The sequence below is a fragment of the Gossypium hirsutum genome, chromosome A11, assembly GCF_007990345.1.
Source record: "Gossypium hirsutum isolate 1008001.06 chromosome A11, Gossypium_hirsutum_v2.1, whole genome shotgun sequence".
NCBI lineage: Eukaryota > Viridiplantae > Streptophyta > Magnoliopsida > Malvales > Malvaceae > Gossypium > Gossypium hirsutum.
In genome coordinates, this window is record NC_053434.1 from 9,584,212 (window position 1) to 9,656,300 (window position 72,089).

General features: G+C 30.1%; 5 protein-coding genes and 1 long non-coding RNA gene across 9 annotated transcripts in view; 2 read left to right on the forward strand and 4 right to left on the reverse strand.

The window, feature by feature from the left end:
• The window catches only part of LOC107909792 (uncharacterized), a 6,552-nt gene extending 3,738 nt beyond the window's left edge, over positions 1-2,814 (reverse strand). The window contains exons 1-4 of one of the 4 annotated variants that reach the window (XR_005904820.1): positions 2,596-2,797; positions 939-2,481; positions 498-856; positions 282-374 (exon numbers count right to left, since the gene is read on the reverse strand). This is a non-coding gene — a long non-coding RNA (uncharacterized lncRNA). Of the gene's footprint in view, positions 1-206; positions 375-479; positions 857-938; positions 2,482-2,587 lie in introns of those variants that run through there. The other 3 variants (XR_005904819.1, XR_005904818.1, XR_001687357.2) reach the window with 3 other exon arrangements.
• A 6,775-nt stretch (positions 2,815-9,589) lies between these two features.
• LOC107909793 (putative anthocyanidin reductase) lies at positions 9,590-12,702 on the forward strand. The gene is made up of 5 exons (XM_016837445.2): positions 9,590-9,850; positions 9,930-10,099; positions 11,572-11,784; positions 11,866-12,233; positions 12,322-12,702. Exons 1-5 carry the CDS (start codon positions 9,742-9,744, stop codon positions 12,476-12,478), a joined length of 1,017 nt encoding a protein of 338 aa, XP_016692934.1. The 5' UTR covers positions 9,590-9,741; the 3' UTR covers positions 12,479-12,702.
• Positions 12,703-12,755: 53 nt separating this feature from the next.
• Positions 12,756-14,578, reverse strand: LOC107909795 (probable WRKY transcription factor 46). Its single transcript, NM_001327022.1, is given in 3 exon segments — positions 12,756-13,424; positions 13,998-14,126; positions 14,239-14,578. Coding segments are annotated over 3 exon segments (999 nt in total). The 5' UTR covers positions 14,499-14,578; the 3' UTR covers positions 12,756-12,814.
• Positions 14,579-23,403: 8,825 nt separating this feature from the next.
• On the reverse strand, positions 23,404-24,525 carry LOC107909796 (transcription factor CPC). Its single transcript, XM_016837447.2, has 3 exons — positions 24,191-24,525; positions 23,960-24,047; positions 23,404-23,740 (listed from the first exon to the last, which is right to left on the reverse strand). The coding sequence occupies exons 1-3, from the start codon at positions 24,240-24,242 to the stop codon at positions 23,611-23,613; spliced, it is 270 nt and encodes an 89-aa protein (XP_016692936.1). The 5' UTR covers positions 24,243-24,525; the 3' UTR covers positions 23,404-23,610.
• A 31,881-nt stretch (positions 24,526-56,406) lies between these two features.
• LOC107909797 (abscisic acid receptor PYL9) lies at positions 56,407-58,213 on the reverse strand. Its single transcript, XM_016837448.2, has 3 exons — positions 57,668-58,213; positions 57,166-57,381; positions 56,407-57,061 (listed from the first exon to the last, which is right to left on the reverse strand). The coding sequence occupies exons 1-3, from the start codon at positions 57,791-57,793 to the stop codon at positions 56,843-56,845; spliced, it is 561 nt and encodes a 186-aa protein (XP_016692937.1). The 5' UTR covers positions 57,794-58,213; the 3' UTR covers positions 56,407-56,842.
• An 11,778-nt stretch (positions 58,214-69,991) lies between these two features.
• Positions 69,992-72,089, forward strand: part of LOC107909799 (phospholipase A1 PLIP1, chloroplastic) — a 4,750-nt gene continuing 2,652 nt past the window's right edge. The window contains exons 1-2 of the mRNA XM_016837452.2: positions 69,992-70,388; positions 71,910-72,089. The exon at positions 71,910-72,089 is cut by the window's right edge and continues 555 nt beyond it. Of these exons, the coding sequence (XP_016692941.1) occupies positions 71,970-72,089 (120 nt within the window). The 5' untranslated portion in view covers positions 69,992-70,388; positions 71,910-71,969. The remainder of the gene's footprint in view (positions 70,389-71,909) is intronic.

The following is a 72,089-nucleotide window of genomic DNA, read 5'->3' on the forward strand; positions in this document are numbered from 1 at the left end:
TTATGTGCCGATTTGGAGGGCATAATTGCGAAATTTTAGTGGAGGAAAAATAAAGACAGAAAGGGTATACACTGGTGTACATTGAAGGCTTTGTGTTCGTTAAAAGAATATGGAGGTCTCGGTTTCAGAAAACTTGATAAGTTTAATATCGCATTACTAGCTAAACAGTGTTGGCGTCTTGTTAATTATCCCAATTCTTTGTTAGCTTGTGTTTTGAAAGCTAAATATTATGCGCAGTCAAGTTTTTTAAAAGCTCATTTAGGAAACTCACTTTCACTTACCTGGAAGAGCATCTGGTCAGCTAAAGGATTGTTGGAAAAGGGCTTATGTTGGAGAGTTAGCAAGGGGGATAGTATCTCGGTTTGGTCAGATCTCTGGGTACCGGGTAGCAATGAAGATAGAATACAAAATGTAAACAACATTGAAAATATAGTGTTAGTTTCGGACTTAATTGATGATGAAAATAGAAGATGGAAGACTGAATTAATTGCCAATACCTTCCAAGAGAATATTGTTAGAAGGATTATGCGGATCCCCTTGGCAAAGTCACCCCACGACGATTTTCAAGTTTGGAGGGGAGAACCATCAGGTAACTTCTCAGTGAGGAGTGCCTATAAATTATTACAGGAGTCTACTCTTAATCCTAGTAATCATATACAGGCCGATACTACAGCTTTTTACAAAAAACTATGGACCATGAACATGCCATCGAAAATAAAAATTACAATGTGAAAGATTTATTGGGATTTTATTCCCAATTTTTTGAATCTCAAGCTGAAAAGAGTTGCTGTTGAAGATCTATGTTCGAGGTGTCAGCCAAGTGGGGAGAACATCAGCCACATTTTTCGACAGTGCCCTACATCGATAGAAGTATGGAGATGTTTAAATTCTATATGGATACTCAATAATGATTCTCAAAATGTATGGGAGTGGCTTACTTGGGTGTTTAGTCAAGGTACAAAGGAGCAATGTCGGCTCTTCTGCTGTTGGTTGTGGTTAATCTAGACAAACCGTAACAAGTTAATATATGAAAGGAAAATCACAACAAGCAGAGACATATCAAAGCAAATCTTCAGTTTTATCTCAGAGTTGAAGAGAGTAGAGGAAAAAGAGCTTATCTTGGAAGAAGGCAGGAGACCCGAATGTCATGACCAAAGGACGTCCGTGGCTATTTACTTTGATGCGGCTTTTGATCAACAATCTTTCCGTTCGGCATCAGGGCTAGTAGTACGAGATGTGGTGGGCAACATTCTGGCATCCAAGTCGGTGCTTCATTCCGATGTGGCGTCTCCGTGATTACAACAAAGTTAAGGATCGACTTGGGTTTACAGGTTCTAGAAATAGTAATAGATTCAAGATTGGTGATTATAAAATGTCAGAGTGCAGAACAAGACTGATCGATGATCGAGGCAATCATAAGAGATATTCAGAGTACGAAAAACCATTTTCAAGATCTTCGATTTCGTTTTATTCCAAAGACAGGAAACTATTTTGCCCATTTCATAGCCAATGAAGCATTAAAAAGGGGTGAAGGTCAATACTTGGAAGGAGACATCCCAAGTTCCGTGCGGATCGCAATGGAGAAGGAGCATCTGAGAATCGCAAAGTGAAAGGCTTGTAGCGTCTATGTATAAGGATTTTTCAAAAGAAAATGCTGAAGAGTCGCCTCTCTGATAGTGTAGCAGAAAAGTAAAAGATCGGAAATGATTTGCTACAGAGTAACAGCTAGGTCGGTGATGTGAATAGGCTCTGTTGGTTACAAGAATCGATAGAAAGTAATGGTTACCAGCTGTTTCTGACGACTGGTTTTTGAGTTAAGTGTCATTTTTTGCTTTTATTTAATTTATTATTAAGTCTGGTTTTGGGCCGTTCTAATTAAGGCCTGGTTCTTTTATTTTCTTTTTAGGATTGTAGTGTTGGTGTCAATCAAACTCAGCAGACAGATTTTTGTATTCTATTTTTATTTTTTTAATCCAGTCGAGCCATTCAAAAAAAAGATTAAAAAAATTATAAATATTTTTAAAAAAAATACCTTCACTTATGTTGGTTTTTTGAATTTTTTAGATGTTAATTATTTTAAACATATACTTTTTGAGATTTTAATTTCTTACCCCACTTTTAATCTACATGCCCAAAACACCAAAATAACTTTTTTTCATCACACTGTCCAAACACATTTTTTCTAAACCTAAAATTTTCCTAACATCAAATAATAAACTAAAACTATGATTTGCACTAGACTTCTGACAAAAAACCGGAAACATTGATGATCAAACACCGTTTTTGAGATGAACAACAACGTTTTCATAGCCATAACCTCTTTCTTACATCTGCTCTTAAGTAATCCAAGGTCCCAATGCAAAAGCATAGACTGTCTGCTGCATTCTTGCAGGCAATCAAACCCAGAAGAACAGTTGAAGCACACAAAGAGAAAGGAACTTTTGTCAACAAACAATGAGCTCCCATGTCGTGATACAATTCCTACAGCAATAAAAACAAACCACATAGACAAACAGCACACTATATTAGTCCGTACGTGTATTACTCATTAAACTCTAGATAGATTTGCATAGTGCTGGTAATTTACTCGTTAACCTTCATTTCGGAAAGATAAACTCGGCTCTCGATGATACTGCCACCAATCCAAAAGCCATGCATAACCATTAGCCCAACATCAGGCTTCTCATCGGATTCATCCATTATCAAATTCTTTACTACGCTTTCCATATAAACCTCTGAGTACTCACTTCTCCTTTTAACTTGAAGGACTTTCGGGTTCCTCTATTTAGATAAAAAAAATCAAAGCTTAGAAACGATATTGTTAAGAAGATAACTGTGATCCTCAAAAAATTAGTTTTCATAGAATGTGGACATGAATAATATCTTAAAAATAAAGTTTATCACCAATAAGTATTGAGTGTAATGGTAAAGAAGCCATAAATTTTAAACATAGATCGTAAAGCAGACACGAAAACTTAATCATCATATTTAAATTCTCTAAATTTTTTTTTAATTTAACTCCGAATATATTTTAATTATTAGCGTTAGTAATATGCTGATTATGGTTTTTGTGAATACATCCATCTTTGGCAACATATTGGCGTATACCAATCTAAAGAAAGGAGACATTGTGAAAAGGACATTGCAGGGTAAAATTTCAATATCAATTTCTTCTAGAATAGATGAGTATAACATTCATGATGACATCAATTAAGTACCTCTGACACTCGGTGCTTCTTGTCTTTTTATTGCGATGTAATCAAGAGGGGGATATTTTCCTTTAATTCTACTTTCGTTTCATCCAATCCAACATTACCGTCTGCCACTGGCAACCTAGAAAATTTCGTACACAAAACATTATCAATAATTTTCTCTTCTAAAAATTAGGACTACTGACGTGTCAACATCGATTTCATTTGTGGTATCTACTGCTCGAATAGATTATGGTACCTAATATTTAAGTTTAATTAAATTAAAGTTAAAAACAAAGGTTGGAGACAAGCCCATTCACTCTGTAAGTAACGAGAAGTCTACAAACAATGGCATGTGCAAATGCAATGCCGGGCAAGCATGCTTACCCAAGCAGAGTCATTTTCTTGTTTTCTTTGAAGTTAAGGAATTTCTTATATCCATTTATAAAAATTAATATTTTTGAAATTTATAGTTAGAGTAAATTATTGAAATAGTTACTTTTGTTTGTTTCAGATTATATTTTAACTATATATGTTTGAAATGTTACGATTTAGTCACTTAAGTTATTGTATTGTAACATTTTACTCACTAAGCTATTTATTGTCATTAATGGTGTAACAGTAAGATTATGTGGCACGTCAAATTATTGTTTCAAACAAAAATTTTAGGTTAAATTATACAATAGGTCCCTATATTTTTCGTTTTAAGCAATTTAATTTTTTTCTTTTATATTCTTTTAACTTTCTTTTTTTTTCTTTATTTTCCATTCTCTTTTGCTTCTCCCTCTATTTTCTTCCCTTCTCCATCTACGTAAAAGAAAAAAATTAAATTGCTCAAAACTTAAAAAAAAATATAGGGACTAATTGTATAATTTAACTTAAAATTTTCATTTAAAATGATGATTTAAAGTGTCACGTCAGCTTGCCATTACACCATTAATAGAAAATAACACTTAGTGACAAAAATGTTACAACACAATAACATAAGTGACTAAAACGTAATATTTTTAAATATAAATAACTAAAATATAACCTAAGACAAACAAAATGACTATTTTAACAGTTTACCCTTTTAATTATTATTCTAAATTCAAATCTTCCTTTTAAAAATACCATCATTTTGGATAATTTAAGATTTTGTTGAGATATTATTTTTTAGGGGTTGGCAAAAGTCCAAACAAATATACAAGGGAAAGACAAAGGTTTCAATTTCCTCGTCCTGACTCCAGCATCATGTGGTCTGAATTCAAAGCTATTTTCTTCCCTTCAAAATACCCACGTTTTTCATTTTCACTAAAGTAGGTCGGTTCTTGATATTTGGGGGTTTTAGATCCAATAATAAATTGATTCCATTTTAAAATTATAAAATATAATACAATAAAAATTGAAAAAAATTTAAGCCTCTTCTAACCCTAGGCCTTGGAAGACAACACTTTCAAACAACCCCAAAATCAGGCTTGCAGTAAAAGTTAATGTATATTGCTATATTGTATATTTAGAGGGAGAGAGTAGCTGAAATTAATGTATCCTATCAAACAATATGGTTTTCTCATATATTATGTCATGCACGTGACTATGAGTAATATAGGTTGTCAATTTATATAACAAAGAAACCCAAAAAGGAATCGAGGACTCATTCATAGGCAATTAAGTAGAATTAGATGATAAATAAGGGTGAGTATTCGATCGAGTCAAGTTGAATCTGAGTTAAAAAAAATTGAATTAGTCAAGTTGACGAATCATATTTTAGTAATCGAACTCAATTTGAATTCTTTTCGAATAGAATTGAATCGAGTGAAAAAATTTTGAGTTTAGTCGAGTCGAGTTAACGAATCATATTACTTATACTCAACATGGACCGATTATTTAACTAGTAGATGAAGTACAATATTATTTAACTACATAAACAATATAATTGTTTAACCTTTTAACTTAATTAGTAAATATTTATAATAAAAAAATATAAGTTTGCCTTTAAACTTTAGAAAGGGTAAACATTTATCAAAACGACGTAGTTTTGCCTTTTCTTATTCGGATTTTCAGATAACTTGAATTGTATAATTCATATTCAAGTTAAGCAAAAAAATTTGATTTTTTATTCGAGTTGATCCAAATAACTTGATTAACTCAAACAACTCGAACTATTTAATTTAAAATTTAAATTTTTTTATTGAGTTTTTCGAATCGAATCGAATTTTGCTTAACCCTAATAGTAGATATGACTTTTTCCCCCTTATTATTCATCTTTCTTTTATTATTATAAACAAAACCATCAATTTTTGTTTGGCATTCGCATTATCCATAAGTAACTCATTACTTTATTATTCAAAAATACTTACATATAAATTAATAAACACATATCTCACTATTAATTTTAGTCTATTTTACTATATTTACTTTTACCGTTATAATAATGAACCTACCTAAGTAAAACAGTGGACAAGTAGTGACACATTGTTGAGGGGTTTAGCATCCAATGAGTTTATCTTTTCCTTTCTTTTTGGGTTTAAAGTTAGAATAGATTGTGACTAATCACCTACCCTGCCCGTTCTACTAGCTCCAACCATAATATGCAATCCAATGGTTTTCTTTCCAATATATGGTCCAGAAAAAGAAGAGCACATTAGACTTTTTTTGTTTTGCATTTTGGCAGTATTCCTTCTTTCCGAAATTAACTCAACCTATACAACACTATCTCTCTCTCTCTCTCTATATATATATTCAATGCTAAACTTAGCTTAACGAGTGTGTTTAAGTCAAATTTTATTTAATTTTCTAATATTATTTTTATTAATTTAAATATACCATAGTAATAAGTAATTACCATCTATTCAAAAAAATAAATTTTTGAAAACTTTAAGACATATTCTCTATTAGTAATTGTGGAGATTTGAATTATAAAATTATGGTTTTATATTCTATCCTATGAGACCTTTACAACGGAATATCATATACTCTAAATGGGAAATTTTCTGTTAAAGTGCACGTGGAACACACGAGACATTGGGTGGAAAGGCATTTGGAAGTATCAAGAACCTCATCGTGTTCGATTTTTTCTCTAGCTCGTTTATAAACAACGTTTATTCACTAACCTTGAACTTGTACGAAGAGGTCTTGGTCAAAATATGACATGCCCAATTCGCCATCACGAAACAGAAGATATTCTACACGTCCTAAAGGATTGTCCAACCGCTAAAGAAGTCTGGAGTTATTTTGTTTCAAGAAATAGCCGACATCAGTTCTTCTCTGGAAACCTGTTAAATTGAGTTGAGGCAAATCTAGAGAATAATGAGTGACGATTGTAGATAGAGGTGCCTTGGTCAACTATTTTTGGATTGATTTCATGGCGCTTATGGAAGAATAGAATTTTTTTTTGTTTTCCAAAGATCATCTTGGAGTTAGATGAAAATTATTAAAGTATCAGTCAGTTGGACAAAGCAGTATAAAGATGTATATAGTTGGGACCCGTTTAGCAAACAAAATTTAGTTTCTAAACTTTCTTTAGGAAGCCGATTAAGATGATAGGATTTTTTTACCTTTAGTTCTTACCTTTTCACTTTAATTCTTAACTCTTTTCTTTTTTACTTCAACCATTGCTTTAAAAATGATATTTTTTTGGATGACTAAAATGAAAGTGAGAATATAATGTGGTGTATATAGTTAATCGGCATTAGAGATTTAATGGTTAAGTAACTAAAATAAAAGTGCCTTAAAAATTAAGTGACGAAATTGTAAAGATTAAGTCTCCTAAAAATGAATTAATGTAACTCTAAACTAAACCCTTGGATAGAATGGTGTAATTGATTGGTATTTCAGAGAATTAGCAGAGAAAAGATAGGCCACCTTTAAGAAGTCACAACATCAAAGTTACTGCGATCATTATCAAAAGGATAATGATTGGAGAGCTAAAACCCATCATTTCCTTTAAGAAGATATCTCACATTTGTTTACAATCATTGCCTTACTTGTTAGGTAATCTAACACTCTCGAAGGTGAAATTTAGTTGTTTATAAATACAGTATTTGTATTACATTAAAGATATAATTTTTGTATCCGATAACCCATTTTGTTTTTAATTATACTTGCATCGAGTATTAATTTAAAATGGTGTGTTTATTTATTGTTAATTTTAAAATAATGATTAAATTTTATAATAATGTTATAACATAAGATAAAAAAATTTAAAACACACCCAACTAAATCTAAAAGTAAATGTTGATTAAAAGAGGCGCTTAGCGGAATCAAGATTGAAACTGTTGAAAAATAATGTTAACCAAATGAATTTGATTTAAATACTTCAGTGGAGACAACACTAAGTCGGAACAAAAAATCCTACACGGCCTAAATTTGGGGTTTTTCTTCAATTAGTCCACATAAAGCTAAACTTCACTGTTATAGATGATCGTAAAAGGCCCAGGCTGTTGGCCTATTTGGTGAAGTATTGGGTTTTCCTTTTATGGATAAAAGGCCCAGTCGTTTCTTTTTCCTGAAATTTCTCGATACTCAGGATTAAACTCTACAAACCAATTATTACCATAAAAATTTTCAATTTAGGCACTAATATTAGTATTCTTTTTCTATTTAGTCACTTGTTGTTAATAACAGAAATAATCACGTGGTCTTTTTCTAGCTGGTATAATATCATATTTAGTTCTCAATATTTTATTCTATCAATTTGACATATTAATCATAAATAAAAATTATAAATATTAAAAATATATCATATTTGAATAGGAATTATAAATGTTTTAATGTTAAAGTAGAAAATGTTAATAAAATAATGTGCAAAGTAAGGAGAGATAATACGCAATATTTAACTCGGTTTGGATTCTTTGATCCAACTCTCAGAACTTTACTTAAAGATTGATTTTATTCAACAATTTATCCAGATCAACTAGTGGCTAAAGCCCAAATTACCTTTACAACAACTAATATTTGCAACCCAATATTAAAGTTAAATTGTTCCAAATAAATCTCTTCAAAATAATTCTCACTTATATTCAATTAAACTCTCAAGAAAAATATGTAAAAGAATATCACTAATACTCAAAAAAAAAAATAGAAAAGTATAAATGCTAAAGGCACTACAAATACTGTCCACCAATATTGCTATCAAATTGCCAATATATAGGCTTGGTCATCACATTTTGCAACACCAAGATAATACCTTATCTTGGTTTTTTTCACCAGAAATTATCAACAAACAAACTTTGAAGAATAATCTAAAGAAAACATAAGCCAACAAGAAAATAAGCTTTCCCCACATTTAGGGTGTTGTTGGTTTGATTAAAGAAATTTATGACTTTTTATTGTCAATAATGTCAACCTAAAAGAACTTTGACGGAAACAAGCATTCATTTTAACATAAATTTTAACCGTTCATGAAATAATTGAAGATAATTAAGTTTCAAAGCTAGTTTAAACACATCATAAAACAATTAAGGGTTCTAACAATTTATTTAAAAATATTTCAGTTACAATAAAATTAGTTACAATATCTTTAATACAACAATAATATTTCGATACAAAACCTATTACATAACAAGAAGATATTAATTGTAAAATAAATTTTGCAATAATATAAATTATTTAGATGTTAAATTTAATGTTTTTCTTTATTTGTTGAAAGAAAATGTGTGAACATTAAAAAAAAAGTTACATGCAGGAAAAATGGAGCCTCCATTTAATTGTAAAATTTTGAAATATTTTTTATTAAAATTATAAATTAAAATGAAGATTTTAAAAATTAATTAAATATTAATAAAAAATTATAAAAACTCTAACATTTAGTGTATGGTGTTCATCCTATACCCATGCTATGAGACTATGCTGCAGGAATTTTATATTGGTGGTGCATGTGCGTCCGGTAGTGATTTGCTTTTCCCAATTATGTATAGGTATCAAAATAAATAAATAAATAAATATTTAAGAGTTAATTGCATTAAACATTCCTAAATTATGACTCTTATTTTAAATTAGTCCTTAAATTTTAAAATACTCTAGTTACATTTTTAAACTATCGATGTTTTATTAATAATGTCTTTTCGTTATGAAAATTGTTAATTTAACTGTTAAAAGAGATGTTAAATCTTATATGTTATAATTTAAAATATTTTTTTTTAAAATGACTATTGTAAGGATGAATGTTAAAAAAATCTTGATTTTTAGATTTTCGAAATTTTTACACTAACAAAAACAACAGTTCTCTGTCTTTTTGTTTTACTTCATTCTTGGTGTTAAAACTTATGTGGCAATATTTTACTTTTCTTTAAAATTTTCATTTTAAAATATATCATATAAGATTTTACGTGTCATTCAATGGTTAAATTAATAATTTCAATAACTAAAAGACCTAATTGATATAATATCAATAGTGTGAAGATGTCATAGAATGTTGTGAGGTTTGAGAGCTAATTCCGATAGAACGGGGGCCAAACCCATTCAGCCGTTGCCTACAAGGAATCTTCCTCTCTTACTCATATATTACATTTTCCCCAATTTGCTCTTATTCATTTAAGATCCCAGAAGGTCATAGAGAGCTCTGCATTGGATGGAGAGTAAGGTGTGCGTGACTGGTGCTGCCGGTTACCTAGGTTCTTCGCTTGTCAAGAGGCTCCTGGAAAAGGGACACATTGTTCACGCAACTACGAGGAATTTGGGTTACTTTTTCTTCTCTCTTTGCTGTCTTTGGTTCATCTGTCTGTTCGTGGCATCTAAGTTGTATGGTGCGACTTGCAGGAGATGCTTATAAGGTAGGGCTACTTAAAAGCCTCCCAAATGCAGAAACCAGGTTAAGATTGTGTGAAGCTGATATATACAATCCCAGTGAGTTTCAAGCAGCAATTGAAGGTTGTCAATTTGTAGTTCATATGGCCACCCCATTGCAGCACCTGTCCCAGAATTCTCAGGTTTCACTTTCAACTCTATTATTATATTATTATATGCTTATAACAGATCTTAACTGGCGTTTATGGATCCACAAGATACTATGTCCATTTTCTCATATTTAATGCATCATTTTATCAATCTATTTCATTAATTATATTTTCTTTATTTAAATATTACCTTATAAAAAGGTAAAGAGTGGAAGGGTTTGGGCAAAGTTATTAATTCGAAAAATACACTTAATCAAAAAAGAAGGCATGTTTTGAAAATGTGCTGAGCCTCGGATAATATTTTTTGGCCCAGGTCCGACCCAAATTTGTAAAAAAAAACTGTTATTTTTTTCACTATTTTATTTATATTTTCTCATTATTTTACTGTTATTTTATTATTATGTTGCTACCATTATTATGTTATTGTTTGGATATTGTATAGCTCTTATTTTATTATTAATTTTGCTACTACTTTAGAGACATTTGCTTATTAAATTGCACATATTTTAGTGATATATTTTAAATTTTTTATGTTAAAAATAAAATAAAGAAATTTGATGCAAGCTTGCCAGTCCCGAGTTTTAGCATTTTATCTAGGTCGGGCTTGAGCAAAAAATTATGTCCATTTTTTGGGCCCAGCCCAACCCAAACCTATCAATCGGGCCTAGAATTTTGTTAGGGCCTAACCCAACCCATGGACAACTTTACATGGAGGTTTAGATTGCATTTTACCCCTCCACTAAAAAATGGATAAGCTAGTCATTGTTTGTTAATTAAAGAAAAAACTAGTAATTCTTTTAAAAATTTTATTCATTTCTGTTGTTAAAAATATGTTCATCACATATGTTATTTCATCAACCACACCACTTTTTAACAATATAAATGGATGAAATTTTTAACAAAAAGATCATTTTGCCCTTTGATCTAATGTATTGAGGCTAGCTTACTCATTTAATGAATAAAAAATAAAATAAAATATAATCCAACTCTTAATACAAGAATTTTCATATTACTTTTACTAATAGTACCTTAAGAATTATTTCATTATTGTCAAAAAAAAATTATAATTTAACGACAAAAGTATTATGTTGTAGGAAATAGGTTTAAATTCGAGGCAATGCAAATATAATATTAAAACAATTTGACACATAAAACATTTATTTTTACACTAAAATATTGCATTTACCCATGAAAAGTATTCATACATTAAATATACATGTGTGATATAAATATAGTACCAGTCGTCGGCATAAGTTTATTTCCATTTTTGCTTTAAAAACAATAGTGTGTATATATTAGATTATTTGAATTTGTTGTCATTAGTCAAATAGCAGAGACTAGCTCGTAAAAATACAACAAAACAAAACAAAATTATCAAATTAAATAAGAATAATCATGTGTTCTAGCATTTCTTTTATTAAGAAAAAAACTAATCACTTAAAAATTTACGCAAAATCTTGAACAAATTGGTCTTATCCCCTGTCACTTAATTATATGACATTCAGTTCAAAGATGCAACAGAGGCAGCAGCTGCAGCGGTGAAGAGTATTGTGGAGTGTTGCATTACATCAGGGACTGTGAAGCGACTCATTTACACTGCTTCTGTGGTAGCCTCATCAACTTTGAAAGAAGATGGCGAAGGCTTCAAAGACCAGTTAGACGAATCTTGTTGGACTTCACATGGAGTTGCTTTCGCCTACAGCACCGACCAGTTAATGGTAAAATCCTTGTATATCATGCCCATCCATGGAGATAAACAGTATGCACTTAATCTTTACGGTTTGGTATAAAACTGGCAGGCATATGCAAGCTCGAAAGCAGCTTCGGAGAAAGAACTGCTGAGGTACAACGGTGCGATAGAAATAGTGAGCCTGGCTCTTGGACTTGTGGGTGGAGGAACGCTTCTCTCCACCATGCCTGGAAGCGTGAACGTGCTGATTTCTCAAGTCACAAATAACAAAGCACTATACAACACCCTAAGGTTTTTGGAAGAACTGTTGGGGAAAGTTCCCATTTTGCACGTTGAGGATGTCTGCGACGCTCATATTTTTTGCCTCGAGAAGCCATCTATCAATGGCAGATTCCTTTGCGCTACTGCATATTTGAGCTTTGCTGAGATTGCGAGTCACTATCGAATGATATTTCCTGATATCCAGATACCTGATGAGTAAGTCATTAATGACCTATCATACTGAATTGTTTTACGTGTAACGCAGTCCTAATTTACAAATCCTGCATGCTTTGCTTGGTTTCAGGTTTGTGGAGAAGCTGGATAGAAAAATAGTGTGGGGTTCAACTAAGCTGAAAGATGCTGGATTTGAGTTCAAATGTGATGTCAAAACAATCCTTGAAGATAGTATCAACTTGGGTCTCAAGTTAGGGGAACTTAAACTTCCATCGTCTCCAATCTGAACACTCAAATTTATGTTTTGAACAATTCAATGAAATGCTGTAATCACTAAAACTATTGTTAAGCTACTTCACATATTTATCAACAAAAACATCGCTATCACATGTAAATTGAAGATTTAAGAAAATTTTACACGGATGGAAGGTTACAAATTACAACATTCTTTTTTCTCGTTATATAAGAAACACCCTCAAGCCAATTAAGACAGGCTTCAACCTGAGACAGATAAATTGCTGTCTACCGTCTCGTCACACTCATCAATGTCTTCTCTAATGCTGGCTGAGCTTTACCCTAACAAATTAGTGCACTACTTATGTGTGTCTCTTTTTCTCCTCAGATCAATAGAAGAATTCAGGGTTGTCAAATGGGAAGCTTGGATCAAATTCCAATTTATCAAGTGATGAGATATCCAGGTCTCCAATTGGCGAATTAGTAACCGAAGTTGGTGCGGAGATTATATCCGTAAGATCAGATTCGAAGCTGCCCATGTGACACGGTGACATCGAAAATTTGTTAGATTCAGATGTTGCCGGCGATATGAAAGCGGGAGAAATGTTTCCCATGATATCGTTTTCCATTAGGGCCTCAACGAACGAGCCATTTTTAACTTGTTCTGATTCAACAGGGAATGGAAATGAAGGGAAAATGTCCTCCCTATTGTCCAAGTCCTCTGTTTTAACCATAAGCCCCGATCCGAAACTCGAAAAGGCTTGTTGTGCTTGCTTTTGTTTCGCTTCAAGATGGTGCTGTCTTTTCCGAGAGTAGTTCCCTTCGTTTTCTGACTCTGTTGACACTGATACATAGGTAGCAGCAAAGTGAGAGGTTTGATTGCAAGTATGCCTTCCTCTATATTTCACCTCAAAGATGGTAGGGTCGTCGTTTGATTTTTGAACTTGCTTAATGGCTAAACAGCCCTGTGAGTGGCGATGAGTGCATCGATAATATCCCCTGAAAATTGTACGTGCAAAATTGAATGTTAGAAGCTATATAAAATACAAAAGAAGAGATTATTCGTGCACTACACTAAGCTCCAAGCAGATAAAAAACAGGGTAATGTGTCTTTATCGACACATTACAGACATTTCAATAATGTCAGCTAAGAAGGTTGGTATTCTAAGTGTTAAATATGACGATGTAACATTTGGACGAAGATAAAACAAAATTTGAAGTCCTCTTTTACTACTATGTACTCGGGTTTTACGTTTCTATTCGATGAAAAAAAGGACTAATTACTACGTACAAGATATAATCCCCATTTCCCACCCTGCCAATCTCTCTCTAAAGCTGCCTCTTAGTTTAAAGTATGTTCTCTTTTTTCTTTTCTTTTTTTTCTTTTATCCCTTTGTTGTTGGCAATTCAATGCCTTTATACGTCCCTCCCCCACCTACATGTGATGGCGTGACTAATGATGTGTCCTTTGGATAAGCCATGAAATGTGATTCTCGTAATTTTAAAGCAACAGTCTTTGTTTTTTTTTTAAAAAAAAAGGGGTTATACACGAAATAATAAAACTTTGGTCACCTGGGAAAATTTGATCCAAGAATAGCTTTCTGCCCATACTTTCGCCAGCAAAATCCATCATCAATTGGATTGTCTAATGAGGTGCCAGAGCAAACCCTAAGTTGTTCGGTCCACCCGGACGACGTTTTCCTGAAACAGGATCAAATGTTTCAAACATACATCAATTTCCTTCTCGTCACTTTTAAACAAAGCCGTAAAAAAGAAATGGTGGTGTAAGTCTTTTTTATTTATTTATATTTACCTCTTTTTATACACATCTCTTTTATCAGGGCTGCTATGGTCAATGGAAGGAAGGGATTCCATCGTGCTAAGTGAGGGCTTAGTTTCAACCACAAGACCATTGCAGTTCAGAATTGAAAGTGCGTTCTCATAGGAACCGAGTATTTTCTCAATCAAGACTAGGCGTGTTTGGTGAGACGAAGGAAGATGAAGATGCTTCATAAGCAGATTCGTCACCTCCCTCCCCTCTTTCAGCTCATTCAAAAGAGCCTCTTGCTCCATTAAAACAAATGTACCCAAATATGTGGTAAACTATAGGCGGCTCTCAACTCCCAACGGTGATAGTTTTACCTGGTTTGAGGTTTTACAACTACAAAAGGAAACAAAAAATGGAGCAACACTAGATCATGGAAGGGGTAATTGTAGTTTTGCGCAAAGACGAAGAACCAAAAACTAACAACATAAACAAAAACTCCCAAATAGGCATAAACAAGCAATAATGGAGAAATGGTGGGGAGAGAGAGATATAAATGAAGAAAAGGTGAAGAGAAAGAGGATCTGTAAGGCCGGAAGGGAAGAGATACTGGAAAGAAATGAGGTGGAAAGAGGGGGGAATTTGAGTGGGAGGCGAAATTTGTATAGTCACAATGAGGGTGGGGAGACGTAGTAGTATTATAGTGTCGAGAAAAGGGAGTAAGAATAGAAAAGGTAAGTTGCTGACCAATTCAAACCCCACCAAACAACGTACCAATTACAATAAAAATTGAAGGGTTTAATTTGAAATCTCACCCCTTTTTATTTTTTGAAAACATAGACTTCAATTTTGTTAGATTTTAATTTAATTCAATTTTTGATAACTTTGCTAATCCATTGCATATGAATTGTTTAAATGTTGACATATTTGTTTAATTTTTTTAACGAGAAGGTTTAATAGTACCTAAATTTTAACAAATTAAAATGGAAGGACTAAATTCCTAATTTTTTTATAAAATAGAGAGATAAAATTTAGAATTAAACCAAAATTGGAGTGAGAAAAAAAAAGGGTAGAGAAAGTCAAGATATATATTATGAAAAAAGAATCTTCAAAGTTCCTTCCGCGTTGCTGCTCAGTGTATTACCAGAGGAAGAATACAAGGTTTTAATCCCTTAGTTACGATGATGTTGATGGAGTGATCCACCCATGTGAGCCACTTATACCACACATTATTTTTGGGATTTCTTCGAATTTATCTCCAAATTAACAAGTAATGAAAGACTAATTAAGCGCACTGGCCTTTTCTTTCACAAACATGAAAATGGTGTGTCCGCCATTCCATAAAATGGGTCAGATTTTCAACATGAAAAAGAAAAAGAAAATCAATTACGCAGGAAAAAAGAGAGTTGAATAGTGCGGATCAAAATGATGGATAAATCATGGGATTTGATAAATATTTAGAGAATTGTACGGTGATTGAGGCTAAACTTTAAGACATCATTGACAGTTTAAAATTTATTATAGATAGAATATTTGAAAAGATCTTAATCGAAATTGATATTGATTTTTCATAAATCATGAGATTTGATAAATATTTAGAGAATTGTACTGTGATTGACGCTAAATTTAAGACATCATGAACAGTTTAAAGTTTATTATAGATAGAATATTTAAAAAGATCTTAATCGAAATTGATATTGATATTGATATTTTTAAGGCTGCTAATACCATTTAGGAAGATATCTTTAGAATCTTGAACTCAACTTTTCTTAAAAGAATTCATCGGATCCTAATAAAAGGTTAAACAGTGGAAGATCCAACATATTTCTCGAGAGGAAAACACAATGACAGATAGTATTATCAAGATGATTCATGATAGAAAATTAAGGTTAAAACTATTTGAGAATCCTCCCTTATAGGTCTAGTTTTCTTTGAGCTTGTATCTTATATTTTTCAAAAAAAAAGTAAAATAGTATTATTATTTATGGTAATGTTACAAACCTTGTTGTTTTAATAGAAAAAGAAAGTTAGTTTTAAGGGACAAAAAGGGTTTAGGGTTTAAATAGTAAAGTAATCAAACATGGAGCCCCAAAGTCTAAGCACGTGGTTACTCAAATCGGCTTTTTCTGATTTTTGAGTTGGAATAACGATTGCGTTCACACCTATTCAACATCTTTTTAATTTAGACAACGAATTTCCGAAAATGTATTCTATAATTTCATATTTTATAGATGGTTAAATTGTAATTTCCTTAAATTTAAAATTTAATTTTTTATTTTTTTTAAAATTTTTAAATTTTAAATTTAATTATCGATGAATTTAAATTTACTAAAATAATTTTAATAATAATTATTTAACAGTATAAATATATTAATGATTAGAAATAGCTAATTTTGGTGGCATAAAAACAAGAAGTCCACCCAACAATCATCCAATCCATCATTGCTTTGCTCATTAAATAGAGCAGTGAATACAGGTTTTCTGAATAAAGACGGAACATAGGTTTATTGGGGAAGGCAAATGATGACGATTAATGAAATTTTGAGAAAAAGCCAAAAGTCTCCAATTTCAAGCCCAACATGTTTACTACTTAAAAACTTCCAAGAAAATTCAAGGTAGCCGGGCAAGAAACTTTGCAATTCATCTCTAGTTATTAGAATGAACAAAAGCGCTAAAGGGTAGGGACCAAGGTTTTTGTTTCTTTCCAAATTTTCCTATTCTTTTCCCTAATTGAATACTGATGGTACCGTTTTCCTGTTCTTTCTAAGGTTTTTTTTTTTTTCATTTCCATCCTTGGCAGTTTGAATATTGATGGTATTGTTATGATTTATGTCAGTTTTGCTGCAGTAAGAGAATAGTGCGTGATCAAAATAGAGGGTAGATTTTCAACTACAACAGATATTTGGGAAGTTGTTCTGTATTTAATGTTAAATTATGAATTATGATAGTATGATAGTCTCAAGACAATTAAGGTTATTCAAGAAAGTAACTCCAGTCAGTGGCGAATCTAGAGGAAACTGGCATAGGCCCCGGCTCCCCTTAAAATATAAAATTGCTATTAAGTTTTTAAATTTTTTAAAAATTTTAAATTAGTTAAAGTAAAATTATACTTTGGTCCCTCTAAAATTATAAAAATTCGATTTAATCCTTTAAAAGTTATAAAGATATAGAACATAAAAAAATTAAAAATTTTATTCAGCCCCTAAAAAATTATTCTGGCTTTGCCCTTGGTTCCAATTCCGCTTTAAATAGAAAAATTTATCAACTTTTTGATAAAAGTAGGATATTAAAATTTATGACATATTTGTAGAAAGAATAATGATGGTGCTGACGGCACGATCAAAATAATTCAAGATAAAAGAGAAAAAATACTATTATTTGAAAACTTCCCTTAAAAATGCTAGCCTAAATTAAATTGTTTCATCTTCTTTTCACAAGAAAAACAAGTAACTAAACGTGTGGAAGAATTGTTTTTTATTAGTCTTATTTTTCCATTTCGTGTTTGCTATGGACTAAGTCAAGTACTCCCAATTTTATATCATATTTTGTCATTATTCTATATGCTATATTTGCCTTTAATCAAATTCTTTGCACCATTATCGAAAGTTTAATTATTTAATTAATAAAAATATTTTATTAAGTTTTACATATATATACATTATTATTATATAAAATATTATTTTTCTTACCCAAACAGTGTACGGGCTATAAATTAATTATAATCGATATAAAAATTTATAATTTGAGCTTAATTATAAATTTATGAAATAAGTAAATTTAAATAAGGTAATTGCTGCATATAGTAATATTGATTATAATTATAAAATAATTTAATTAATAACGGTGTTGATTAGTATTATATATAGATATACAGGTTTATTGTATTTAAATTACAAATATATTTAATTAACTTATATTTATACATATAATATAGAATAATATTTGATATGTTGTCATTGCAGGTTTTAAACTCTACAAGAAATGTTAGGGGTTGACAAGTGTCCTATAGATATATAGTAAAATATTTAAAAATTAATGTTAAAAAACACATGATAATCTTTTAAAATTACTTATAAAATAAAATAAAATAATATAGGATCACTATACCAAACGCTAACTCATAAAAAATTTACATATAATGTAATTTAATGCATATATAAAGATTTAACTAATTCACATCTTTTATATATAAAATATTTACACATAATATAATTTAGTGCACTGCAATAACATCGTTTTATCTTAAAACATTTGAAATAATTGACGTTTTGAAGTAAACTTTTAATTTGCACTATACTGGAATAACCACCGTCCATCTACAAAGGTGGGAAGGTTCTGGATTTTATTTTCGAACTAATACCTCATTTCTTTAAACATTATATATGTAAGCAATTTTTAATAAATTTTTTTTCAAGTGAAGGAACTCTATGGAGCTGATGAAAATAGAAAATTGTCACTAAATGTGAGATATGAGAGTATTTGAAATTTATGATATTTATCTTATTTAAAAAAATTAATTTGATATAATCTTATAAAAAAATTTATCAAAGAGAAAATAAAATAAATATTAAGCAAACACCATTCTTGGTGTTACAAAACCATGAGCATCAACATATAGTAAATCAAAAAATCGCATAAGGTGGAGAGTAATAAACGAAACATTGCAACGGCTAACCGCCAAGCCGCCAAAGCTAAGCCATCGGCAAGTTTATTACCTTCCCTGTAGATGTGTTGTTTAATGACCTCCCATTCTTTTCTTCATGTACGTACGAGCTTCCCGACCCGAGTTATACTCCCCGATCTAAGTACTACTGGAATGTCCATATTATCCAATTCAAGAATAGCTCTTCTCTGTCCACTCCACCAGGCAAGTCGAAGGCCTTCATCAACACCCCAAAGTTTTGTTTCCAATGTCGAACAGGAACCAATGAATCTAGGAGATTCGACAATCTATTTCCTATTCCAATCCTATATAACTCCTCCGCAAGCAGCCATACCCATAGTTGGTTTACGTACACCATCAATGTTCAACTTGTACCATCCGAGAGAAGGGCTTCTCCAACTTATCAATTGCATACTTCTTGAACAAACACTTATAGTATAACCTTCAAGAGACTCCATCGCAAATGTGTATTGTTGCTGCATTCTCAAACTTATCTCAAGATTAGATTCAAGCTCCACAAAATCTTCATAAAAAACTAACATGTTTCGGCACTTCCATAGGTTCCAACACAGCAACCCAAAAAGAATGTCCCAATCAGCATTATCTCAAGCAAAATAACGGGGATTAGAGAGATTACAATGTACCCATTTAGGAAATTGCATGGTCACAAATTCAATGAACTTCTCCTCGCGTACCAGCCGTTTCCAGTTACAGGCGCTACAATACAACTTAGCAAAACATGATCCATATTTTTAACTTCTACCCTACACAAGCTACATCGATCATCCATTGTCATGCGCCTTCTTTTTCTTTCATGGTTTGTTAAAAGTTTATCCGAGCACACTAACCATAGAAATACTCGAACACGTTGGGGTCCCCTAAAATTCCATATTGGCTTCCACCAATTCTGACCATCTCCTCCCGTATTGTTAGAGGCCACCAAATAAACTGATCTGACCGAGAAGCGTCAATTAGTATCCCATCTCCAAGCCAATGAGTATGCAGTTTCATCTTCACTAGGCGGAAACGTTGCTGCAAACTTAAAAAGGATATTATGCGGTAAAAGATCCTAAAAAAACCGTCAGTCCCAACACCCATTTGGTGTAACCATCGAAGCCACCGACGTTTATTCCTACATGTCACCAATTGGAAACCCAGCTTCTTAAGTCAAATTATATAAATGTAAAGAAATTAAATATTATTTATTAATAATGGAGCCCACATATTATATTAATATGTTTTTTATATATAAATAAGTATTTTCAAATTACAAATTAATTTATCAATATTAAAATTTTAAAACAAAAATCTATTATTATCAATTATTTATTATTCTAATTAAATTTTATTTTTTTAGTTTTCAGACATCGAGTACTGAAATTCAAGCCGAATCAATATTCTAAATTAGTATAATTTTTTAGTCCAAAATTATTTTCCTCTTTAAATTTGGATAAATAACTGAATTCTTAATAAATTCGCCCATAGCTATTGATATCCCATTTCCTAAAAAGCTACTTCCGGAATTGTAAATACAGTTAGTGATGATTGTGATACCTTGTTTTGAGTACTAACCATCATATGCTAACTAAATTTCTACCATGGGGTCCATTAAAAATATTACCTTTGGTCCTAGAGGCCCCTGCGGCAACTAAAGTGTTTCCATCTATTATTCAAAAAGTTGGTGTGAACACCATCACCATGCAAGTGAGGAGTTTCCATTTTCAAACATTAAGTAGGCTTGGAACTTGAAAGCTACTTCAGGTGAGGAGTTTGGCAGAGCAATGCAATATACGTTGAAGGCCAGCTTGAAAATTCTTTAATAATAGAGAGGGTGCATTTGATTCGTCAAATCTAAAATCTGTAATATTTTTTCCTCAATCAACATATAAAAAAGAAATATTTTATTGGGTGATCTAAATGAAAGCAATTTAAAAGTTGGGTGTTCGAAATGAAGAAATAAACATGATGTGGCATGTACAGTCAACTCTTATTAGAGATTTAATGCTTGGGTGATTAAAATAAAAACATCCTAGAAGTTAAACGACGTAACTGCAAAAATTTCATTTAATGCGACCAAAATAGAATAACTCTAAAAATTAAGTGACCTAATTTGATAGTTTACCAACGATTAAATATAGCATTTGGAGAAGTATTATAAAAAATTGGGTTTGGGCAAATGAAGCGGGTAAGAAAAAGCCCAATATAAAATTATTCAGTGGAGTCCAAAAGTAGGCCTGAAAACAGCTAAAATAAATGCCGAAAAAACAGTTAAATCAGGCAATGGGAATAAATATCCCATCCATATAATTGGACCTACCAATATCTAGGCGTAGCCATTCTCCACCATTCATCCACCAAACTAAAGCAAGGTTGTCCTGTCCTTCACAATGACAATGACACCATTCCAGAATAATCTCTCTTCATCTTCATCTAACCACGATCTGTCTTTCCCCACATTTCTTTCATTTATCCTTATTACAACGACAATATATGCAACAAACCTTTTCTCTTCTGTTCCATTGGATTTAGAGAGAAAAAACCCTTCAATTATGTTTTTAAGAAAACAAAGCTAATTATTATATTTATTGGTGTGGATAATTTAGTTACGAATAATGAGTTATTTGGGTTTAACTTTATAAAAAAAAATTATTTTTGTTATTTATTTAATTTTTTTTATCTTTTTTGGTCTTTGAATTTGAATTATTTGTCAAATTACTCCAACATAGATGGAAATATTAATGTTTGTTAACTTTGATGATGGGGCATCTAGGTGTATGCTACGAGAGTAAGTTATTAACTTTTTAATTTTTTTAATAAATTTTATAATTTTTTTATATTTAAAACAATTAATTAAATGCTAATGTGACATCCACATGTATGTGTCACAGGACTAAACTTTTCGTCTCGCAAACCGCACTGTCTTAGGTAATTTCTCCGAATCTATCTAAGTAGATCTAACTCTCGCGAAAGTGATAATTCTAGCAAAAATTTTGTAAGGTGCCGAAAATATAGCAGAAGCACACTCGAAACGAAAGAGCAACAAAGAATATAAAAAGCCAAAGGAAAACAGTGTGTCAACTGTTTGAGTAAATACTATCAAATATATTCAAACTATGAATGAAGTGATTACAAATGAAGGGAGATATCTATTTATAGTTGAGCTCCCTCAGAACCAGCTATACAAATTGAGTTACATTGACGATCAAAATTAGAGCTTATCTACAATTGAGAGTCCTTGGAGATTTAAACTTTATATAATCTTATCCCTCTAGGATTTATACTATTTATCTTGGTAACTCTTGTTTCACTAAAAGTGTTTCACTGGGCCACCAAGGCTTCAAGTAAATGGACTTCTCCACCGATTCCATGAATCAAGCTAGTTTATGTGAGTCAAATGAGCCTCATTTAATAATTTAACCTCTATGGGGCGTTCTATGTGTAATGGTCAAGAGTTTTGATCTGCGGCCCGTGACATATGTCACGTCAGTAAAGTATTTGTTAACTTTTCTATCTATTTTGAGATAATTTGACAAATTACGTAAGTTTAAAGGTTAAAAAAAAGTGAGAAAGTAAATGAATAGACAAAAAAACTTTTTTTATATAGAAAATTAGAGAATCAAATGAGTCATTATGCCTAGTTAGTTGTTACAATTTACCATCCTTGGTTGAAAACTAAAAAAGTTTATATAAAAGATAATTAAAATGTATTCAGAAACTCGTTATTTTGTAAGGGTTAAGATCAAATTAGTTTTCTACTATTAAATGGATTAATTTAATTAATGTATTATTAAAAAGAATAAAATAAGTTTAAATTTCAAAATATTAATATTTTTTCATGTTATTTTTAAATATGTATAACTCTATCATAGTTGACTGATTTTATTTTTCTAATAGTATAAAGAACAACACGTCACAGTAACGGCCTACGGTGACCACCCCCCTTTAGAGAGTGTTTCAATTTCAAACCCTCTCATGCGGCTAAGTTAGTAAAGGCCCACTAAGCCCCTTCCCAAGCCGATTGGGTGTTCGCCCTTTTATCCTTAAAGCCCCCAAATTGGGTTTCTTAGCTTGACAATTTCTTACTATATTTTGATTAGAAAGAGGGGTCTCTTTCTTCTATTTGCGTAGATTATGGTTTATGATAATAATAAAAAAGATAATTAAAAAAATGTTACATAAAATTCAAATAAAAAACTATAATATTTGAAGTATTTTTTAATTGAATTAAATTAGTGTATAATTTACTTGCCACTTTCACCTAAACCTAAATGGTAACATACGCGTACATGGACATCATTTAATCCCCCCAATCCTTACTCAACACTCGAAACCACGAAGAAGAGTGAGTCAACTGAAAAAGACCCTCAACCAACTTCAGTTATAATTATCTTCTTCGATATTAATCCATTCTGAGTTTCAATTAGTTTAGTTAGGTTTAGAGTATAGCATAGGAAATGCCTTTTTGTCTTGGACATGCATGAAGCCTCTCTCAATCCTTTGACATGAAATAAGTGTGTCAACAAAAGCCTAGGAAGATACTTTTAATCGAATAAAACTGCAACTACCTTCTTCCATTTCCCATCTCGACAAAAAGACCTTGTGCCATACATCAACAAACGGCATGCACTGCAATTTGCAACCCTTACAGGGAAGGAAACAGAGCACCAAACACAGACACAGATCATAAACAACATTAGACCCAAAAAAAACATAACATTGTTCCATCGCTAATATAAAAGAAATGAATGCCGTTATTTTCAAACAGAACCGTGTCTCATCTTCAGCTCCCTTCGCCTCTTTGCAAATACTTCTCCATGTCTCATGATCCAAAACCTTTCTATTTCTTCAGCTTTCTGACCCGGTATCCTACCTGCAATTAACCCCCACCTGCATATATACTACTTCTTAATCATTGTACCCTTTTGATTCTGTGCACCATGAACAGGTATGATGAAATAATGGACCGACTAAATTCAGAGAAGATATAGATTAGGTGAATAGGGTTCTACTATGTATGAGTGGTAGTAATGTCTGATTTGTTATAGCGATGTTTTTGAAAATGATTAAGAGAGATGGGAATTTTTTTCTATTTCATGGTACCTTTACCTGTCCCCAACCAGTTTATACATTCTATAAATGAGATCTTCTTCTTGTTCAGACATATTTATGAACTCCCACTCAGTGCTGCTCACCTCTGTCATAATACATTAACACCACCAAACATAGAGCTAACTTTAAAACCAAACCAGGAAGTACAAAAATGGAAACTGGGAAAACAAGACGAAACATCCAAAGCAACCAAAGAGGAAACAAAAAGGAATTCAGGACATAACATACCTTCAGAACAGCAACTACCAGTCTTCGCTTGCTTCCGGTCACGTTTGTCCATTTCTTTTAGGCCCTGGTCGGGAAAATAAAATTTGGCAGATGGTTTAAAGAAAAAGAGAGAAACTCAATACTCAAAAAGTAGAAATTGTTAATAATAAAGAATCAGGGCAATTAGTAGTTTCCTACTCAAAGAGGCAAAGGCAATTTATATAATTTCTAGGGGCTATGAATAATATATATAAAAATGTGTACTAGAGTTGATCTCGAAAATGAACCTACTCCCCCTCCTTCCCTTGGAACAAAAGCAAACGAACGACAATGCAGAAAAAAAAAAAAAGAGGCAACGAACGACAGGTCCTACCAAACAAACTAATTTAAACCGGCTGACTTGTAGTTGTCCCTGTTGAAAGATATAAGCCACCCAGACCCAGGTCAGATTTTTTGTAGCACAAAGCAACACAAATGGCTGCACCGCCGCCCCCTTTTTCTTAATCTTCCCTAAACATAAAATTGGAATTCATAATCTACGTCAATCAACTAATACTAATAGGGATAAATATTGGAGTTATGATATGAGGATATTATTGAGGAGTTAGTTCCTTTAGTAATTGAAGCATAATTAAAATGTAAATTATTGGTGGGCATGCACAAAACAGCACCTGTAGCAGTAGGTGCTGGGAAATTGTAATTGGGTTAATTAGAAAAATGGGAGTGGGGACAATTCAAGCTTAAACTAATACTCCTAATTGTCTGATTCCATACTGGGAAAAGTGAGATTGGTATCGATAACGATGTGACAATTAAATCACAACAAACTAAACCTACCGAATCTAGCTCAAACCAAATATATCCTCGTAGTATGATGGTTTTAGATGTTTTTTTGCCCTTTTAAAATGTGTTATATATCTTTAATTTACATTTTTTTTAAATACAAATATATAAAATTGGAGGTGGCCAAATCCTCCCATTGAGTGTTGAGAGGACAAATAATTAAAATTTTTCATTTTAAAAGTTCTAAACCAGGCTCCTAAAATAAAAAATTTTTAATTTAAACTTTTTAAAATTTTAAATTATTAAAGATAAAATTATCTTTTCAACCCTAAAAATAATAAAATATTAATTTAATTTTTTAAAAATTATAAATATATAAAATATTAAAATAATAAAAATTATAATTTAATTTCAATTCTCCTAAAAAAAATTCTGACTTCACCTTTTTCTATCTATTCTGTTTGTTTTAAAGGTATACCGTAAATGTTTTGAGTTGAGATGAAGAAGCAGTGTGAGGCGAGGAGGTGTTTTGTACTTTTTATTGAGTGAGTTTTGGGGGGCAGCTTTTGCGAATATCCATAGTGCCTTTTGCTTATTATTTGAAAGATCAACTTTTTTGAGATTTTGAGCATTACTTTAACATTCTCATGTTCATATATATATTTTCAGCAAGTCTTTGAAAGTTCATCAGCTTTTACCCCTTGGCCACATATATCCAACCTTAGCTAACTGACACTACCCATACGTTACTAGTATTTCAACATTACAAAATAATTAGTAACTAACATCCATTGGATATTCATCTGGCATTAATTACTTTTGTCTTGTTAAGATTAATCAAGCTCTCTTAATTTGGTACAACAAAAATTTAAAATTTAATTAATTTAAAAAAAAGTGAATATTCAATTAATAAATTGTCATTTCAAATTTAAGCTAGAAGATATAATCAGAATTGGATTGTTGTATGTTGGCATTAAATAAATGCTGGGATCTTGTGTTGCATGTTCCACTCCCTATTTTGTATATTATTATGTACTCAAATTAGTGAAGAAAAATGTAATTTGATATTTGGAGGCTCTAGCACATGTGAATTAATAAGAAGAAAGACGTTGAAAATTCCAGAGAAGAAGCCCAACTAACAGCACTCTTGGGTGCCAAACAAGGTGAAATATTTGATGATGAGATTCGGACTGATGCATCTGAAAACTGTTCAACACTGACCAAACTATTTCAACCAGCGCTTGCAGAATGCAGCAGAGCCACAGTGCTGAGAGAAAAATAAATTGTTGGTAATTTCTAAGAGGTGCATTACATTAACTAATATAGTAATATGCACACAGAGTACTGGGTGTGGCTGTCAGAATCTTTAATGACCTAAATAGTAGCAAATAAATAATTAAAGAAAACACGTGCATTGCCCAAAACATCTCCATAGCAGCTAAATGTTGGTTGAGTTTTGTTAGGCAAATATACCTCTAACTGCAGGAACAGTTGGAACACAATCAAGTGATAATTGTAGGTAACTTTACACCTATACTCTAATCTAGATTATTCCGCGATAATTTTTTTTCGTTCAAAGCTTAATTGTAAATCAACTGATTCATTTGTATTTATTAACATAAAATTCTTATAATTAAATTAAAAAGTAAATTAATTCTTTTTATTAAAAATTTTATTTATTTATATTATTAAAAATTAGTATAGTTTACGTACAGAAACTAATTTTTAACATGATAAATAGATAGATTTTTTAACCTAAAGATTAATTTATTTTTTAATCTAATATATAAAGATTAATTCACTTATTTTTTTAATAGAGGGGTAAACTGTAATTTGACTCTTAATATAAGAGCCTTCGTAATATTTTAACCATCCATCAGCAACTTTTTATAAATTGCACATCAAACGTGCAAATTAAAGATATATGGAAATTAAAGGTAGAGATTCCTCCTTTTACAAATTCAACCATTAATTGTTACAATTGTACACAGCATTGGCGTTCAGTATATATATGTATCGCATTGGAGACAATAAACGAGTTCGGGTCTAAGACATTACCATATATCTAAACAAAAATGCTTTAGGTTCCTTTTTAAGCTTCTTCCTCTACTTCAATGTACATATGATATACCACTGTGAATGGCCGGCAAGAGCTCATGAAAAACATCATGGATGCTTGAAGCTTATCTGCAAGCTTTGATGTGTATGCCTACTTCATATATGCACGGGGCATCGTTTCCCATTTACAAATTTATCCTAATTTGCAGTTTATTTCATTCAAGCTTAGCTCAAAGAAATGATGATTTACATGCAAAATACAGTTTGAATAAAAGATTCCATGTGCGGATTAACATTTGCGGATGCTTGTCAATTCCCATATCTGCTATGCCAACCGTTGCTTGTAGTGAAGCAGACAACAGAATGTTTTCTGCAAATTATTCATGGTACTTGAACTTATGGCCTCTTGATTGTTGTGATAACAACAGTACCACTAAAATAAGGACACTTCTCTTTTGATAATGATAATAATAATAATTTGAGATTCAACATAATTCATATGCAAAACCGATTCAAACCGAAACCCCTCGACATTTTTCACCTGAATGAGACATGGCTTCTGTGACCATACTCAGCTTACCTCAAAACAGTGGAGGTCTATCTGTTTTCCATTAAACCAAAGAGATACACTTATTTAGCATAAAAATGGTTCCATTATGAGGTTTCAAGAGGATTTGACCATAAAACACTGGCCTCCTGGTATTTCGTCGTAATAGGGGTCAAAAGCAGGGCGAATCTGGAGGTATGGTAATCTGGAGGTATGTGTTCGTGCAATGATTGTTGGTGACAGAGGGACCTTAATGGCTTTCAGTATTTACTACTCCGAACCATCATGCAACAACATCCTGCATACTGTCCTGCTGAAAGTAGAGGAAACACATCAACCTGGAAGCTTATTGTTTTAGTTTAGCGATGGCTGTAGGAATATATAGGACAATTTGATTCGACAGTCGTCACCAATAATCTACAAAGCAATGCTGCCTTGAGAATAATACAAGCTACACAACCAAGTGCAAGATTTATAAATCACTTTCATCCTTAGTTTAAAAGCATTTTCATGGAACCATTATACTGTTGCTGGTACAAATCAAAATTTGAAGTCTACAAACTGAGGATAAGAAATCAAATATTAGGGTGTGAAGCATTCAGCCCAAAATTTAACTGAGGTGAATATAATATCAGTTTATCGTGTAGTGGAGAATGCCAATTTCATTCCTGGTAGTACAAACAAGTGAGGGTTTAACACACATGAAGCAGAGGGTGTGGATGATTCATAGTCCTTATCCAAATGAACTAAAAGTGTATTCCAGGATGACCTAGTTAATTTAGTAATAAACCAATTGAGAGGAACCAGGTTTGCAGTAGTTCAATTCAACAATAGGGACAACAGAGGGAAAGAGCTAATCACGAGTTCTCTCAGAGTACGTGTCGGAAGTTCACGTCAACAAAGATGAGTGATTGGTTAATCCAGTGGAACTGTCTAGCGTGGTACGTCTAAACTCAAGAAAAATCGTCACAAAGATCTTTGAGTTAGTGTACTGGTTTCTGCTACTTTATATGACTCGGAAGAAAAAAAAAACATTTGGTGCAGTTGTTGCTTAGTGTACCCGCACTTTCTGCACTCAAATTCAGAGGCTGAAAACTCAAAAACTATCAAACACAAAAATCCCTACAACAAACTATCAACAACACCCAAAAAAAAAAATACGTACAAAACAAAGAAGAAAAGAGTAAGCTGTTGCTTAAAAGGGTTCTCCAAATCCATTTGTAACAATCTAATTTTCATTGGTGACAGTGATTCGAAATCACTAAATCCGACGAGTAAGTTGAAAGTTTAATAAATTAAAATAAATTAGTTAAGTGTGACATTAAAAATATTTTTGAATTAATGAATTTTGTGATTTAAAAGGAAATTATTAGGAAATTGGGTCAAAAATGAGGTATCGAGACCTCAAATTCATAAACCAAGCTATAAATATTTTTAGAAATATTTGTGAAGTTTCATTGAGTTAGTATTAAAGTTTCGTTAATAAAATTTAACATTTTGATAGTTTGTTAAATTTGTTAAATTGAGATTAAATTGTATAAATGATAATTAAGGGAGGATTAAAAGAGAAAATTAGCCTAAAGGATATGGCTGGGACGGCACTAGCAAGAAAAGAAACCTGAAATTTGGTGAAATAGGGGTAAAATTGAAATTTTAACAAAGTAAAGTAAATAAAATATCAATTAAAAGAGAAATCTAGACATTTCTTTAAAATTGACAGCCAAAAACGCCATAGAAGAGTTCCTCCAAGCTGGTTTTTCATAATTTTGCTCCATTTCAGTTTATTTCTGGCCCTTTTCTTGTAATTTTCATGTTTTTAAGACTTTTGCAATTAGGTCCAACTATCTAATTCATTAGTTTTTGATTTTATGGATGACTTTAAAACTTACCATGAATGAGTGTTGTATTTTTATGATTAATTTACATGGATTTAAAGCTTTAATTTCATTAAATGATGATTTTATTAAGTGATTTTAGTAGAAAATGATTTTTAGGACCTAATTATGAATAAGTTGTGAATTAAGGTTTGGTGCTGAAATTATAATTTCAAAGGTTGTGTAACAGCTTAGAATGATGAAATAAAGTGTTAATTGAGAAAAATTAGTTCAACTGAGGGGTGAATTGTTCAGGGACTAAACTGTAAAAATTGTGAAATTTGGGGTAAATGTGTAACTTTAAAAATTCAAGGACATAAATGTGTAACTCTGCAGAGATCACACGGTCGTGTCATTTGGCCATGTGTCACACACGGCTGAGACATACACTCGTGTCTCTGCCCGTGTGGATGACATAGGCCATTTTTCCTTGTAACACCCCTACCAGTATTCGTCGCCGGAATAGAGTACGAGGCATTGCTAGAGTTTATCGAATTAATTTTTCCATTATCACGAGTTAAATACTATTTGTTTGCCAAAACATGTTATGACGTCCCTTAGATGGGCCTCCGAAGCCCAAAACATATATCGGGATCAAACTAGAATTAAATCGAAACCATCGGAAATTTTTCGCAAACTCTAAATTTTTTTTATGAACTCAATATAACCCCTTTATATATATAACCTTCCCTACAATTTTAAACCGAGATCAATCCAAATCAACCAATCCAACTCAACATAATTTCAATATAGATTCATACATATCCATAAGATAATCCCATCACATGCCAAAATCAAAATTTGTTAGCCATACCAATGGCTAACTTTACATTCATTTCACATTAACATTTACTTTATTAACTTATAAATACCATTGATTTCCAAAATGAAGTTTCTTGATATACGAAAATGTTGTGGTTGATAGTGTGTTGTGTCTCCGACCCAATCTGACCTCCGAGCTCTTAACACTACAAAACAGAGAAAGAGGAAACAAGGTAAGCACGTTGTGCTTAGTAAGCCCATGTAACAAGAATTATACTTACCTAATATTTTCAATATAATATAATTAATATTCATACATTCACTCAATTTACCATTTACCTATCACAAACAATCTCAACCAAAACATTAATTAAATAGCATCATATGAGTTCAATACAAAGATTAATGACTGATGAGCTCATCAATTCCATGTTTTCTATTACTCTTGTTATTTCCCATATTTATCTTGTTGAATTTCTCAAAATTTCAATGGATTTTTAGAGGTATACTTTTAGTGTACAATTTCGGGTCCGTCAATTCATATTCATGTGCGCACATTTCCATTTCAGAGAGCACACTCCCACAAATCTCATCCATACAACGGGATTACCAGTCCAGGCTAAATCTCCTGTAATATAAACTTATAGAGTATTGTCGGGATTACTAGTCCAGGCTAAATCCCCTGCAACGACAATTACTCTAATGAGCTTGGATCTGAATTACCAGTCCAGGCTAAATTCAGACCCTAATTCAGATTACTCGTCCAGGCTAAATCCATTATAAACATATTTTTCAAGAGGGTTATATCAGGATAGGATCACCCGTCCGGACTAGATCCTTTTTACTGTCAATTCCTTTTTAGAGATCCATTGAATTTTCCTTCTTTTTAACCGGGATTTCTTCCTCTTTTTATCAAATATATCAATGTTTAATTAATTTTCATACAATGAACATTCAAATCTTATTCACATCAATAACATACATTTCAAGCAGTTAAGAATATAATTCGAGTTACACGAACTTACCTCGATACTTGTTCGTATACAAAAAATCTACTAATCCCGAACTTTTTCCTTCCTCAATCTAACTTCATATTTGAATTTTTTGGATCTAAATAAATAAATTTAATCATCAATTTAATACATTTCATGTTCATATGTAACATTCTCTATAATTCCACTATTATTTATAGTTCATTCAAAGCTGTGTACTTGAATCGTAGTTACTAAATTATTTATATGTCAAGCTACAGAATTCAAAATTAAAAATCGCTTAATGTTTCTGAAACTAGAATCAAATACCTTTCTACCATAAAATTTTCAAAATTTTTGGTTTAGCCAATAAGTACAGTAAAATCTTCAAACTTACCCCTGTTATGTTGTCTGACAGCTTCGACATTTCTTTGCTAAAATTTAATTATCTCTTAGTATAAAATTTGGATGATATTTCCGTTTGTTTCCATTGAAAATAGACTCATTAATAATTTAAACATGTAAATTTTAACCCCTAATTATCTTTCTCCAATTTTTGATAATTTTCCAAAGTCAGAACAGAGGAACCTGAATTCATTCCAGCATTCTCTCACAAAATTTATTATATCTCATTATTTACAATTTCATTTCTTACGCCGCCGTCTCTTTTATGAAAAACTAGACTTAATAAACTTTAATTATATATTTTTTTTCATCCTCTAATTCGATTTCCACAATTTATGGTGATTTTTCAAAGTTAGCCTACTGCTGCTGTCCAAAGTTGTTTTAGTGCAAGATGTTTATTACCGTTTTTCCCGTAAGCTTTTAATAAATGATAATTTCATCCCTGCTCAATTAACCTCTCAATTGAGCTGATTTTTCTCAATTAACACTTTATTCTATCACTTTAAACTACTTTATAACCTTTAGGAATCAGAATTTCAACACTAGACTTTAATTCCAAACTTTTTCACAATTAGGTCCTAGAAATCAATTTCTATTGAAATTACCTAATAAAATCATCTCATAAACAAATTAAAGCTTCAATTTCATGCTATGTCATTATAAAATTACAACACTCAACCATAGTGACTTTCAATTTCATCTATGAAATCAAAAACTAATGAATTTAATAATAGGACCTAGTTGTAAAAGTCTTAAAAACACAAAATTATAAGAAAAAGGTAAGGATTAACTCACTTGGTGCAAAAATTATGAAATACCAACTTAAAGAACCCCTCCTATGGCATTTTGGCTGATGAGAATGAAGAGAAATCAAAAGAAATCTAGATATTTCCATATTAGTCCTAATTTTATTTAGTTAATTATGCAATATTCTAATTTTGCCCTTAAATCATCAATTTTCTTGCTGATTTCATGCCCTTTTGTCCAGCCCAAATTAATTTTAGGTCTAATTGCCTTTTAAATCCTTTCTCATTAGACACTTAAGCTATTTAGGCCCCGTTCGGCTTTAATTTTTAGATAGGCTTTTACAAGAAAAAGTGCTTTTATATTAAAAGCATTAAAGAATAGACGTAAAAGCAGAAACTTTTTCAACTTAAGAAAAGTACTTTTTCTCAGATAAAAAGCAGAAATTTGGTGTTTTTTTTTCGGCCAAAAATGCTTTTGGGGCTGATATTAATTTTTAACCTTATTTGTTCTTCGTCCAAATATTTAATTACAAATATTTAATTATTATATTTAAATATAATTTATATATTCTAATTAAATTTAATAAATAATTAATATAATTACTTAGAAATATTTAAAATTAATATTATATATTAAAATATTAATAATAAGTTATAATAAATTATTTTTTATACTATTGCTAAAATATCATAATATTAACTAATTTGAACATTATTTAAATACATATTTGTTACTTTATAATATCATGTCTAAAATAAACATTTTATTTCTTAAAAGCACTTTTTGACAGCAATACCAATCATTCAAATTTTCAAAAGTATTTCTTAAAATTACTTTTCCACAGCATTTCTCAAAAGCACTTTTCAAAGGCATTGCTAAACTAGCCCTTAATCATCCCAAACACTTTTACACATTTTTCAATTTAGTCTTTTTCATTTAATTGACTACTCAAATATTAAAATTTCCTAACAAAATTTTAATACCACATTACTAACATTTCATAAATATTTATAAAAATATTTTCGACTCAGTTTTGCGAGATCGATGTCTCGATACCTTATTTTTACCCAATTTCTTCAATAATTTCTTTTTCTAACTAACCACTAAATCGGTAAAATTTTTCTATCGATATTTTCACACGATTTTCCTATCATATCAATATTCATGCAAAAATATTAAAATAAACTTCTCTTTAAATCAAATTTGTGATTACAAAACCACTGTTCCGATAACCTTGAATTTAGGCCATTACATTCCTAGCCTCATTTCTTGTCTAACTTGTCATCAAACTAACCAAACATCAATATTATAAAGCAAATTATGCATACCAAAATACCAAAGCACATATAGACGAATATTTAATCAAAATAACCTATACATGCTGTTATAACCAGAATCAGATTGTCCAAAATTACCAATAGAACTAATGGATAGTGTGATATAGCTCCGACAAGCTTCCAACCCATTCGAGCTTCCGATAATCGGTTCAATGTATCGTATAAATAAACATATTACCATGCAATCAATAACTTAGCACTTGCCTAAGCGTCAAACAACACCACTTGTTTGTGTTCTTGCACATATTTCATATAAATTCAAATTGATATATTTATTTTCTTGACATGTCACACTTGAGTTTAATACTCGTCTTAACTTACATAATTTCCTTGTATCAACATAATAAAGATAATCATATATGTACATGTCATGATACATATCATTCTTTTACCGTTTCTTCATAAACATATGTCATTCATTTCATTATATCAATATTTCATGTACTAGAATTTCCATGTATTTCATGTATATTTATTCCGGTAATAGTTCATATCGAACTTAACATTAATAAAATTACATGTACATATACTTTCCACACCATGTGCCCATATAACATGTACAAATCATTATATATATTTCAGGCATATACGGGTAATAATTCATTTCGTACTCATATTGTTAAATATTAGAATTTTACCCATTAAATCAATTATAGTTTCGATGATTACACGGGTAGTACACTCAAGGTGTACAAATCTATAATCATAGATTAACATATTCATCAAACAAATTCCATGTTCATATAGCATTATTTATTACTTCTATATATCATGTATGATTATTTTCATGTATTTCAAGAATATTCGAGATATAAATTCATTTAAACTCATATTTCTCATTTCGAGAGTTTATATCCGTTGAATTATTGAAATTTCAATGGATACTCTAGTAGTACACATAAAGTGTACAAATCATTAACCAATAAATTCCTTTTCAGAGGTACCCATTAGGGCACTTAATTTTAGAGCACATTTCCGAGCCACATATCATACAGCAGGATTACCAGTCCAAACTAAATCCTTTCTATGACAAATACTCTAAAGAGATCAATCTAGATTACCAATCTAGGCTAAATCCTAATTGCAACATATGCTCGAGAAGCTTGTATCAGGATTACCCGTCTGGGCTGAATCCTTTCGATAATGAGGTCAATAGGATTACTCGTCTGAGCTAAATCCATTCTACAACAAATGAAGTGTAACACCCCAAACCCGTATCCGTCGTCGAAACAGGGTTACAGAGTATTACCAAAAGTTTCGAAACAATTTCAGTTAACTTATGTCATTAACTATTCATATTCAAAATCAAACATATTTAATCTTATAGTCCCTTTAATAGACCCTCGGGGCTCAAAACATGCATTAGAAATGAATCGGGACTAAATCAGAATCTCAGAGAATTTTTTACAAAATCATAATTTTTTTCCTGTAACACCCTCTAACCCCGAACCGTCGCCAGAACAGAGTTACGAGGCATTACCGGACATATCAGACAATTTACGAATAATTCACAAATAAAATAACATTCATAGTATAATTTAATTACTAAATCCTTATAATGAACTCTCGAAGTCTAAAACATGCATTAAAAGTGAAACGGGACTCGTTAAAGTACTCTGAATTTTTTTTTCATTTCGACAGCATTTCTGCTTATTTTTACATAAAACTCCCTGCAATTAAAACCGTATCTATTTCAAACATAACCAATTCAACCAACTCATTTCATATACTCATTTTCTATTCTAAATACCTTCTAATCAAACTCAATCAATATAATATCAATTTAAATTTATCAATGTACTAATTAAATTAAAATGGATAAACTTCTTTCATTATAATTCTTAGACTTTTAATACTAACATTTTTTAACCATTTATATTCAAAACATAATAACCTTTATACACATCCTATGTACATGCCACATTACCAAAAGAAAATATACATCACCAAAAGTTTGCTGAAGTCAGGTCTGGCTTTGGATGCTGGTTCAGTACTTGACTTACAACCTGCGCACGAAAACAACCGTACACTGAGTATGTATATACTCAGTGGTATCACTATAATTCAATTTATAATTAAATATGTTAAATCACACACATACTTTTACATTACAATTATCACCACTTAATGAACAATTCGATCTTTTTATGTTTTCATTTGATTATATATATACCATTCTTATTTCTTTATTTCAATTCTCACATTCCACATATGTCATATCATTCAAATTTTGTTTTATCAGTAAATTTATTTCATTTGTCCCTATTAACTTGACTCGGACTCGGCGGATACACAGATTCCAACCATCACACCAGTACGGCACATTGTGTCTTAACGGTATACAGTGCCTAAACAGAAATCAATAATGGTAGCAGTAACAGTAACAGAATTCAACACACAAAGTGTCGAATCTGTAACAGTAACGGTAACAGTATTCGACACACAAAGTGTCGAATCGGTGACAGTAACGGTAACAGTAACAATAGTCGATACATAAGTGCCTGATCAGTAAGCCGAAAAAAACTCGTACTCTTCCATATCCTATGGCATGCCAACTATATCCGACTAGCCCGACTAGTTAATAGAGTATTTAAATCATCTTTTAGTATAATTTCCATTTCGATTCAATATTAATTATAATTTATTATTTCGATCAATTGTTTTTTCATAGTAATACAATAATTCGTTTCATCAGAAATTTTACAGTTCAATCCAGTATACGTAACAATATTCAGTAATTTCACGGTTCAATTCGGTATTCAAATCAATATTCAATATACCATAATTCAGTTCAGTATCAATCTCAATTTTAATACCCAATCACAAATTTTATCAGTTCATTAAATACTTACCTTAAAATACTTACCACACATACATATTAAATTAAACACATATTAATTATAAAGCTTGAGTTATAGTGATACAAACCAGAATTCTCTTCGGATTTAATCCTCGACGATCTTTCCTTTTCCTTTTTGGGCCAATGCTTCAGGCTCAATATTAGCCACGAACAATTAAAATAATTTCACAATCACTAACACAACACAATTTAATTGCTGAAATTTTCATCTAATTTTTACTTTAATTCCAATTTAATCTTAACTAAACCTATATATTTTTCTTTCTCAATTTCATACCTTTTTGCTACTCAATTTCTTGCCAAACTCACATTTAACTATTTAATTTTTATCATAGTTGCATAATTTCGAATTTATTTCAATTTAATCCCTAAAACTCAAAACTTATAGCTTAGTTTACAATTCAATCATTTATTCAATTCCAATCAAAATTTCTATCAAATAAACCCCCAATTCCATCATTTGTTCAACATAAACCCTACTAAAAAATCTATTAACTTTCAAAATTTCAACTTAAATTCAACAAATTCTAAAGCTTCAAAAACATCAAAATTAAAAGAAAATGACTTAATTAAGCTTACCAATTAAACTCCAAGCATCAAATTCCCTATTTCCCATTTTTCTTTCTTTTCTTCTTTCCCTTCTCTGTTTTCGAATGGTTCTATTTCTTTTTATGTTTGTTTTATCTTTTATTTTTACTTTAGTTTATTGTATTATTATATTAACTTAATAATAATTATTATTATTTCTTAAATAATAAGTAAATAAATATGTATTTTACAATTGTATGTATATGATTTATTACACTTGTACTTTACTATCACCATACATTTGTCAAATTATTAATTTATTCATTAATCTAATAATATAAAATCAATTAAATAATAATATTTATTAAATATTTATTTAATAACAAATATAAATATTACAAATGTACACATATATGTTTTACATTTGTATTTTATTATCACCATACACTTATCATAATTTCAATTTATTTATCATATAAAAATATTTTACTAATTAATAATAAATAATAAAATATATTTTCTTAATCTTTTTTATAATATAATAATATAATCAATTTAATTTATAATATAATAACAATAATAACAATAATAATATATTTTATAATTAAATAATCCTAAAAATCAAACATGCCACCTCATTCATTAGAATAGGCTTAATTGCCATTTTAGTCCTTTCTATTTTCTATTACTCTATAATTCAACTTTTACCCTTATTCAATTTAGTCTTTTTTACTAATTACTCTAAATTGAGCTAATTTCACTTAATTAAAACCTGATTAAACACACTAATAGACTTATAATTATTCCTAATAATTATTTATGAACCCGTTTCACTAAGACGGAGGCCCGATAACACACTTTTTCAGTGCCCATGAATTTTGGGTCGTTACATTTCCAACCCAACGAACTTCCGATTTATATTCATTCTGTAACAGTCCGGTTTAGACCCCAGTCAGAATAGTGGTTTTGGGACGACATATCCAAGTTAGAAAAATATTTAAATATTATTTTTCGTGCTTATGATATGTGAATTAGCATGTGTGAAAGTTTCGTCTAAAAATTTAATTGGTTGTGTGCTTAATTTGATAAAAGGACCTAATCGCGTAAAATGTAAAAGTTGCTTGCTACTTGTTAAAAGTGCCTATTTGACTTGGATTTGTAAATGAGAGGTCCTTATGTGGATATTAGACCATTGGTTTAAAGAATGGACAAATATGGACAATAGTTAGTGGAATTATAATGAAATAGCTAAGGGTAAAATTGGTATTTGGTTATTAAAGATATGTTAAAATAAAACAAAGCTTAAAATAAGCTAATTTTCATGTTCATCCACCGAAAATACAAAATAAAATAAAATAAAAGGATAGCTAGGGTTTAGCTAAGGAAAATCTTGATTAAGGTATGATTTTTGTTCAGTTTTTGATAATTTCTACGTTTTTGTGATCGTTGTTAAGTGCTTTAGCTAGCCCATGCTTAAATTCATGAATTTTTTGATGATTTGGAAATGTGCCATGGATGAATTCATGAGCTTTGTGATGTTATATGTTGAAATATGAAAGCTTGATGTTGGGTTTACATGTTTTGTCTTTGGATTTTTGATGAATTTGAGTAATTTGAGCTAAATTGTAAAAATGTTATTTTGAGGGACTAAAATGTGAAATAAATGAAATTTATGGACTTGTATAAGAGCTATGAAAATTCGGTTAAGCTTGTGTGTAAGCAAATTATGCGTATTTTATGATTTTGTGAATTATGGACTAAAGTGTCGAAATGTGAAAATGTGAAAATGTGAGGGATAGTTTGTGAAATGCCCTAAATATGTGTCTATTGATTATTTTGAATTATTTGGTGAATAAATAAGTTAGTTTTGAATAAATATGGATCAAGAAAAGAGGAATTTAGACTTAGACCGAGGGAAGTCGAAGATTATAGAGTAAACAATCTGAATCGACAAATTTCGAGTACGAGGTAGGTTCGTACGCGAAATATGATGTTATAAGTATGTTTTGATGCTTTGATTATACACGAATTGTATATATATTTGGTTTTGATTAATACGATGGTAAATTAATAGTATTTGGCACTAAGTGTGCAGAATCATTCTAGCTTCGGCTAACCTTTACAACACTAAGTGTGCGGATGTTTGAAGCAATAATAATTTATAGAGAGTCTTAAAATATCCGAACGGAAGGTGAGAATGAAAATTAATAAGTACGGGAAGATTCAGGTATATACGATACTTATGTGGTAGATGATATTATGTATGTGATGTTCATTGAATTGGTATGAACATACGAATTGTGTTGGCATAGAATTGATAGATAATTTGAGAATTTATAAATACTTATGTGTTGATGTTTCATATTTTATATGCTGTTTATGATTTTTGGTACGAGCTTATTAAGCTTTTTAAACCTTACTTTGTGTGTGTTTGTATTTTTTTTTTAGATATCGAAGCTACTGTGAGCTTAGGGATCATCAAGGATTGACACCAAACTATAGAACCTCATTTTGGTACTTTGAAAATGTATATTTTGAAGTATGGCATGTATAGGCTAGTAGTTGTGGGATTATGTTTTGTGATGTACATATATTTTTTAGCTATGTGATTTGGCTAGTTTATGTTTGAACTTATAGTTGATAATGGTATATAATATGTGATGCCAATGTTAAATTCTGGTATGTTTTGGTTGGTTAAAAGAGATTGTAAGTTTGGTAAGTTCATGGCATGAGATTGAATGATGGTTTTGATATGATCTTACCTTATGTTTTGGTATAAATTGGTAAGGTTGATGAGTATGTAAATGATTGATAATGTTATAGTATAAATGACTTATGTTTTGGTTTTGAATTTGGCTAAATTAGTTGAGCAAATATGCTTATTCCTTTGATTGTAGGTTGACCCAAATTGGGGTGGCAAATTGACTATTCAAATGGCCTATTTTTGTCCACACAGGCAGAGACAAGGGCGAGTGTCTCAGCCATGTACGACACACGGCTATGTTACACGGCCATGTGACCCCTGGGTACCCTACAATTATAAGTCAGGCTCGAGCACGGCCAAGGCACACGAGTGTGTCTTGTGGCCGTCTAATCAAGTTAGTATGCATGCCCTGTTTTGACACGGCCTAGACACACGGGCGTGTCTAAAGCCGTGCAAGGTACACGGCCTGTTCACACGGGCGTATGACCTGTACTTGTTTGAAAAATGTTTAAGTTTTGGAAAAAATTTGTATTTCTTCGGTTTAGTCCTGATACCTTTCTAAAGCATGTTTAGGTCTCGATGACCTATATAAAGGACTTTATATTGATATTGATCTTTGATGCTTTAATGATTATAAAATGAAAGTTAAATGTTCCGATTTGTCTAGTAATGCCTTCAACCCTAGTCTGGCGACGGATACGGGTTAGGGGTGTTACATTGTATTGGTATCAAAGTTATGCTTTAGTCGGTTTTGGGATTACCATAGCGTATTTGAGTCTAGCTATACATGTCATGTTTATGAACTACGATAATGTGATGAATCCTCACATTAAAATGTGCTTTTATATAGCAAATGAATCCCGAAAGAGCCATAGCGGACGATGTTGAAAGTAATATGCCTGCTCCCGCACAAGGGACGGCGCCATCTGATTCTCGACCAACTACGAGTAGCCATGATGGTGAGGCTAGACAAGCCTTCTATCAGATGATGAATGATTGGTTCACCAAATATATTAGAACCAATCCGGCTATACAACAACCTCCACCCTCGGTTAATTCTCCGCAAACTACTGTTATGCCATCAGTGAATCTGATTCAGTTAAATAGACCACCAGTCTATAAGATTAGAAAATATAGGGCTGAAGATTTCCGAGTTACAACGAGCGATAATGCTGAAAAAGCCGAGTTTTGGTTAGAAAACACGATAAGAGTGTTTGACGAATTATCATTAAATCCTGAAGAATGCATAAAATGTGTTGTTTCCCTTCTGAGAGATACAACGTATCATTGGTGGAAGACTTTGACATCTGTGGTTCCGAGTGAACAAGTCACTTGGGATTTCTTCCAAGCTGAATTTCAGAAGAAATATATTAGTCAGAGATTCATCGATCAGAAACACAAAAAGTTTCTCAAGCTTAAAAAAGCCGTATGTCTGTCACAGAATACGAGCCGGAATTCGTAAGATTAAGTCAGTATGTTTGTGAATGTGTATCTACGAAAGCAATAATGTGCAAAATATTTGAGGATAGCTTAAACGAAGATATTTGTTTGTAAGCTGGGATTCTGGAAATCGAAGAATTTGCTATGCTTGTTGAACGAGCATGTAAAGCTGAAGATCTCGGGAAAGAGAAAATAAAAGCTGTTTTTAAAGCTAGAGAGGTGAGAAAGAGGTCATCGGGCAAGTCATTTCAATCTAGATCAAAGAAATTCAAAGATGATAATAGCCGTTCAAAGGCTAGTGTGGGACATTCGAACAAGGATCGTTCTAGATCGCAATCAAATTTAAAAGCTTCAGCTACGTCCATTGCCAGTGTTGGTAATGTAAAGAATGAAAAGCCTAAGTGTGATCAATGTTGTAGACGACATTTTGGAGAATGCTGGGAAAAGAGTAATAACTAAGCTTGTTACATTTGTGGTTCATGAATTCACTTTATAAAAGATTGCCCAGATTTAATTGAAAAAGATAATGTTCAGAATCCAAGGTCGAGTGATGTAACGGCCCAAATTTCAGTGATATCGGAACAGTGATTTGAAATCGCTAAATCTGACATGTGAGCTTAGATATGAGTAAGTAAATGTTAAGTGTGGTTTTAGAAATAATTTTGAATTAGTGAAATTATGTAGTATAGGAAGTTGTAGATAAAACGGAATAAAGACGAGGTATCGAGACCTCGAATTCATAAACCAAGCCATAAATATTTTTAGAAATATTTATGGAGTGTAAATAAGTTAATATTAAAGTTTCGTCAAGAAATTTTAAGGTTTCAGTAGTTAATTAGGTAAAAAGGACTAAATTAAACTAAGTGGAAAATTGTGAGATGTGATTAAATAGCTCTAGTAATAATTAAAAGAGGACTAAATAGGCAATTAGACACATATTATTGGGCTGGACGCATGTGTGTGCAGGAAAATTAAAAATCAAGTGTGAACAAGGGGCAAAATTGGAAATAGGGTAATAATTTAATTGTAAAATATGATATATTAGGTAAAATCTAGAGTTATTCTTCATTTTTCTTCATCTTCGTCAGCTAAAAAACACCATTACAGAGCTTTTAAGAAGCTGGTTTTTATATTCTACAGCATGTAAGTTTAACTCTTGATTATTTCTTATAATTTTTGTGTTTTTGAGACTTTTACAACTAGGTCCATATGTTTAATTCATTAGTTTTTGATTATATGGATAATTTTGAAAGTTTCCATGAACAAGGGCTGAAATTTTATGATGATTTATCATGGAATTGAGGTTTTAATTCTATTATATGATGATTTTATGAAGAGATTTTTATAGAAATTATTATTTAGGACCTAATTGTAAAAGTTATGAAATTAGGGTTTAGTGATGAAACTTCGAATGTCAAAGGCTGTGAAATAGTTTATAATGTTTAACTAAAGTGTTATTTGAGAAAAATTAGTTCAATTGATGAATAAATTAAGCAGGGACTAAATTGTAAAAAATTGAAAAGTTTGGGGGTAATAGTATAATTTCAAAATTTTAAGGGTATAAATTGTGAAATAGAATAGAATTGTAATGGATGCTAATGAAGGAATGATTTTATAATTATAGATCAAGAAAAGGAAGTGAATCGTAGAAAGGAGAAAATTCAAGAATAGTCATTGAATTTCTACGACTTTTGCAAATTAACCCAGGTAAGTTCATATGGCAAAATTCGATTTTTGATATGAAAATCTTATGATTGTTAAAGTATTTTATTGTAGATGAATATTTTCAAATTATATGAACTAATGAATAATGTGTAACTAAAAGAACAAATTAGCTGGAACAATGGTTTGAGTGCTTTCATTTTATGACTATAATGAATTGACGGAAAAGATGTGATACATGATTCCGTATAAGACCATAGCCGAGCTACGGCATCGGTACCATGTGATTCGTATCCCCGTATAAGACCATAGCTGGGCTATGGCATCGGTGTGATGTGATTATGTGATTCCGTATAAGACCATATCCGGAATATGGCATCGGTATGATATGTGGTCCGTGTAAGACCATGGCAGGGCTATGGCTTCGGTGTGTGATGTGTGACAATGTGAAAGTCCATAGTTTACTATGGCAATGTGACAATGAAGCACTCAATTCCATTATTGTTCCCTAATTTGACAATGGAAATAAATAAGAAATGGGCCCAAAAGAATTAAGTTCGTGAATTGTATCATGAAAATTATTCAAATGAATTTATTAATGAAGTTGTGAATTGCAGGATGAAATAGTTTAACTAATATATATAAATAATTGTGTTCAGTGTACAGTAAGATTTGTGTTAATATGCCTAAGAGCTTACTAAGCTTCAATAAGCTTACTAAGCTTCAATAAGCTTACTTGTGTGTGTTTGATTTTTTTTTATGTAGATTGAATTAAAATGAAGTTGGTAGATCGGATCAACACAACAAGGCACACTATCCAGATCAATTTCGGTAGTTTTTGTTTTATGTTTAAAGATTTATATGGCATGTATAGAGTTTAAATGAATTGAAGTAAAGATGTTATAAACTAGTTAACAATATTTTGTACTAAAACAGTTTTTGGTTAGTAGCAGTAGTTTGACTTTGAAAATTCACCATAAATTATGAAAATCTAATTAGAGGTTGAATAAAATATGAAATTAAATATTATTGAGCCTAGTTTCTTATAAAAGAAATAATGTAAGAAATGGAATTGTAAATCATGAGATATAATAACTTTTGTGAAATAAGGTCAGAGTGATTTCGAGCTCCCCTATTCTGATTTGTAAAAATCATTAAAATTTGTACAAAAATAATTAGAAGTCATACTATATATGTATGGATTCCTTATTGGGTCTATTTTTAAGAGAAATAAACAACATGGTTATTTGAATTCTGTACATTAAGCAATTTGATTCGTAGTGCACAGGGGTTAGAGTAGCCGAACCCTGGAACAGGGGAGACTTTAACTAATAAACTGTACTAATTGGCCCAACCAAAAATTCCATAAAAAATTTAGTAAGTAGATATATGAGTCCAGATTCAGGGAAAATTTACGGATTTGGATTTCGAGTTTTTTTAACTCGAGATATGATTTTTTTAGCGACTATAACAAAGTTGGAAAGCTTGTCTAAATTTGTTTAATAGCTCAAATAAGTTTAGTAATGCTTCATGCTCGACTCCAGCGATGGTCTCGGGTAAGGGGCGCTACAAGTGATAACGATTCTCGTGTTAAATCTTCCAGAAATACAGGAAATGTAAGTTGTAGTCAAAGAGGGACAAAAGATACAGCTGTTAGATCTGAGGCTTGTGTACCTGTCAGAGCCTATTCTATCCGAGCTCGTGAGGAAGCTTCATCGCCAGATGTGATTACAGGTACATTTGCTCTTTATGATACTTTCGTGATTGTTTTAATAGATCCTAGATAAACACATTCGTATATATGCATGAACTTAGTGAACAGTAAGACTTTGCCTGTAGAGTCTACTGAATTTGTAATTAGAGTTTCGAACCGCCTAGGCAGATTTGTTATGGTTGATAAAGTCTGCAAGAAATGTCCGTTAATGTTTAGAGACATTGTTTTTCGGAAAATCTGATGCTATTACCTTTTAATGAATTTGATATAATTCTGGGTATGGATTTGTTAACTTTGTAATAGCCTAATTTTCAGTGGTGTCGAAACAGTGATTCAAGATCAGTAAATCCGAAAAATGAGTAGGAAATATTATTAATTTAGTGAGTATAAGTTAAAAGTGAAGTTAGAAAAAATTTTGAAATAGTGAATAGTGTACTAAAAATAAATACTAAAATAATTAGAATCGAAAACGACGTATCGAGACCTCGAGAATTTTAAATCGAGCCATAAATATTTTTATAAATATTTATGGAGTGTTAATAAGTTAGTATTAAAGTTTCGTTAAGAAATTTTAAAGTTCTGATAGTTAATTGAACAAAAAGGACTAATTTGTATCAAATGCAAAATTGTGGGAAATGATAAATAGCTTAAATGATAAAAGAAAGAGGGTTTAAAAGGAAAATAGACCGAAGGTCTATTTGGGCTGGACGGCAAGATCAAGAAATCATCAAGAAAATAAGGAGAATTAAGGGCAAAATTGGAAAATTGCAAAATTTACCTAATAAAGCTAGGACTAAAGTGGAATTATCTAGATTTCTCTTTATTTTTCTACATTCTCATCAGAGAAAATGCCATGGATGAGTTTTCTTAAGCTGGTTTTTCATATTTTTACTTCAAGTAAGTTCAATTCTTGATTAGTTCTTGAAATTTTTGTGTTTTTATGACTTTTACAACTAGGTCCACTTATTGAATTCATTAGTTTTTGATTCTATGAAAGAAATTGAAAGTTTCTATGAATATGTACTGGAAGTATATGATGATTTGGCATGTAATTAGAGCTTCAAATTGTTTATATGCTGATTTTTTTGAAAGAATTGAATAGAAAGTGAATGTTTGGGACCTAATTGTAAAAGAGTTTTAAGTTAGAGTTTTATGTGGAAATTATGAATTTCAATAGTTATGAAATAACTTATAATGTCTAGAAAAAGTATTAATTGAGAAAATTATCTTAATTGTGGGGTTAATTAAGCAAGGATTGAATTGTATGAATTGTGAAATTTGGGGCAAAATGTAAATCAACATTTTGCACTAAAACTGTTTTGGACAGCAGCAGTAGTCTAACTTTGAAAAATCACAAAAAATTGTAGAAATAGAATTAGAGGATGAATATAATATAAAATTAAAGCTTCTTGAGTCTAGTTTCTTATAGAAGAAATTATGTAAGCAATGGAATTGTAAATCATGAGATATGATGAATTTTGTTAGACAAGGTCAGAATGATTTCGGGTTCCCCTGTTTTGACTTTGTAAAATCATCAAAAAATTGGATAAAAGTAATATAGGCTTAAATTTATATGTTTAGAATCCTGAATGAGTCTATTTTCAAGAGAAACAAACAGAAACATCATTTGAATCCTGTACAATGAGATAATTAATTTTTAGTGAAGAAGGGTCAGAACTGTCAGACAACAGAGCAGGTGAGATTTCAAGGAATAAACTGTATTAATTGGCCCAACCAAAAATTATGAAATTTTTATGGTAAGAAGATATATGAGTCTAGTTTTAGGGAAAATTAGCAGACCTCAATTTGGAGTTCTGTAGCTTCAAATATAAATAATTTAGTGACAATGACATGGGTGGATAGCTTGAATATTCACATAAGTAATTAGTGAAAATCATGGATAAGGTTACTCACAAGTGTGTTATTTATACTAAAGATGTGGATGGAGAGGAGGAGGAAGAGGAAAAATATACATATATATATGAATGACTCGTGTATAAATTGATCACATGCCCGATTATAATCGATAAGTGTTGAATTAGAAATAATATAATGATTTATTTGGAATATTTATTATGAAATTATGATTATCGTCATAATACAAAAATCGAACTTCTGAGTTTATATGGCTAAATTTTAGTGATCATTTGTTAATTTTATGAATTTCATGATGTGTTATTTCATATGTATTGATGATAAAATCGTGAATAATGTAAAAGCGTGAAAATTGAATAAATAATCAAATTGAGCATTTCAGTTCAGTGACAAGATGAATTGAAGGAAAAGACCATGGTTGGACCATGGCAACAAGTGATAAGTGATAGCTTCGGCTACACTTATCTGATCAAGGACAAATGAAAGTGATAAGTAATAGCTTCGGCTACATTTATCTGATCAAGGACAAGTGAAAGTGATAAGTGATAGCTTCAGCTACACTTATCTGATCAATGATAAATAATACGTGAAAAGTGGTAGCTTCAGCTACCTAATCAGTGAAAAGTGGTAGCTCCGGCTACCTGATCAGTGAATAGTGGTAGCTTCGGCTATAAGTGACAAGTGATTTCCGTATAAGACCATATCTGGGATATGGCATCGGTGTGATATATGCTACTGTATAAGAACATATCTGGGATATCGCATCAGTGAGATATGTGATTCGTGTAAGACCATAGCTGGGCTATGACATCAATATGTGATATGTGATTACGTGTAAGACCATAGCTGGGCTATGGCATCGATATATGAATATGTGTAAGACCATAGCTGGGCTATGGCATCATTATCTGAAGATGTGTAAGACCATAGTTGAACTATGGCATCGAGAAAACGAAGTACTCAATTCCGTAAGATGTTCACTAATTTGAAGAAGTTTGGTAAGTATTACATGGAATTATGTGACATAAGGAATTACGAGTTGATGAGACATGAGCATAAAACTTGGTTGATAAATGAGTTCATTTGTGATTATATATTTCTACGCCTTGAGTGTATTATCCGTATGAATTGGTATTCCAAATGAGTTAATGAGAAAACTTCTAGTATGAAATAATTTGAGTTCGAAATGAAATTTCATGAAAATGTACTTGAAATACATTAGTATGTCTTGTATATGCTATTTGAATTCATAAATGTGGAAAGCAAATGTATGTGGAAATATGAGAATGAAATTTATTGATGAATACGTACATCCAAATTTATATGATAGATTTTAGTGAACATTGAAATTGAGCTGAATAAGTGATTTGACAATTTAAATCGTGATTGGTAGGAAGAGTTAATGAATTGCATATTTATGAACTGTTACACGTATTTGTCTGAAATACGAGGAAGTGATGGTAATTGATACATAGAAATATGAAACTATGATATATATAAAAACATGGAATATGTTTGATAAATGTGTTCATTCATAATTATGGAATTTTGTACCTCATGTGTGCTATTTGCATAAAGATGATATTTCAAATACTTTGGTGAGTAAAGCTTAAATATGAAATAGTATGAAATCGAAACAAATTGTTATGAAAATGTATTTAAATTATCTGCAAGTGTTTCGTGCTTCTCGATAATGCCTCATACTCTATTCCGGCGACGGATACGGGTAGGGGGTGTTACAAACTTTGCATGATACTGTTGTGAACTGCAAACGGAAAACTATTGATTTGAGATGCAAGAATGATGAAACAGTCAGAATTGAATCTAGTGATTTGAGCGGATTACCTGTTGTTATATCTTTGATGAAAGCTTTAAGTATTGTGAGAAAGGGTTGTGAAACCTATTTTGCATATGTGATTGATTAGAGAGTGTCAGAAGAGAAAGTTAAATCTGTGCCTATTGTCTGTGAGTTCTCTGATGTGTTTCCTGAAGAACTTCTGGGTTTACCTCCGGTTAGAGAAGTTGAATTTGGCATTAAATTGGTACCTGGTACTACTCCGATTTCGATAGCTCCGTACAGAATGGCTCTGACCGAATTAAAAGAATTAAAGTCTCAGTTGCAAGAATTGACTAATAGAGGATTTGCTAGACCTAGTTTTTCACCTTGGGGTGCTCCGGTTTTATTCGTGAAAAAGAAAGACGGTACGACGAGAATGTGTATAGATTATCGTCAGTTGAACAAAGTGACTATAAAAAATAAGTATCCTCTGCCCCGAATTGATGATTTGTTTGATCAGTTGAAAGGAGGTGTTGTGTTTTCAAAAATAGATTTGAGATCAGGTTATTATCAGTTGCGAGTGAAAGACTCTGACATTCCGAAAACTGCTTTCCGAACAAGGTACGACCACTATGAATTCTTAGTTATGTCTTTTGGATTGACTAACGCACCTGTTATATTTATGGATTTGATTAATAGAATTTTCAGACCGTATTTAGATCAATTTGTTAATTTAAACAATAAAACAACTCATTTCCTTCAATTTGGTATTTTTGATATTTTTACAAAATTACCCCTAAAGTTTTACTTTTATTCAATTTAATCCCTGAGCTTAAAACATGTAAACTATCCATTTTTAATGTAAACCCTTGCTAACTAAATATTCATATATTTATTTTCCTTTTCCTCCTCTCCATTCCACATCCTTAATATATACATAATTCCACTTGAGTTATAGTCACTAAATTATTTATATCTTGAGCTACAAAATTCCAAATTAAGACCCGCTTGACGTTTTTTAAACTATATATAATATCTTTCTACCATAAAATTTTCAAAATTTATAATTTAGCCAACAAGTACAATAAAATCTTTAAATTTATCCTTGTTCTGTTGTTTGACAGTTTCGACCTTTTTTTACTAAAAATTAATTATCTCTTAGTACGTGATTTAGATGGTGTTTCCATTTGTTTCTCTTGAAAATAGACTCATTAAGATTTTAAAAAATAAATTTAAACTACAAAATATTTTTATACAATTTTTAATGATTTGCCAAAGTCAGAATAGGAGAATCCAAAATTATTCTGATCTTATCTCACAAAATTTATTATATCTCATAATTTATAATTCCATTGCTTACACCGTTTCCTCTATGAGAAATTAGACTCAATAAACTTTAATTTCATATTTTATTCAAGAACATAGAGCCTTATATAAGAAAACTCTACTATAACATTATTTTCATGCTTTTTCATAATATCAAACTTAAAAATATATTGAAATATTAATGTTCTTACCTTGTTCTATTGATTTCAACCTTTAACTTGATTTTCTCTCTCCTCCAGCTTCTAGTTCTTGAATCTAACTTGATATTCTAGCTCTGCATAGTCTCCTTGTTATCTTTATCTCTTGATGGTTATGAAAATTCTTTTAATTTCTAAGTGAAAATGGTGGATTTTTGGTAAAAGGACCAAATTGTAAAGAAAACAAAACTTTCTTTCTTTCTCTCTTCTTCTCATCTTGATGCATGGGAAAGATGAAGAGAATTCTTCATCTTTCTTTCCTTATATATTACATGAAATAATAATAAAATAATAAAATATAATTTTAAAAAATCAAATTACAATATTAATAAACTAATATTTATTTAACTAATCTAAAATATCTCCACATCATCATTGCCTTCTAGATTTCTCTCTCCTTCTAATTAACCATTTTGCCCTTTATGATCTTTTAAAATTTCATTCTTTAGTCATCATTTATTTTGGTATAACTACAATTTAGTCCCTCACAATTCTTCACCTATTCAATTTGGTCCTAATTCATCCATTTTCCTTAGTTTCTAGATCATTCCACCCTTAAAATATTTACACTATTGGTCTTTCAAATTTTTCATATTTACACTTTAACCCTTTAAATTTTGAGTATTTAGTCTGGTGCAATAAAACTTTTCTCACTTTTGCGATTTAGTCCTTTCTTGAATTAATATATTATAATATACTTCCCAAGATTGACATAACTCAAAAATTCCCTTTTTGTCACTTTATTTCCTTATTTTACTATATTAATGATAATATTTTACTATAAAAATTTTGGGGGTATTACATGCAGGACCTCACTCCATTTGAGAAATCACCTTTTATTCATCGAAATCCAATATTCATACAGAATTTAACCCTTTTCAAATATTTCTGAGCATGCGTTCATTTCTTACATTCGTATCATTCATATTATTTACATGTACTAATATTCCACATTCTAACTAATACAACATTCAATCTTAACATATTTACATGCTCAATTAAGTTACAATAACTTACCTGACTAAATTGCAGAAATATCAAGTTTTAGGGGTATTTTGGTAATTTTTCATTTTCCCTGATTTTCTCCCGATCTTGATCTAAATTAATAATTTCATTTAATTTTAGACAATAAACAATTCATTTCCCTCAATTTAGTCATTTTTTATTTTTTTATAAAATTATCCCTTAAAGTTTTACTTGTATTCAATATAGTCTCTGAGCCTAAAATTGCAAATTAGCCATTTTTAATATATACTCATGCTAGATGAATATTCATATATATTTTTTTCTTCCTCTTCTTCGTTCCACATTCTTAATGTATATATATAATTCCACTATTTACTTATATGTTCATATCAAGCTATCCACTTGAGTCATAGTCACTAAATTATTTATATTTTGAGCTACAGAATTCTATTGCTTAAATATCTTTCTACCATAAAAATTTTAGAATTTATAGTTTAGCCAATAAGTACAATAAAATCTTCAAATTTATCACTGTTCTGTTGTTTGACAGCTTCGACCTTTCTTTACTAAAAATTAATTATCTCTTAGTACAGGATTTGGATGATGTTCCCGCTTTTTTCTATTGAAAATAGACTTATTAAGAATTTAAAAATATAAATTTAAACTCTCATGTATTTTTATACAATTTTTAATGATTTTCCAAATTCAGAACCGATGAACCCGAAATTATTCTGACCTTGTCTCACAAAATTTATTATATCTCATAATTTACAATTCTATTGCTTACATTGTTTTTCCTATGAAAAACTAAACTCAATAAAATTTAATTTCATGTTTTATTCAACCTCTAAATAGATTTCCACAATTTTTGGTGATTTTTCAAAGTTAGACTACTGCTGCTGTCCAAAATTGTTTTAATACAAACTGTTGATTACCAAGTTTATAACTCCCATATTTTCTGTCTCTATAATATTTCCTGTCTCTATAATATTTCCTATTACTTTCTCTTATTTCCATTTACTAACATATCAAGAACATAGAACCTTATATAAGAAAACTCTATTATAACATCATTTCCATGCTTTTTCAATAATATCAAACTTAAAAATATATTGAAATTTTGATGTTCTTACCTTGTCCTATTGATTTCAACCTTTAACTTGATTTTTTCTCTCCTTTAGTTTCTATTTCTTGAATCTAACTTGATATTCTAGCTCCCCATAATCTCCTTAATATTTCTCTCTCTTGGTAGCTATGGAAATTCTTTTGATTTCTAAGTAAAAATAATGAATTTTTGGTAAAAGGAACAAATTGTAAAGAAAAGAAAGTATCTTTATTTCTTTTCTATACATACGTTGGAATGCATGGGAAGATGATGATGATTCTTTATCTTTCTTTTCTTATATATACTAAATAAAATAATAATAAAATATCATTTAAAAATCAAATCAAAATATTTATAAACTAATATTTATTTATTTATTTAATCTAAAATATCTCCAACATCATCATTACCTTCTAGATTTCTCTTTCTAATTGACCATTTTGCCCTTTATGATATTTTGAAATTTCATCCTTGAGTCATCACTTAATTTGATAAAATTGCAATCTAGTCCGTCATAATTCTTCACCTATTCAATTTGGTCCTAATTCATTCATTTTCCTTAGTTTCTAAATCATTCCACCCTTAAAATATTTTCACTATTGGTCCTTCAAAATTTTCATATTTACACTTTAACCCTTCAAGTTTTGAGTATTTACTCTTAGGTAACAAAACTTTTCTCACTTTTACAATTTAGTCCTTTTTTAAATTAATATATCATAATATACTTCCCAATGTTGTCATAACTTAAAATTTCCCTTCTGTCACTTTATTTCCTTATTTTACTATATTAAAGATAATATCTTACTGTAGAAATTTTCAGGGTATTACATATGCTATGGAATTTTCATTAATAAACTAATATGAAATCAAAGCAAAGTTCAAATTAAGGGATACGCAGGATTAAGTACGTACATTCAATCAGTGATCAGTGACGAAATGACGGACAAGATAATGGTTAAATCATGGCAAAGTATGAAATGTAAAGTGATAAAGTGATAAAGTGTGTAACCATGGTAAGGCCATGATAGAAATTGTGCTAGATCAAAGTGAAATGTGGCATCAAGTGAGTAACGTACTCTATAATAACCCAAATTTTAGCAATGTCGAAAATAGTGGTTCGAGACCACTAAATCCAAAAAATGAACTCGTATATTATATTATTTAATATTTATGAGCCAAATGTAGCTTTTAAAAGATTTTTGAAATAGTAAATTGTGTTTTATAAAGATTTCTTTGGTCAAGAAATGAAGAAAAAAGAAGTATCGAGATCTCGGTGTTACAAACTGAGTCATAAATATTTTTATAAATATTTATGAAGTGTCAATAAGGTAGTATTAAAATTTCGTTAGAAAATTTTGACGTTTGGGTGATTAATTAAATAAAAATATGACTAAATTGAAAAATGTGTAAAAGTTGTTAGAAGGATTAAATAGCTCAATTGTCAAATGAGGAATGACCTAAAGTGCAAATAAGCCTAAAGGAGATACTTTAGGCGGCACAAGCAGAAAAAAATCAGGAAAATCGAGAAAATAATGGGAAAATGGGAAAATAACAAAATTTACTAAATAAAAGGGGGACTAGAATGGAATATCTAGAATTCTCTTCATTTTCTCTTCATTTTCATCAGTTGAAAAATAGTCATGGAAGAGGGTTCAAGCTGGTTTTCATACTCTAGCTTCATGTAAGTTTAATTCTTGCTTTCTCCTTGAAATTTCTAAGATTTTGGACTTTTACAATTGGGTCCAACTTACTATGTCATTAGTTTTTGATTCCATGGCTAATTTTTAAAGTTGCTATGGATGAGTTCTGGAAGCATATGATGAATAAATATAGAATTGAAGCTTTAATTTTGATGTATGATAATTTTATCAAGTAAAATTGATGGAAATTGATTTTAAGACCTAATTATGAAAGAGTTTGGAATTAAGGTCTAGCTCTAAAGTTCTGATTTTCAGGGGTTATGAAGTAGTTTAAAATGATAGACTAAAGTATTAATTGAGAAAAATTATCTCAATTGAAGGGTTAATTGAGTAAGGACTGAATTGTATGAACTGTGAAGTTTGGGGTAAAATGGAAATTAACATTTTGCATTAAAATTGTTTTGAATAGTAACAATAGTCTAACTTTGAAAAATCACTAAAAATTTTATAAATTGAATTAGAGGATGAATAAAATATGAAATTAAAGCTTATGTAAGCAATGGAATTGTAAATCATGAGATATAATAAATTTTATAAGACAAGGTCAGAATGATTTTGGGTTCCCCTGTTCTGATTTTGAAAAATCATAAAAAAATTGAAGAAAAATAATTAGGGATTTAAATTTATATGTTTAAAATCCTGAATGAGTCTATTTTCAATAAAAAACAAACGGGAACATTATTCGAATATTGTATGATGAGATAATTAATTTTTAGTGAAGAAGGGTCGGAACTATCAGACAGCAGAATAGAGGTGACTTTAAAGAATAAACTGTACTTATTAGTTAAACCAAAAAATTTGAAAATTTAATGGTAAGAAGATACGTGAGTCTAGTTTCAAGGAAAATTAGCGGATCTTAATTCGAAGTTCTATAGCTCAAGATAAAAATAATTTAGTGACTATGACACAGATGGACAGCTTGAATATTCATATAAGTAAATAGTAAAAATTGTAGATAATGTTACTTACAAGTATGTTATATACATTAAGGATGTGGAATGGAGAGGAGGAGGAGGCAAATATGTGAGTGACTTATGCATAAATTGATCAAATGTTCTATTATATTTGGTAGATGTTAAACTTTGTTAAAATGAAAAATGTTATAAATTCATATTTGAATTAAATGTTATATATGTTAAGGAATAATTTGAATATTTGATATTGCCTAATAAATGAATATCTGATATTTCTTAGTAAATGTCAAGCCAAATATAAAAAAAAATGTTATAAGTGGAACATGTGTGAAAGAATGTGGTAAGTATTTTTATGGTTATTATTGAGCTCATTCACATGAATTTGTCATTTGAAATTGTGATAGACAGGAAGAAATAGTGAATGTCATGCTTATGTATGGTTATATGTATTTATCTGAAACACAAGAAAATGATGGTTATATATCTGATATATGGAGACATGAGACTATGATATATGAACATGGAATATATTTTATAAATGTGTTCGTTTATAATTATAGAATTGTGCAACTCAAGTGTACTATTTGTATAAAGATAGTATTTCAAATGATTTGATGAGTAAAGCTCCAATGTGAGATAGTTTGAAATCAGGACAAATTGTTATGAAAGCGTGTTGAAAATACATAAATATGATTATTATAAGTTATGTGAATAAATGATGTGTAAAAGTATATGCATATGAGAAATTTAATGAAAGTTGAGTTCATACATGTTTCTTGATATTTATATGAATTATATGTCTAACAATGCGATAAGAATAGGTATTAGGGCTCATGATCAATTCGAATAATTATGCTTTGTATAATTATGTTGAATATAGAGAAGCGGTAAGTTAATTACCATGTTATACGAATTTATTAAATATTATATGTTTACTTTATTTTACTTTTTCCCCTAATTAATAATAATTCGATAAGCTCCGTAATGCCTTTTGCCCTGTTCCGATGACGGATAATCCGTAAGACGTTTTCTAATTTGACGAAAAATAGGAAGTGACATGTGAACTAAAGTGATAAAAATTGCATAGTTGTTAATATTGAGCTCAATTATGTGATGTGTATTGACTGTGATTATGATTGGCAAGAAATGATGGTAAATTATGGTTTATGATTTAATGTAGAATGTTTGGTAAAGTTTGTCTTTACAACATATGAACTTACTAAGCTTACATAAGTTTACTGCTATGTGTTTAATGTTCTTTGTAGATTGACGTGAGATCAGTGGGTCGGATCAACACTTCAGATCACACTATCCAAATTACTCCTGTAGGTTTTATTATGCATCTTAAGGTTTATATGGCATATATAGGGTTTAATTGAAAGGAAGTGAAGGTGTTACAAACTTAATTATCAACATTTTGCGTTAAAATAGTTTTAGATAGCAATAGAAGTTTGACTTTGAAAATTCATCAAAAATTGTGAAAATCGAATTAGAGGTTGAATAAAATATGAAATTATATTATATTGAGTCTAGTTTTACATAGAAGAAACTGTGTAAGCAAAATAATTTCATTTTATGGAATATTTGAATTTTTTTGAGACAATGTCAAAATGTTTTCGGTTTCCCTTTTTCTGACTTTGAAAAATCATTAAAAATTGAATAAAAATACTTGGAGCTTTAAATTTATATGTTTGAATGATTAACGAGTCTATTTTCAAGAGAAACAAAAGAGAATATCATCAAAATCTCGTACGAAGAGATAATTAATTTTTAGTAAAAAATGGTCGAAACTATCAAACCGCAGAATATGGGTAAATTTAAAAATTTTACTGCACCCATTAGCTAAATCATAAATTCTGAAAATTTTATAATAGAAAGATATTTATGTCTAGTTTCAAAAACATTAAGTGGATCTTAATTTAGAATTTTTTTAACTCAAGATATAGATAATTTAGTGACTATGACTCAAGTAGATAACTTTAATATAAATATAAATAAATAGTATAATTATATGTAATTGTTCTATAAACTGACGGATTTCGATTTGGGGTATTAGACCATCTACCAGGGCTTATCTACAAAAGCCTCCATTTTTTTCTTATCTTACATAAATATTTACAAATAATACCATAATGACGTACATTACCACCACTGGACAAAACCCAGATTGCCATAAACATTAACAGTAAAATAGAGAAATGAACCCCATCTTCTTAGACTTATAGAGAACCAGCCTCCGAAACGCATTATATAGAACAGAAAAACTTGGAGGCTTATATTAAGAATTTGAAACCTCACAGATTATACTTCAACTACAGAGGCATTAAACAAGGAAAGCTAAGAAAGTAGGGGGGCAGAAAAAGTGTTGCATATCTCTCTATCCATACAAGCAAAGTGGTCACCAAAATTCCACCTTATCAATTAGTATCCGTTGATAGGCTCTGCTTGGTCCAGCACAGCCATCCTCTCTGAAACATCGGCTAATGACTTGAGATTACATCGGATAAGAGCCTCCACAAAGTAACAAGTTTCATCCTTGGTGTTCCCTTCTGGCACGTCCACAGCGAATGATTCGATCACCATTGTTCCTGGCCTTCCTTCGATAACCTCTGGATGGACCGTTATGATTGATGAATAATTCTGCCATACATACAAGTTAACAACATTTCTACTTTTTTTTTCCTTCTTTTAGAATAAAACAAAAAAAAAAGTAAAAAGGGAGAAAGAAGAATTGTTGTTTATACCCTGAGACGGTGGTCGCCTCCGACGATTTTGATGCCAAGAATATGCTCTTCGTCATCGAGAAGCTCTAATCGTTCGGTGCTGGTGGTGGCCGGAAGGCCAGATTTAACGTTGACTTCTCTGACGCTACCGATTCCGAGGTCCCCTTTCATGATGCACCGGCTTACGAACGGCTTATACTTTTGCGGCTGATCAAACCGCCTTACCAATGACCATACCTTTCATAATTTAATCAAAACCATAGCCACTATTATTAGTTGCAATAAAAATAATTAAAATTTCAAAAAAAAATATACCAGCTTTTGGATATAAACTTTTGCTTCTAATTAAAAATAAAAGTACTAAAATAGTTGGCTTTTAACAGTAAAACATGGACTTAAATTTGAATTTTTCTCTTTTTTTAAGAATTAAATCTAAAAAAAAAAGGGATGAAGATTTAGCAGATGAGGAGGAAGATTTGGGACGAGAGAGAGAGGTGAATCAGAGGCAGAGAGACAAACTTACGAGGTTAACAGGAGCTTTGACATGTTTGACAAGAGCAGAGGAGCACTGGTCGTCTCTGATGTCGTGCCTGTGGTGTCTCCAAATGTATTGCGCCTCCATCATACCGTAAGCATCACCACCGTTCATTTGTTTTCTGATTGATATATCTAATCAATGAGCAATCACCTCTGTATAAATAAGAAGGTGAAAATTACAGGAGAGTTCCGCAGAGATAAGCTCTCTTTGGTTTGGCTTGGGTTATTGCTGGAGACTTGGCTTGGATGTACAAAAAGGAAGAAGGGGCTTCAAACTTAGGACTTAGCTTTTAGTTTAAGAATTTAGGTTGAAGGCTTTGGTTTGCTCTTAACTTGGCTTCCCAGTCTATCAAAAATGAAAAATCTATAAATCCACCGACAATTTCTTTTGTTGATAAAAGCAAATAAAAAATAAAAAAAAATGGCTCATAACATTGCTTTTAGCTTTCCATGCGGGACCCACTCTCTCTTGAATTTGCCCTTATCTTCATATCATCTCCCCTTCCTCTTCCAATTGGAGTGGTTTTCCCTTTCGTTGGAAGGTTTTTTCTTTTTTCTTTTTCTTTTTTAACTTTACTCTTACAAATAAAATACAATAAATACATATTTTCGAGTAATATACACATAAAATTCAATGCCAATATCCACTTATATGTATTTTTAATATTTATTAAATGATTATAATAATTTAATTAATGCCAATAAAATTAACTTGCAATTTTAAGAAGATGTTTTGCAAAAACTAAAATAATTATTTTATGGCAAAAATTAAATCAAAATAAAATTGGATCAAATTTTAGTATAAGAAGTATATATTAATAAAAAAATTGAAATCAAGAGTGTTCTAATTTCAATTAAAATTAAATTAACTGAATAAATAGATCTAATTTGATCGGAGGTCGGTTAATGATTTTTTGGAAGTTTAGTTATCGTTTAATTCGATTTGAAATCGTATAATTAATTGAATTAATGGAACTTAATAATTCGTAATACAAATTATATGTAGTTTTAATTCGGTTAATTTAGTCAAATGAACATTATCAAAAAAATTTATAATTTTTATACTTGTTTTAACTAAAATATATATATATATAAATTTCGGTTAATTCGGTTAATCGACTGAATTAATCGAAATATTCCGATTAGGTTAATTTTTTTGAATTCGATTAATGGTTAAAAGATTAAAAATTTTGGTTAATTCAGTTAATACTAGTTTAATTAGATTAACCGATGGGTTAACCATATGAGCACCCCTAATTAAAACTAAATAAAATATCCATCATTTAATGTAAAAATTGATTAAACTGAGTAGATAAAAATATTTTTTGTAATATTAAAATATTGTTTTGTTTATTTTATGTAAAAAAAATTGACAACATAAAAAAATTATGTAAAAGTATATTTAATTTATTATTAAAAAAAAACAGACGAGGGATTGAATTAAATGGTAAAATTGAAGTTTAAAAACAATGATGAACTATATTCAGTTTTAAAGTTACTTTTTGTTTAAATTGATTCAAATACATTTATATAAAAAGTAAAAATAAAAATACCTTAAATAATATTTGTTACTTTGAAAATTTAATAAATAAATAAATAATATCAATTTAATAAATAAATTTATAATTAATTATTTAAGAAAGTAAGTTTTTTAAATAATAGTAATTTTAAAAGAGTGGAATGGTTTTTATAATTTAGAGTTTTACAGTCGTAGGTTCATTGTCTCAGGTGTACACGTTACGCTCCCTCAACAATACCTTGGTTGAGTTTGTCAAGCTCCATAACTTGTAACAATAGGTCTTCGCGCGAGTGACACATTAAATGCATACAATTCGCTTATGTTGTAGCATTTTTAATTTTTTTCAATATGTCATTGCTCCAAACGTGGTCGCCCTTCATTTGAAAACATATTTTTCCACTGGCTTTGGAAAAAAAATCAGCCTAGGTATTGAAATAGTGGAGAATACATACCCATGTTGATCCATTGTGCATGCTAACTTGCAGAATTGTGTTGTCCGTGGTAGTTCACTACAACATGTCTTAGACAATACCTATGGTGTATGCAGTCCCAAAGGCTTCCCTGTCGTTCAATTGCGGCCAATATTTTAGGTCTCTTGTCGGAGATTATGCATATATTGAGTTGGGGGAAAACATTCCTCCTCGACCTAGACAAGAAGAAATTTCAATCGCCTCTTGACTTTCCTGGCATTATTGCAAAGGCAGTCAACAGGATTTTCCAATTGTCATCCTATGCTATAGCCAATAACAACCGATGGCATATCTCCGTACATAAAGATATCGTTGATTTGTACCAATGGCTTACAGTACTGGAATGCCAATTGACATTGCACTGAAATCGCGTCCTACGTGGAGCTTTTTTCCCTCTATCCCTTTTAACTCCACCCTTTTCCCCCTCAACCATCAGATATCCCGGTATTTTCAAGATATATTTTTTGAAGAAATCTGAAATACTTGCAAAAACAATGCATTGAAAGTTTGAAAATAATACATTGAAAAATCTGATCAACCTCAACCTCTAGTGAAGAAAAATAATCAAAACTCAGTTGCATTCAAAAAAAATTTTACAAACTATGATTTAATCAAATCGAGTAGTTCGAATTTCGATAAATTCAATTCGAATAATCCGAATATACGATCGGCATAAATAAGATGCTTCTAAATATCAAATTAAATCATTATTAACTTTACATATTAAAAAAAATAATTCTTTTTAAAAAAAACTCAAAACCGTTCACAACCCTAAATTCTAAAATTCACCAAACTCTAATGGGACTTTAAAAAAAATTCTAACCCTAAAAAAAATAAAAAAAAATTCGAGTAGAAACGTTTCTAAAAAGCGCTTCTAACTAAATGTAATTTTTTATTAATATGGTAAAAACACTTTTAACTGAAAACATTTTCATTATTTCAGTCGAATCTTCTAATATTTAAAAAAAATAACATAATCCAATAATTATTGTAAAAAACCGTGATTTTGAATTGTACTTATTTTTTCTTTACAAGAGAAAAAGAACATTTGAATTTTCAACACCCGTCAACCCCAAAATGGAAAATTCTTAATATAAGCTGGGCGCAGTTTGCGCAAAACAGGTAAATCCAAAATTGCTTTTCCTTTCTGGTCAATGTTTATTTTCATATTTTCTTAATTTTCTTTTTATGATATAAAGTGTTCATGGAATATTCCTTTTTTTATTTAAATTCCTTTTAAACACTGTGGCAATGACCCTTTTAACTTGCAGTTATGAGTCGTAATAGTTATCGAGCATTACTCTTGCTTATTCCTCCAATATAATTAATAATATATATATTTTTTAATATTCAAAGTATCTTCTATTCTCATTTTATGATGTATAAAAATTAAATATTTCAATATTCGTAATTATTTCTATTCTAAAATTCTAACCTAAATTTTATTAATAAGAGTACAATACATCAATAACACGAGGAATATTAACATCATACCTAATATTTAGTGATGGAGGGTTTTTTTGTTTTTAGGAAAGAAAGAAAGACGACGTCGTTGTCGAGGTTTTGGCAGTATAGAGAGGGTAAAGATGAGGTTAGGTCAAGTAGTGGGTAGCAGGGAAATAAAAAAGGAGAGGCCAGAGAGGAACCAATAGGGTTGGGACAAGTGAGGGTTTTAGTTTTTATGGTTGCCGCACACTTCCGAAGATAATTCAGGAACCACTTTCTGTTTTTGCGCTATGTTCAATGTTTCTGCTGCTCTTATTCCATCTTCAAAATTCCTTAACTTTGAGTTGAAGATAAATGCCCCCCACTTGCAATTTTTAAAATTAAAGCGAAATGACCCCACTACCACTGCTCCCACCTCCACCTTTTATTCACTACGCAGTTATTTTTTTATTTAACACTTCCATATCTCACTTCGATTCCCATGCCATTAACAATTTATTTATTCCAACTGAATTCTAGCGTTAGAATATATTTATATTTCCTGCATTTACACCCTTTTTTTAATCTCCATCTTTTCCCATCATAGATGCTCCTACCTGATTATTCATCTTTGCTTGGAGTTTTCTATGGGTTAAGTTCAAAAAATTAGATGATTTGAATAAAAATATAGATTTGTGTAAAAATATAATATTTTTTTGAAAAACAGATCGAGTTTTGAGTAAGGTTTTCTTAACCCGACCTCAGCTCGATCTGACTCAAATTTTTAATAAAAAAATTCTACTATTTTTGCTGTTGTTTTTTCATTTTTTACGACTTTTTTTGTAACCATTTCATAATTATGTTTCTATATTGTAAAATACTTATTTTTATTATTAATTTTATTATTATTATCTTAGAGGCATTTGCTTGTTAAATTAAATTTTTTTTAATGTTATTTAAGTATAAAAACTTTTAAAAATATATTTTCAATTTATTAGGATATATTTATTTTGATATTTATAGTATATTTAGTATATTATATTTTTAAGTTTTTACATAAAAAAAATCAAATCCAAATTTTAACATTTTTATTTGGAACTAACTAAATTAAAATTTTGTGTGATTGATATGCTCCTAATATTTTGAAGTGTTGTATAGGATATAGGTTATATGTTAGTTGGAGTTTTCATAAAATACATTATAAACTTATGCATTTAGAAGAAGTGAAAAATTAAAAGGCATAAAAAATAATTAGGTAGGATGTGTGGTACATCGTCCTGCTTTTCATTTTCAATCCAGTTCCATTCTGCCTCTGACTTCTTCTCCATCAAACGCTTGATATCCTTGGCTTCTCCACTTCCAAGTTCTAACCATCATCAGATCTGTTCCTAAGCCACTTTTAGTACATTTCAGTTTCCTGAAATAAATATTTTCTTCTTGGGTTTTTCATTTTCTTGTCTCCAAGTGTTTAGAAAACTAAAGTATCTCATAAATTGACAATATTTATGCAAAGAGTATCTCATAAATTTCTCTATTTTTTGGGATGAAAACTTGAACGAGTTAATTTTATTTATCGTAATTCTTTAAGGAGAAGTCAATTCTTACTGGTGTTTCATGGTAAATAAATTTTACCCCTTATTGGATTGTCTGGAAAACGATTTTGATGGAAGCAAGCTATATGTGAATGAGAGAAAAAGACAAAAATATTAATCTGAAACCAAGGGGAAAATTTTACTCAAAAGAGAAGACAAAAATTGTAGTGTAATTGGGGGGTTGTAGAAAATGTACAAGTGATGCTCAAGTGGTCCAATGAAAAGCAACCTTTGGACAAGGTTTAAGTAATAGATTTGGACTTATAATAAAAAAAAAAAGTAATAGATTTGGACTTATCAATCACTGCATGCATTGTGCATACGCCAAAAATTTTTTTTTTTTATTACCCACAATTGGAATTGAGAGTGAATATTATTGACAAATGAGATTGTGGCGTTTCCTGCTAAATGCCAATAATGGTAATGCATGTGGCCAGTTTTTGTAACGTATAAAGACTAAGTTAGGTTTTCTATTTTTGAAGTGATTATTTTACTTTTTTTAATAAATTTAGTTTCAAATGGTCGTAATTTTCAACGTTTCAACTATTGATTTATTGGGCTTTAAATTGACGTGAAACAAAAACAAAATGAAAATTTAAATTTATGATCATCAAATATAACAAATCAATGTTTTTATTTAATGTTTAATTTTATTGGCCTGATAACTTCAGGACCTTAAGTTTTAACTCTTCTTGTTTTCATATCTAATTTGATTTAGTCAGGATAGGTTATGTTTTTTAATCAATTTTTTATTTCTAGAGTCATAAAAAAAATTTAATAAATCATCATGATCATAAATAAAATTAGTTACGAAAACATACCTAAATTCATCAATTCTTTAAAAAATTTTAAATATTACAATTTTAATATTCTAAATTATCATTCAATAAATTCAAATAAAATTTATTTTTTTTCTAAAAATAAGGTATTAAAAAATTTATCGTTATATTTAATTTAAGAATTATAATTCTAATATATAATTATTATACATTAACTTTAATTTTTAATCTAATCCATCAATTCGATTTTGAAATCATTAAATTTGGAGCTTTCTAGATTTAATTCTTAAATGCATATAAATGAAGTGCATAAAATTTTCTCTTCTTGAAGTACTACAAATTTATTGGATAGCTAACAAGGTACATACAGCAATCCTAGAATGACACGTTTCAAAGCAATTAGAAAAAGTTTTTTTTTCCTTCTGGACCATTGATGGTTTAATTTGCCGGCCACTTTTATTTTTAGAAAGCCATGATGATTTTTTCCTCCAATTTTATATAAAAAATTATTTTAGTTTTTTATCCTGCTTTATTTAAAATTTATATTATTTATCAAATTATCTAAAATTGAATAAAAAAATTAATATTTGTTAACTTTATTGATGTGATAGGTGCATGGGTTATCACATAAATATTATATCAGTAATTAATTTTTTAATAAATAAATAAATATAAATATTTTTTAATATTTTTTATTTTTAAATTCTAATTAATTGCTAACGTGACAAGTGACAATCCATATATGCCACGTCAATAAAATTAACAAATATTAACTATTTCATTCACTGTAAGATTATTTAACAAATAATAATGTTTAAGGGTTAAAAAGATGAAAATTTTAAATTTAAATCTAAAATAAATTTTTTTATAATATAAAAAAGTCATAATGTTTTTTAAAAACGAGGAATAAGTGTGAGGTAAGCGATGATTTCTCAATATATGAAAAATTAGGAAAATATATTGATTTTTTAAATAAAAAATGAAAACGCATCAACTGAAAGCGTGTCCTACTAAGTGCGCTTTTTGACTTTCTTGATATATTAGTTTTTTTGGTTGAATGGTTAGTAGTTTTGTTCTTGAGTCCCGAATTTGACTCATTTCTTATTCACATTTCCATTTTTTATTTCATGTTGTTTCAATTTTTTTTCTATCTTTAATTAATGTTTTTAATACATCAACTTATTTGGTTAAATGATTAAATAATAGTGATTTCATCATTAAATTCCAAGTTTGATTCCTCTTTTAAGCACTTTTGTATTTTTTTATATCATGTGGTTTCAATTTTTTTATATTTTTAATTAATGTTTTTAATTAATAAATATATTGTTTTTAATTATTAAAATTTTTAATTAATAACTTTTTTATTTATAAAATTAAATAATAAATGTGTAATTATATAATAAAAATATATTTATATATATATCGTTATGTTAAAAATATTTGAAATTAATAATTCATTTATATATAACATAAACATCTACTAAATTTTTGATATATTTTTCTTTATATATAATATTTATATGTCAGATATTTATCTTCTTCACCTATATTGTGAGTATGGTGATTTCTAATATTATAAAATAAAATAATTATTTTTATATGTAAAATATTTCAAATAATTATTTCAAATATTATTATGTTTATTTATGAAATATTTCAAATACACATACAAAAATATATAATACTAAAATTTACTACACTCATTATATGAATTGAAAAATAAATATTACACATATAAAAATTATATTTACTAAAAACAATGACATTAGCAATAATTATTTGATTTTATAAATAAAATAGTTATTAATTAAAAAAAACTTGAAACAACTTTTCATGAAATAAAAAATGCAAATATATTTAGAAGATAAATTAAACCTGATACTTAAGTATGAAATCACAATTATTGAACCATTTAACGAGAAGAACTAATGTGTTAAAAACATTAATTAAAAATAGAAAAAAAACTTTAAACAACATCAAATAAAAAAATACAAATACGAGTAACAAAGAAATCAAACCAAAAACTCAAAGGCAAAATAACTAACATTTAACGATATGTTAAAAAAGTCAGAAAATATATCCTACAAGACACGCTTTCAATTGATGTGGCTGAAGCTAAAAGCACACTTTGTAAGATATATTTTTACTTTCTCTCTTCAAATTCGATATATTTATTTAAATATCCTAAAAAGTAATTTTTTATTTTTTATTTTTGGCATATTCGTTAAATTTAGCCTATAGAACTTCATAAATTTCTCTCTCCTTGAATTACTACAATATTATTGGATAGCTAACAAGGTACATACAGCAATTCTAGGGTGACATGACACGTTTCAAAGCACTTAACAAAAGTTTCTTTTTTCCTTATGAACCATTGATGGTTTGTTTAATTTGCCATCCACTTTGTTATTTTCGTTTCTCGTACTCTACTTTAAAAAAGTCATATCGATTTTTTCCTCCAATTTTATAAAAAAATAAATTATTTAATTTTTTATTCGTCTATGATTTAAAAAATATTATTTTTAACTTTTAAAAATTTTATATAATTACAACCGTGGCATACACATGACAACTCATATGTATAATTAAATAGAAAAGACGAAAATTTAAATAAAAAATAAAATAAACTTTTTTATAAAAAAAAATCATTATGCTTTTTAAAAATTGAGGAATGAATTTGAGGCAAGCGTTGAACTTTCATTTCATTTTCAGTTTATGAAAGGACAATCTAAAACATAATATTGATATGAATTTGATGAGAATAATTTATTAAATAAAAATAAAATGATAATTTAAAATTTTTTAAAAGTACTAGTATACGTCATATACTTAATTACTTTTTTTAAAAAATTCTAATTACTCTTTTAAATTTTATATTAATATTAAAGTTATATAATTTCTTTTGCATCAATAAAAATTAAGATAAAATCTTGAAATTCAATTTTCTTTTTTACTTTAGCATTAAAATTAAGGGTTTTTATGAGTAAATATCATAAGTTATGATTTAAGGACTTTTTTAATACTATCTTCACAATCACACCTATGAATGTTAAGTTGTATTGTGCTGCTGAGTTCTTTGATTATCACGCCATCGAAATCAGGATAATTATTTTGGAATGATTAAATAATTCCGATAGTAACAAATTCCAAGTTTACATTCTCTTTCGTTAAAACTAAAAAATCTACGTAGTATATTGAATATTATTCATTTAGCACTTCCGACCTACCAATTAAACATGATTAATAATTTAATAAATTTTTTTTACATTAAAAAAATAAAAATTAATAACTCTAAATCATAAACCCTAAACTACTTTAGTTTAACGATATGTTGGTATAAAAACAAGTTCACAAGTCATTTTGCACTCAACAATAAAAGATAGATAAGAATAGTTATTATCCCTTCACAGTTGGTTTCTTTCCTTTTTCAGATGAATATTTTCTTTTCCAATTTGCATTTTTTTTACAAAATATTTAAGTAAACTTAAATATCAAACAACGTCTTAAAACACAAAATTTGATGTCCTTAGACTAGCATTAACTTTCAAATTCATTTCTAATCCAAATTCATAATCAAGTTAACGTATAGAATTTATAATTTAACAAATATTAACCCTAAATCCTAAATTAGAATGAGTACTCGAAAATTGTTTCAAATAAAAAAAAAACCTTGATTGTGTAAATTGTTTTCAATTTACAACCACGAATGATAAACATAAAAAGGTAACAAAGAGGGAAAGAAAATAGGAAACTTTGGACCTTTGCTTTGCTTTAGTAGCATGAGTTTATCTACAAGCCTACTTTATTTTGATTGGATGTTTAGAGCGTTATTATCCAAAACTTTGGCCTTTCAAACAAAAAGCCGAGTATTCCATAATTGTAGTAACTTCCAATTTTATGTTCAACTGTGTAAAGCAATGAATGTTTGAAAGCAAGACCCTCATTTACTCTATTTTTCACCAACTTTTCTTTCCAACCAAACGTAAGTAAAGTTGACTCCTTAATATCCACCACAACTTTATATCCTTAATGCATTCATTTGCCATGCACATATTCATAAGAGTGAAGCTAAATTATTTATTTTTGAGATCTAAATAAAATTATAAAGTTTTAATAGAGATTAAATCGAATTATTGTTTTTTTAATAATTATTCATTTAGTCAAAAACTTTCTGCCATTTGATCAAAAGACCAAGACGCATACCTGGCGTATTCTCCGCCATTACAATCCCACCCCCCCCCCCCAAAAAAAAAAATCCCTTCAAAGCATTTATGTTGTGCAACGAAATTTTGGACCACCGGGGCATAAATGCTAATCAAAATCTTAAGCTAACATCCAACAAACAAACATCAATAAATGAAATAGCCCCCATGCTTCAATTTAACCTGAAATTAATTGTGTGTGGATAACACGAAATTAAATATGTATATATAAAATACATCCTCCAACTTAAAATTAAATTAATTATAATTAAAATATCCACTTTTGATACTTTAAAATCAATTTAGATAGGGTTTGGTATGAACCAATTGATAACTTTCCAAAAGTTTAATACTTACAAGTTGGAAGTCAAAGTGTTGATTAAGTGATTCAATGCAGGACGCACCGTCCAAAAAGCATTTGAAAATTGGATTTCTTTTAAGATATTTATTTCAAAATCAATTACATAAACAGCATAATTATGATTTAAAATTCCAAAAGAATGCACCTGTCGTTATCTTTATTTCAACTGCCTATAGAAATGATTGTGTAGTTTATCAATTAGTACGTTCTACTTCAAAAAAAAAAAAAAACTATGTTTGAACTTCAGGATTGACATAATTAAGGAAAGTATGGCAGAAAAATAGCCATAAATTTTAATATGATTAATTTCAATGAATTCGATATAAAAAAATCTTAATTATAAAAAAAAAATTGTGTGAGTTTAAATGGAGGTGTTCATGGACGGGTCAGGTTGGGTCGAGTTTAGGTTGGATTTAAATATGATACTAACATATTTTGTGTTTTTTCAAATTTAGTCCGACCTGAAATCTAAGCTTAAAATTTTGTCCAAATCTGTCAATATTTGTAAGAGATTAACCCAAATCTATTTTAGACCCGTCCATATTATTTTTTTAATTTTTTAAAAATATTTATATTATATTATTTTAATATTTAATAAATTTATACATTTTTTATTTATTAAAAATTTCTATATAATCATTTTAACATTATTTTAATGTTTACATTAGAGTAGTATTATATATTTAGTATAGATTTTATTTTTTAATGTATTCTAAATTACATAATACATAAAAATAACATAATATAAAATATTATAAACTTAAAACGAGTTAAGCTATATTTTTTGTCCAAACTCATTTTTATAACCTAATGTATTTACCCAAATTTTTTTAAATTTCGAGTGAACTTTTAAATCTAGACAAATAACACGTACTATAAAGAGTTCTAGTTTTAAAGCTTTTCCTGCATCTATATATGTATGTCGGTCGGTTAAAAGTTTAAACTATAGTAGAAAAGGTACCACAATTGGCATCCAAGATTGGAGTTTGAACAATCAGGAACGATCACTAATAAAGATGGGACTGCATGTCTGCTGGAGGTATACAAGTAGAGAACCCGTTGTTTTACACCAGGCCCGGTCCAATATCCAACCCACTGTATTTCTTGAACCACTAGGTGTAACATGTCCAAGCAATGTCCGAACTTTATGTGAACGGTGCCGCAATATTCATGAACATGGACAAATCTTGATGTTCTATTTTCTGAGAAATTACGACAAGGAAAATGAGTTTAGAATTATATGATATTGATAATTGGAAAGTTATATAATATTATGTTAAGCATTCATTTATATGAGTTTGATGTAAAATTATATATTTGTACAGATTAAATCACATAAAAAAATTATCGACTAATAATTGGTGCACTTTTATAGAATAACGTTGTTACCAAATTTTCTACTTCTCTTAATATCTTAGTTCAAATTCCTCTTCTGTGATTCTTTTTCCGAAAAAGAAACAATAATTGAAGAACAAATGATAATGAACATGACAAACACGAGATACAAATGCTGACAGCCCTTATTGAGATGACTCGTGGCGGTTCTACAATCTCGGTGCAGGGAGAAGAATCTTTGTCTGGAGAGCTAGGTGGCGATTACCGAGGCTAGCAATGAGGATGGATCTATTCAAAGCACTCAAAATTTTCTTTTTTGAAGAAACAAAGCATGCTTCCTCCCGCTGTAACGGGCGGTTGTAAAGGGGGGCGGGAAAAAAGAGGTAATGAGCAGAAAGAAGAAACAGCCAACTAGAGGGAGGAAATGTGGAGGCTACTGCCAATGGTTGCTTCATGCAACCGCACATTTGGCCTTCCCTCCGCTCTGCTGCCATTCACGTTTCTACTCACCACCAAAAGCATCAACCTTCTCTCACCTCCCTTTAATATTCATTAAACTACCCTTTTTAAATAAATTGATCAATTTCGAAGAGTAATTTATAATGTTTTTATGACAAAAATTAATTTTTGATTCATCGATTGGGACTCTTTGATTCATCGATCGCCTCTTTTATCTCTCTCTATATATATTATAACATTACACAGTCAATAGCAGCAGCAAAACCAGCTCTGGCTCTCCCGACAAGAAATAGTTTATTTTTTCCAAAACATATGTAATATAACATCAATCTTTCAGAACAAAATCCGCTGTAAAATGTTCCCATATTTCAGTTTCAAGTTTCTTGCCCGAGTTCAGCTGCCAACACATATGGACCTCCATTTTTGAATGCATTCTAAAAAGCTTTAAAGTTTTCACTTTTCTCTTTTACCTCTTGCATCGGTCCGATTTCTCCACACGCATTGTGGTTTGTGGCCTCGTCTCCTCAGTCGAGAGATACGTGGTTTCCGTCAAAGGTGAACAAAGGTACATTCTCATGAGTTCGAATTTTTATTTCTGCTGTTGGTTTAGCCCCAAATGCTACCTCAGCTCACCCGCACGCAAAATCGAAAATATTATCATTTATTTATTTTTATTCTTAATAATTTAATTTAAGAATTCCACGTCCATGAACGGGATCTAAATAAAATAAGAAGAAATGAAGTATAAAAAATAATTTGTTTATTATATTATTACTAATTTGATATTAAAATCAATTTAATAATATATTAATAATTATTACGTGATAAAGGAATATTAATTAACTATTAATTAAGAAGATAGTATATTAATTAACTATTATGTGATAGGTCAGGTTCGGTTTAGAAGTTTTACTTAGATATGATATTAACATAGTTTAAGTTTGATTCGGCCTAAAATATTTATATAATATATTGCAAACTTAAAAAGTAAGTCGAGCTGAGTTTAAGCTTTAAATTTCTGAGTTTAAAGTTGATTCATATTTTAAGCAGATTTAAATTTTTTTTTTGTTTAAGACTAAATATTCAAACCCTTCAAAATTTTGAAGGAATTTTGGAGTATGGGTGTATATATAGATGGTCAACACACCTTGGGTTTCTGAAGATATGTTAAATTAGATTATTTATATGGTTCTCATCTTTGTGTATATCACGATACTGAGTAATTAAAATAATAGTAGAAGCATAGGTATTTCCGGTTTTAATTTAGAGTTTTAGATGTTTTTTGTATTATTGGGAAAAAAGTAATAATATTCATGTACTCCATTAAACAAAGAAGAGCTTAACATTGCATTAAAGGGTAGTATTTTTATTAGCGTGTGGGGCTTTTCCATTGGAACTGCGGCAACGATGTTACGAGTGAGGACGGGGATTTCCAAGAGCGAAGGATACTTGTTTTTCATCAAAATTTCCATTATTTTTGTTTCACAACCTAAGCTTTTCCTACATTCCAATTTCCATACACTCTTCTTAATTTACAACTTTACATAATTCATGGCATATCCCTTCTCAATGGAGCCAAGTATTTGAATTTGACTTTCGGAACTATTTTCAAAAAGCTAAAAAGCTAAAGGAATGTGTTTTTTTTTGTCCTATTTGAGATGTTGGGAGATTCAAACTAATAAGTACACATTAGGTTTCATCGATGCTTATGTCTTACGGTAGGTGGTTCCCAAAAAACAAGATTAACCGTGTTCAACTGTTGGGGGGCAAAGTCAAAAAGAGCATAGTGTCTTAAATAGACCAACATCTGCCTCGGAACACAATCTCGTACATAACTAGGCATATTGTTAAAGACCCAAAAACACCTTTCATCACCCATTTTCGTAAAGTCCAATTACAAAGTTGAGTTTGGTAATTTGGCTACTGATGCATCCTAGAATCTTGCTGTCATAGCTCACTGCCTTTATAATGTTGTTTACCATGTTCTAATTTCTTTCAAAGAAATCTACCAACACCCCTGGTTTTCAGCTCACAATCTTCTGATGGCATAGATTTCTTCTCTAATAACGCTTCGTTATTGTTTCAGGCCACTATAAACCTACAGTTTACCGGCATTAGTTGTACGTCAAACATCTCCTACCAAGCTATGGCCTGCACATCAATGGTTGTCCCTACCTCTCACGTAACTGCAGTGGCCAAAAAAGATGGATGTAAAGAAGAGATTGGTGGGCTCCGTCGATCAAATTCGGGCGTTAATCTTCATAAG

What these genes read in the sequence shown, in the direction of transcription:
- LOC107909793 (XM_016837445.2), top strand. Translation starts at nt 9,742, where the DNA reads ATGGAGAGTAAGGTGTGCGTGACTGGTGCTGCCGGTTACCTAGGTTCT. An exon ending in ACCTGTCCCAGAATTCTCAG is followed by an intron (nt 10,100 to 11,571) that starts GTTTCACTTTCA and finishes TATGACATTCAG; the next exon opens with TTCAAAGATGCAACAGAGGC. An exon ending in ACAGCACCGACCAGTTAATG is followed by an intron (nt 11,785 to 11,865) that starts GTAAAATCCTTG and finishes TAAAACTGGCAG; the next exon opens with GCATATGCAAGCTCGAAAGC.
- LOC107909796 (XM_016837447.2), bottom strand. Translation starts at nt 24,242, where the DNA reads ATGGACAAACGTGACCGGAAGCAAGCGAAGACTGGTAGTTGCTGTTCT. An exon ending in TGGTAGTTGCTGTTCTGAAG is followed by an intron (nt 24,048 to 24,190) that starts GTATGTTATGTC and finishes GTATTATGACAG; the next exon opens with AGGTGAGCAGCACTGAGTGG. An exon ending in TATAAACTGGTTGGGGACAG is followed by an intron (nt 23,741 to 23,959) that starts GTAAAGGTACCA and finishes GTATATATGCAG; the next exon opens with GTGGGGGTTAATTGCAGGTA.
- LOC107909797 (XM_016837448.2), bottom strand. Translation starts at nt 57,793, where the DNA reads ATGAACGGTGGTGATGCTTACGGTATGATGGAGGCGCAATACATTTGG. An exon ending in TCAAAGCTCCTGTTAACCTC is followed by an intron (nt 57,382 to 57,667) that starts GTAAGTTTGTCT and finishes AAATTATGAAAG; the next exon opens with GTATGGTCATTGGTAAGGCG. An exon ending in GAGGCGACCACCGTCTCAGG is followed by an intron (nt 57,062 to 57,165) that starts GTATAAACAACA and finishes TATGTATGGCAG; the next exon opens with AATTATTCATCAATCATAAC.